At 46.1% G+C, this 70,718-nt stretch overlaps 3 protein-coding genes across 6 annotated transcripts in view; all 3 read left to right on the top strand.

Annotated features, from left to right (window-relative positions):
* LOC127691947 (CMRF35-like molecule 7) overlaps window positions 1-574 on the top strand; it is an 8,216-nt gene extending 7,642 nt beyond the window's left edge. The window contains 2 exon segments of the mRNA XM_052191852.1: window positions 327-522; window positions 525-574. Of these exon segments, the coding sequence (XP_052047812.1) occupies window positions 327-522; window positions 525-574 (246 nt within the window).
* A 27,285-nt stretch (window positions 575-27,859) lies between these two features.
* Trem2 (triggering receptor expressed on myeloid cells 2) lies at window positions 27,860-39,165 on the top strand. The gene is made up of 7 exons (XM_052192512.1): window positions 27,860-27,951; window positions 30,898-30,983; window positions 32,230-32,335; window positions 35,018-35,368; window positions 38,160-38,250; window positions 38,800-38,990; window positions 39,066-39,165. The coding sequence occupies exons 2-7, from the start codon at window positions 30,915-30,917 to the stop codon at window positions 39,080-39,082; spliced, it is 825 nt and encodes a 274-aa protein (XP_052048472.1). The 5' UTR covers window positions 27,860-27,951; window positions 30,898-30,914; the 3' UTR covers window positions 39,083-39,165.
* A 4,851-nt stretch (window positions 39,166-44,016) lies between these two features.
* Treml1 (triggering receptor expressed on myeloid cells like 1) lies at window positions 44,017-52,801 on the top strand. Of its 4 annotated transcripts, none has more exons than XM_052193198.1 (7): window positions 44,017-44,353; window positions 46,750-46,857; window positions 47,015-47,347; window positions 50,644-50,770; window positions 51,121-51,272; window positions 51,645-51,697; window positions 52,244-52,801. In XM_052193198.1, exons 2-7 carry the CDS (start codon window positions 46,803-46,805, stop codon window positions 52,535-52,537), a joined length of 1,014 nt encoding a protein of 337 aa, XP_052049158.1. In that variant the 5' UTR covers window positions 44,017-44,353; window positions 46,750-46,802; the 3' UTR covers window positions 52,538-52,801. The 4 variants fall into 4 exon arrangements, with proteins under 4 accessions (XP_052049158.1, XP_052049159.1, XP_052049157.1 ...); XM_052193199.1 differs by having other exon boundaries at window positions 44,019-44,124; XM_052193197.1 differs by lacking the exon at window positions 44,017-44,353 and having other exon boundaries at window positions 51,187-51,272.
* The last annotated feature ends 17,917 nt before the right edge of the window (window positions 52,802-70,718 follow it).

The following is a 70,718-nucleotide window of genomic DNA, read 5'->3' as shown; positions in this document are numbered from 1 at the left end:
CATTTTAAAGAAAAGATTTATTTCTTTTGTCTGTATGAGTGTTTTGCTCACATGTATGTATGTGCACCAAGAGTCTGCAGTGCCTGAGGTGCCAAGAAAAGGGAGTCAAACCTCCCGGAGCTAGACACTCCCATATGGATGCCGGGAACTGAACCCAGGTCCGCAGCAAGAGTAGCCAATGCGTTTAGCCACCCAGAGATCTCTCCAGCCCATGTTCAACATCTTAAACTCTGTCTGGTGGTGTCCCTCCACCCAGTTCTGGTTCCACACAGGCCACTGACCACTCCAGCTCTTCTTTCAACGAACATGTTTTCTTTGATTTTCAGAGCTTCAATCAGCAGGTCCTCTCCAACGAGGACACTGGGAGCATCTGCTACGCCTCTCTCATCCACCTAAACCACGTGAGCCCTCAGGACGCCATCTACAGCAACACTCAGCCCTACCTGAAGCCCTCTCCTGACCCGCTTCTGTCTGTGGAATATGCTAGCATCTCTAGAAACAGACTTGGGTCTCCCAAGTCAGATGCCCAAGAGGTAGAGACCAGGAGCTGAGGGCTGAGCTCCCAGGGCAGTGAGCATGCAGTCACAAGGCTACGGTCCCCATGGAGGAACAACTTCCTACAGCTGAGATGGCCTCAGACAATGGACGACACACTTTCTCCAAGGAAGGTGACTGAAAGTACAATGGAGAAGGACTTTGGAGCCCTGTTCTCTCCCCTCTGGAGGCCTAGGACCAACGCTGCTAACACACAGTCTGTGAGGAAGAGAGCTGGCAGCGCCTCTGAGTGGCTCTAATCTTCCCTTGTGTGACCAACGCTTCCTTCCCCATGGGCTCTTGAAATCCAGGTGGGTTGTGCAAGTTCCTCAGGAACTGTAGGCAGATCTGCAAAGTTCTGGCCAACCCTCAGTCCCTCCCAAACCAGCCTAGTTCCTGTGTCTAAAACCATCCTACTCAGAGTACTCTGTGTGACCTTGCCTGGATGAATACTAAGATGTGGGCAGAGCCCATCCCTGGCCTGTCTTCTGAGGTATTTCCAATGATGGCAAAAGCAGGAGCTTCCTTATCATAGTCAGCCACATATCTCTGTCAGAATGCATCTGGGCTCCCCAGCCTTCTAGTCTAGAGGACTAGCATTTACTCTGCTGACTGTGCCTACCTGCACCATGTAGGACCACACACACCTCCCAGGATCGTAGCATGGAAGATGCCGTTCCATCCGGACAAGGACTGCTCATGCCTATGGGGGGGGGGGGGAGGGAGGCAGCTACAGAGAAGGAATGCGATGCCATGAGCATTAGTCTGTTCCTTAGGACTCTGCCTCACCCTGCCTGCCCCAAGTTCTCCTCCTGCGATGCAGATTTGCCTGGCAGAGGCAGGATGCTTCCTGCCTCCAGCTCACATCCAACTCAGTCTTGCCCCTGGCTTATCAGTCTCTGCTCACGGTTTCAGTTGGCCTGTGGTCCTTCGCGGCTCCTAACAGCACCTTTGCTCTTGGGCCCTCCGTGTTCAGTCTACACTGTCTCCCGGAAGCCCACTTTTGATCGTATGCTCCTTGAATTGCTCTTCTTGTCTACGGCTCGTCCTGAAGGTTAGGCTTCTCATGAGCTGTCAAAACCCAAAAGGGCTTCTCAGACTGGAGCTCCTGGAGCCCACCGACCTGTATTCACTGGACCAGTATCGATAGATACTTAGGACGCCCAGGAACTACACTCAAACTTGAGGACAAGCGAGATTGATTCTAGGATGTAGTTGGGAACACTTATAATGTGTCCCTTGCCTCTATATGGATGAAGAGCCCAAACGTGCCTATTTACATGCCTCCCTCCATTTTACAGATGGAGGCATACTGAAGCACAGGGAGACTGGGTCTCACAGCTAATAAATGGTAGATTGCAGATGATGGGTTTTTTTTTTTCCCATTGCACTTCTGGTTCCTGCCGCCTCAAGGATCTCCTTGTGTGTGTGCTGGGGGAGACATCTGAAGGAACAATGGAAGTCAGGGCCTGATAGGACAGGGGAGTGGGACCTGAGGGGAACAGGATCTGAGTAACAGAGGCCTCAGGATACAACAGAGGACAGCAGTGAAGCTTGCACTGCTGAGATGTTTGAGTGAGCAATTCCTAACTTGACAGTGGCTCCAGACTGAGCTGGTTCTACACATCTGCTACCACTGGTGGCTCCGAGGCCTTTCCAGAGTGTGTTCTCACCTCTTCTTACCTCAGGCCTCTGCAGCAAGCCTATCTCAGGGGTGTTTGAGGAGAAAAGAGGCGTCTCATTTCCTGTTGCTGTGATAAAGTGCCATGAGCAAAGGAACTTACACAAGCAAGGCGTGAGTTGAACTCACAGTCAGCGCTACATTCCACAAGGGTTGGGAAATCCTGGTGACAGGCGCTGGAGGCAGGCCACCATGTCACATCTACAGTCAGTCAGCAGGCAGCGGTGATCGTTGGCGTTCAGCTTTCTATCTCCATTTATTTATTTATTTATTTATTTATTTATTTATTTATTTATTTATTTATTTATTTATGTGCGTGTGTGTGTGTGTGTGTGTGCGTGTGCGTGTGCGTGTGCGTGTGTGTGTGTGTGTGTGTGTGTGTGTATACAGGTGCCACATGCATACAGGCTACCAAAGAGACCAGAAGAGGGTATCAGATTCCCGAGAGTTTCAGGTGGTCCTGAGCCTATCCGATGGCCTTCAACCTGGGTGCTGGACAGTAAGCTTGATTTCTCTGGGAAAGCATATACCACCCTCAATCTCTGAACACCTTAATCTCAGCAGTCCCCTCTCCTTAATTTTTGTTTTAAATGGTGCTTTGAAATTTTCAAGCATTTATAGTGCTTCCTATTTTTTTTTAACCTTAGAGTCCAGGACCCAAACCCAGGGAATGATTTGCCTACCTTCAGGGTGGTGTAAGACCCCCCCAAAACCGAGGGTGCCCCAGCACCCCACGCCTGGGAAGGCGACACCCAAATCACTCGAGAGAAACAGTCTCGATGCAATAACATGAGGATTTCTTTATTCCAGAATTCTGGGTTCCACAGCCATACACCGCGCAGGGGTAGAGGACTGTGGACCATGAGTGCAGAACTGCAACAGCTTTTATAAGTTTACAACAAAGCCTGCGAATCATAAATCAATCATTCCTTAGCATCGAGAGCCCGCAAATCACAAACCAATCATTCCTTAACTTGGAGAGCCGAGAAATGCGAGCCAATCGATTTGTACCACTCCATAGTTTTTAGGCCAATCAGTTTAAATTATCAGAGCCTGCGCTCAGTGAACCAATTAGTTTCCTATTTTCTTGGAGTCTATAGCTGCGTGAACTCCTGCACAGGGGTAATGGTGTAAGCAATTTACAGAAGCAAGATAAGCTTAGCCCATTTCCAGTTACCTTGTGGGACCAAGATCACATATTCAAGGCCTTTTTGCCTAGCTCTGAATAAAGGGTGGGTTCTGGAATGTGAAGAGTTTGGGGCTCCTTATAAAGCTGAGTTAGGCTGTATTTTCTATTCTTTCAGTGGGTCTTCCCACTTCCATTAACCTGAGCTAGATAATCGCTCACAGGCAGGCCTGGCCAGAGGCTTGCCGCCTTGGTGATTCTAGATCTTGTATTCGCCATCCCAGAGAGAAGAGACTTAACCTTTTGAGCTCCAAGAGGTTTTAGGCCCATTTACTTACACATGTTTCTGAGCGGTCCCTGAGGGTCACCCTTCACTTTCCCTCCCTCTTGTTCAGGGAACCCCGGGTGGCAGCTAGAGATTGATTTCATTCATCACTTCCCCTTTTTGCCTCAGAGGTGTCTCAGGTCCTGACAGTGAGATACTCCCTTGTCTATTCCATGACAATAACAACAAAATAAAAACAACACCAAAGGTTGGAGTGGCAGTGCCTGCCTTTGATCCCAGCACCCAGAGGCAGAGGAAGGATCACCGAGGGTTCAAGGCCAGCTCCTCTTTAACCAAGTCTAGGAGGGCTACAGAGTTAGACCTCATCTCAAGACATCAGTGAAAACAAAGCCATAGCTAAAGATGAATTGGGAGAACAGGCTATGGGGAGATGAGATGGCCTTACCCTGCCAGAAGCCAAACTGTTAATGTTTACCGCTGTATTTGGAATGGAAAACTGGCCAAGGCTACGGAGCTAAGAACAGACTGAGGCATGTTGAGCTGTGTGGGAGGTGTGGGGTTTGACGGAGCAGACATTCCCAGTCAGGGGAAGGGCTGACGCAGCCATCTCTCCCATATGGGGAAAAATTCAAATTAGATTCCTACCTTGTGTTATACACAGAAATACATTCCAGATGGAGCAGCAGCTAAATATGAAGAGCTGAACAATAAAACCTTTAGAAAAAAATCATTATTTATATGAGCAGGGCATAGTGGCATACACCTTTAATGCCAGTACTTGGGAGGCAGAGGCAGGTGGACCTCTATGAGTTTGAGGCCAGCCTGATCTACATAGAGCTCCAGGATAGCCAGGACTACATGGTGAGAACCAGTCAAAAAAGATAGATAGATAGATAGATAGATAGATAGATAGATAGATAGGCAGATAGATAGATAGGTTTTTTTTTTTAAGTGTATATGACTTCAGGGTAGCAGATTTCTTACAGGTCAGCAAAGGCATAAACTGTAAGTGGTTTTTAAAAAGTCACATATTTGAATATTTGACTGGATTAAAATTGAAGACTTTGGCATGAAGGAGATTCCAGAACAGCTATAGGATGAGTGGCATAAACAAAGACGGGGCCCACGGTGCACATAGCTGGGCGGAGACCACTAGCCCAAGCTAACAGACATGGCTTCCAAATTCATAGAGAGGGGCTAAGATGGCTAAGGGCAGGCCAGACCACCTGAGTTTACTCTGGAGATCTTCAGCAAGGTGGATGGAGAAAACTGACTCCACAGTTGGCCTCTCCCTTCTGCACATGTGCCTAGGCATCACCTCCCCACCCCCACCCCCACCCTACCCCAACCCTCCTCACTGATAGGTTATTTCTCCACCGGTGAAATGAGCCAATTCCAGACAGATTACACTATATTAAAGGCAGGTTTATTGAGAAACTGCTCTCGGGCAAGTTCACTGACCCCAAGGACCGAGGCCAGTAAAGTCACCATGGTGGTGGTGTGGGTTTGGAGAAAGAAAGGGAGAGAAGGAGAAGAGAGATGGAGAGCCCAAAATGCCTGGATTATACATGAAAGAGCCTCTGAGGGAAGGGGACCCCAACCACTGAGCTGGAAAATTCAGGGTTAGAGGCAGGGTGTGACAAATCAGGACTGAGGGATCCTGAGAGAACTGGAGGCCAGGTCTGCTTTGATATATAAAATATGCACCTCAGTCCCTCATCCCAGGTTTGAAACCAAACATTCACTAACAATCAGGGACCAGGTAAGATGTTACAGCACATAAAGTACCTGCTGCTATTCCTGACAGCCTGAGCTTGACCCAAAAATCTCATCTCGTGCAAGGAGAGAACAGACTCCCATAGGTCCTCTTCTGACCTCAGCATGCCTCCTCGTAATAAAATCATGTACTTGTCATTGAACAACAACAACAACAAAAAGACAAACCTTTTCAACTGCAATGTCAGGAAGACTAAACCTGCAGCGCCTTTGTAAACCCTCACAAGCCTTCCTGAGATAGTGAACACTAGAGGGACACCATATTGTTAATTTCACCAGCAATAGTTCTCAGAAAAACTCACATCTCAACCAGAAACACTGATGCCCACTGAGCTGCCTGGAGCCGTTAGATATAGGGCTGGAGAAGTGGTTCAGTGGCAGGGTACTTGTCTGTTTTGTTAAAAGTGCTGAGTTCAATCCTCAGGACTATAATATGTATTTATACACACACACAGAGATACCAGGTCCATAAAGGTATACATAAATGATGCACAGTGTCCTGTCCTGTCCTGTCCTGCCCTGTCCTGTCCTGTCCTCCGTTCTCTTTCCCTTCCTTCCCATCCCTTTCCTCTGGCCCTCTTCCCTTCTCTGTTCTCTCCTCCCCGCCCCCACTCCTGTTTCCCTGTGGGTCTGAGGAACTCAACCCAAGGCCATGCACACATTAGGCAGGTGTTCAATCACTAAACTGTATCCTGGGCCCCAACTTTCCATATTTGAATTCTGAAGAGTCAGTCCTAGTAATCATGATTGGAAAAATAATATAGTTCTCCCAAATATGGAGGCCCAAATGGTCTTTTCTGCAAAATCACCATAGAGTCTGTGTGGGTGTCAAGTTTCTAATGCATCGACATTATAAGACAGAGAAAAACAACATTTGAACACAGACATGGAATGAAAAAAAACAAGAAACCACTTCAAATACAGTGTCATACACAAACCTCAGTGTAAAGAAAAGTCACTGTAGAAGTCTGCCTCATACCGTGTGAGAGAACGTGTGGGCTTTTCATCTCCTGGATTGGAGCCATCTTTCTCCTCCTCTGCACTCTTTGTTTTCAAGTACACACATCTCAGCTGGAAACACCCATGCCCACTGAGCTGCCGGAGCCGTTGGACAGAGCACGTGTAAGGTGCACACTCTCTGTAGGCTTTCATGTGCTTCACTAAGACACTCTGATGGACCGGCCTGACTCCAGCATAATATTAGAAACCATCTTGTTACAAGGTCAAAATAAGGTCATTCCTGTCTTCTGTAAAACTTGGATTTAACCAGGTTTTGACCCATTTTCTGGAATTTGACATGTTCCACAACCTATACCCTGACCTCCACCCTGATACGGTGTTCTGCCAAATAATTTTGAGGTTTTCAGCTAAGTTCCTATGTAACCAAAATTTCCCTGGAAATCCTCCAACTCTTGAAAACCCTCTAGTCTTTCAGGGTTTTTTGGTGGGGGGAGGGGTATAAAAGGCTCCTACTTTTTCCTATGTTCAATGCTATTTCCTCAAACCCTACTTTAGGGAGATAACCTTGTCTCATGAGAAATAAAGCTTGCTTAACTCAACCAAAGAATTTGAGTAATGGTCTTTAGTCTTGTTTGGTGGATTAGTAATTGGGGGCCTCAACAAGGCCAAGACCCTGAGAGACCCCCAACTCAATGTTTTTAGACCTCTACACAACTAGCCCAGCACAGAGTAACTTGTTTTTCTGTTTTCAGCTGGAGAAAGATAGCCCACACTGTTCTAGTTCCAATGTTTAACTATACAATGCCCCAAGGACGTTTGCTCCAGATAATCTCTAGCCTTCCTTACTTCCTCATTCTGTACTTCCCCATTCCATGCATGTTTTGTCCTCCACCCCTTGCCTTGTGAATTGTATCCTCCAACCCTTGTCTTGTGATTTCTTTCCCCTTTAAATACCCCTGACTTCAGTTGCACGGGGTCCTCAGTCCTCTACCCCTGTGTGGGGTACGGTTGTAGAACCCACAATTCTGGAAATAATGAAATCCTCATGCTATTACATCAAGACCGTTTCTCACGAGTGATTTGGGTGTCGCCTTCCGAGGCTGGGGCACCCTCGGTTTTTGGGGTCTTACAACCCCAACCCAAATTCTGAAGTTGGACCTTCACTCTGGGCTCTAAATGGGAATGCTACCTCCAGAGGTGGTGTGCATTGCAGATGTTCCAAGGCTGTGAAGCATGCTTTCAGTTTGGCGGCTTGTTGGAGCAAACTGCTATGCTAAAAAGAAACCAGCAGGCACCTGTCTGAGGAGGCCTCCATCATTAAGTCACAGAAGGCATCTCCTTATATGACATCTGGTGCTGTTTCTGGTTGGATCCTGTCTGGAGGACAGAGAAGTACCTGAGGAGGTCTGTGTATTCCTGTCCTAGGTACTACCAAGTCCTTTGGCATTTTGGTACCTGGTTCTTGGTCCCCCATGTTTTGTTCTGTGTTTTGTTTGTCTCCTGCCCAGGGCACTAGTGACCAGTCCCTTTGCCTGCCTGGTTCTCGATTGCTAGGAATCAAAATGGAAATTGGTCAAACCCAGTTAAATATATGAATGAAGATGGTCACTGCAGGCTTTGTTTTTGACCAGTCCTTTTTGACTTCTTGAATGTTCTGTGTTCTATGTTTATGGATTTTGGCTTTTGCTGTGTCTCTCTTTAACAGCTGCCCACAAACTTCCAGAGACACAGGCTTTGCTTTCCCTTGGTCTGCACTATGTGCTGTATGGAGCAAAGTCGCCAAAGAAAACCATAGCAGGTTGCTCTGGTCCCTCTCCCTGGTCACTGCATTCAATTTACTAGAGATTCAGATATCCTTTAGATATGGATAATATTGAAATATTATTTTATGTTGTCCTGATCTATTGAAAAGCTGGCTGTAGCCCCCCCCCCCAGTAGCCATGGAGAACTGGTATACCTGAAAGGGGGTCTGGAAATTAAAAGGACAGGGTGTGAGAGGAGGATGAAGCCAAGACAAGGTTCTGTTCAAGGCTCCAAGTTTAATATTCAGCACTGTGTTTATATAGAGAAAACCCACAGACCCATCCTTTGTTTCAGCTGGATTATGTTGCAAAGCAAGCTCAGCAGGCAGTCTATTCTTCTAAGTTCCTATAGGAAGTCTCAGTTGCAGCAAGGCAGATGACTCCACCTAGGTCATTAAGGTCCTTTGTGGCAAGTACTCAAGGTCTATTCAGCCTGCTCAAGACTAGGGAGAGCAAAATTCCCCCTTTTTTGTTTTTTAAAGATGAGAAGTACCATTAGCTGGATTGGGGCACATGATTTACTTGTTTTCCATAATCCCATCTAAGGAAAAGAGTGGCCAGGTGATCATGCCCGTCATAGGTCAATGTCTATATTGCTCCTTTATACCTGTCAGGGAGAACAAACATAGCATTGATGTATGTCTTTGTCTTATGTCTATAGGAGCTCAAGAACACTCTTACCCGTCCCTGACCACCAGCCTGCGGTAGCACACTCTTTCCCACCCAGACCAAAGCCACGAAGGACATCTGAATATGCACTCAATGCATTTCTTCATAGTGAAGAATAACTGCCATGGTGAGTTAACAGCTGAGCTTGCTGAAAGTGATCTTGCGTGAAGGCAACCAATCTGCTTAAGATACAAAGTCCAAAAGTTAAAAGCAACAATATTGTAATTAATGGTGTAAGCAGTGTAGAAATTAAAGTTTTCTGCAGGAATGCCCAGGTATCTAATCTAGCTGCTAATTGGCAAAGATTAAACACAAAGTATGGCTACCAGGTATATGGGGGAGGGGGTGGCTTTAAGAATTGATAGAAAGCACTAGCTCTCCAGTAAGCGTGGAGACTACACTCCAGGTTAACTCAGCTGGCTGATAGGGATTTTGAGCCATCTTCATCATAGGTATCATAAACATTAGAAGACTCAGGATCTGTGTCCACTTGACAAACCAATCTTTCAGGCAGCCATTGGGCACCATTTTCTTTTTGTGGAAAAACACAGACAGAACCTTGCCCTCATATTAAAACAGGATTGGGACCATTCCATGTATTAGTTAAGTGGTCTTGCCATTTAACCAATGCATATGTGCTGGAAGTGACTGGATGCCAGTGGTGATCCACTGCAGACTGACCTTTAGCATCAGTTTGCAAAAAAAATTAAAACAAACAAAAGTAAGGTTCGCTTTTGGTGACCTTGAGGAAATAGATCTCCCCCTATTTTGTTTTGAAAAGCCAATTTTTCAGAGTGCAATGTGCATGTTCAACAATTCCTTGTCCCATTGGGTTATAAGGAATTCCAGTTTTATGTTCAATACCAAATTCCTTATAAAATGATGTAAAGTTGTTTCCAGTATAAGCTGGCCCATTATCTGTCTTGATGACTTTAGGTAATCCCATAACATTGAAGTCTTGTAAGCAACAATCAATTATATTTCTAGAAGTTTCTCCCATATGTAGAGAAGCAAAAAGGAATTCTGACCAAGTGTCAATACAGACATGTATGTATTTCAATTTTCCAAATTCTGCATAATGAGTTACATCCATTTGCCAAATATAATTGAGCATAAAACCTATATGAAGAAATTGAGGACACTGAGGACTTTATAATTTGATGTGCACATTTTCTAGAAAATACCAATTTGTTGTTTCAAACTATTACTATTTTGATGATATAATCTGCCTGGTATACAAACCTGCCCTTATTAAGAGGTCTGGGAAATCTAGTATGAGCTCTTAAATGTCCTATAAAGTAAGGAACAGAACCTGCTTTTAAATGAATCTGTATTTGCATAAATAATTGCAGAATTTGAGAATTAGCAATATCTTAAAAAGGAACAATTTCAAGCAATTGTAAGCCATGTGCTATATACTGGCTATCAGTATACAAATCAAAAGCCCGATTTTTCAACATTTCAAAACCAGTGGCTACAGCACATAATTCAACTATTTGTGAAGCAGTGGAGGAAACTCAAGAGAATAAACATGTGATTCAATCATATATGTTTCTCTCCCATTAGATGAGCTGTTTATAAATACAGTAAATGCATTCTTTATCACTGCATGCACAAATTTACAGGAAATACAGAAGTATGTATAGAGGCAGATTCTAATAACTTGTTTTTTGGATAATGATTATCAAATTTGCCTAAAAATTTGCCATATTATTAATTTTATTAATATTAATATTCTGCAATAACCAATTTAATTGCTGTTTGAAATAAGGAATAAATGTTTCATCAGGTTCTTTTCCAGAATACTTTCATAACTCTATCCTACAATTCTATATTAATACAGCAACAGTTTCATAGTAGGGTGTTCAAACTTTACTTGGAGATGAAGAAAGATGAATCCACATTAACGGTCCCTTTTGCCAAAGGGCTGCCGTGAAACAGCCAACAATTGATCATAATCTATATAAAGTATCTGTTGTTGGCTAATAGCTTCCTCTACTTTCTGCAAAGCTATTTGTCCCTCATCAGTTAATTGACCAGGGTAATTAGGATTTACATTCCCCTTGGGAAATACCAAATAGAGTTTTAAGTCCTCCTGTGGCAAGCTTAAGGTGAGGTCTTAGCCAATTAACATCTCCTAACAGCTTTTGAAAATCATTTAAAATAAATTATCTTTTCTTGAATTTTCTATGCCATGATTTGTTTAGGATATAACTGAGGCTGCAAATATTGAAAAAGATATTGCCTTTGAATCTTTTCTGGAGCAAGAACTACTCTAAAATTTTAAAACTCATTGAATTAAAGTGAAGACTTGTAGTAAAACTCCATCAGCTAATAAAATATCATCTAATAAATAATATACACTGAAGGATTCAAAGTCCTAACTTCTTGTATTGAAGCAAAGACAATTTTTTAACACAATATAGGACTATTAGCCATTCCTTGAGTCAAAACTTTCCAATGATATTGCTTCTTGGATTATTCAAAATTATAAGCAGACATACTAAATAAAAACCTATTACAACCATCAAGATGCAAAGGAATAGTTTAAAAACAATGTTTTAAATCTATAACTATTTTATACCTATTTTTGGAAGGACAGCTGGAGAAGGTAAGCCAGGTTGTGATTCCTGCATAAATTCCTAGTTCCATTAACCTTTTATAAATCTTAAGTTTGGAACTATGTTTTAGTTTATTGGAATAACCAATCCCTTGAAGGTGAGTGAGAGTATTAGATAAAAGCCAAGTTGATGGTCAGTCTTGTCCTCTAATAACCCAGGACACATCAGAGGAACCGAAGCTTCCTTGTCTTATCTTACTTTTTGAGCAATTCTTTTGTTAGCAGCTACAGTTATAATGCCATGGGCCAAAACAGCCAGCCATTCTCTTGCATAATCACTATCTATAACACCTAGATAGACCTGCAGTCTCTTTATAATAATGCTACTTCGGTCTAAAAGTAATCCCCAGCTCCCTGGGGGCAAAGGCCCCAAAACTCCTGTAAGTAGCATCTGATCCCTCATTTCTGGGGTCAGTGCTGTGTAAGTGGTGGAACTAAGGTCCAATCCTGCACTTCCTGGGGTCACTCTAATAAGTTCAGGGGTGCATTTTCTTAGCTAGGAAGCAGCTTCATGGCCCCAAAGCTGCTTGTTGTGAATACCTTGGGGTCTGAGGCTGACCCCTCCTCCCCAAGGAATAAACAAAATCCAGTAAACACCTGTCTAGGGACTAGTCAGGATGACCAAGACAGAAGGAATGCCACACAAGCCTCTGCTAAGCTAGCTCTAAGCTTTGCAATAACTTAAATGTAAATATTCTTAATCTGGGCCTATTTCCTGAAGCCTGACCCAATGACTACCCCTCCTGCCCCGAGGACAAGATTCCAGGGGAGTGATTCTGCTGCCTGTCTATGCCTCTGTTTTTTGGACAGTCCTTCCTAAAATGACCTATGTACCCATACTTAAAACATTCCTTATCACCTCGGTGCTGTGAAACTATTGCTTGTACTGTAGTTCCCTGCAAGGCAGCAGCCATAACCAGACCCTGATTGTATGAGGGTCCAATGTCTGCACAAAGACAAATGTATCTGGATAAGTCTGTCTTGGCTTAGTATGACAAGATGGTGGCACACAGGCTGCACTGGTATTCTCATGACCTAATTGTGTAACAAAAGGCACTCCTGCCTGGGGATCTTCAAAATTTCTACCAGCTACTTTCATCAGTCTATCCGCAAATTCCTGGCATTGTTCATCTGGCCCTTATTTGATCCCAGATAAACTCCCACTGAGATCCCCTTTCCAATCTTGGGGGAGTGAAATTTGCTTCTACCACTGTATCCAATAAAGCTTGTGGAAAAGGGGCAGCAGGCCGGTTCTGAGCTACAGCTGTTTTCAGCTCCCCCATCACTCTTGCAGTCATCTCCACTTGCTTGATATTTTTTCCTTAATTACAAATATGGATGAGTTAAAAATCCTGAGCTTGTGATTGAACTGCAAACTGCAGCCAATGGAGCATTGGCAGTTTAACTATAATTTTTAAGTTTCTTTTGCAATATAGAGCATAATCATAATTTTGGAAAATAAATCCCAATTTTTAACAGTGTAAACAATCTGTTCTCTTTAAAAATCAATACCAAGAGTATTACATTCACATTACAAAGTTTGGCTACCAGTTCTTATATATGAATTCATGACAGTGCAGCTTTTAATACATCATTAAAGAGACATTGTTTTAATCCTGTCCTTTATAAGTCTAACTTCAAGGATAAGAATTACATAAAAATATTATCCCAATTTAGAAGTATCTTTAGAGACCTGTTTTCCTGGGTTGGCTCATGCTATGTGTTGTTGTTTAGAATGACTTCAACCCTGAGTTACCAGTTTTAAGCTAACATTCTGTTACCAATGTTACAAATTTCTAATCATACCCAATAACTTATAAGCCAATACTCTATAACTGTGCATGATACTGTTACTTCTTCAGTTTTCCGTGAAGCTCCACCCAAGACAGCATTTCTCAGTGGGTCCCTCCCTTTCAGGACCCTCATTCCGGTGCCACCTGTAGCCCCACCCCCCCAGCAGCCACGGAGAACTGGTATACCTGAAACGGGAGCTGGAGTTGAAAAGGACGGGTGCAAGAGGAGGATGAAGCCAAGACAAGGTTCTGATCAAGGCTCCAAGTTTAATATTCAGCACTGTGTTTATATAGAGAAAACCCACAGACCCAGCCTTTGCTTCACCTGGATTGAGTTGCAAAGCAAGCTCAGCAGGCAGTCTGTTCTTCTAAGTTCCTATAGGAAGTTGCAGGTGCAGCAAGGTGGTCCATTGTGGCAAGTTCTCAAGGTCTGTTCAGCCTGCTCAAGGCTGGGGAGGGCACAGCTGTCTCTGGTGTGGGGTTATGGCTCCCTCTTCTCTAGACCCAAGGGTGCTTGTTTAAAAGTTTCCTGTCTATCCTATGACAAGTGGTTTTAGGACAGGAAAAAATGGAGCAAAACCAAACAGAAAAAAAAAAGGGCTTTGTTTTATTTGATTTTCTAAGACTTTTGCTAAAATATAAACTTTATCTCAAGATTTGTAAACTATTGTGTGAACTCTCTGTACCTCAAGATTTGTAAATGTACTGAATATGCTTAAAGATTTATAGTCTATAACAAAAGGTTAACTCCAAGCTTATAACAAAAAGCTAAGTTAAAATGGTTTTTAGTGTGTGTTGCCACAAACAGTATAAAGTACCTTGGGGTGACTCTTACCAAACATGTGAAAGATCTGTATGACAAGAACTTCAAGACTATGAAGAAGGAAATGGAAGAAGACCTCAAAAAATGGAAAAACCTCCCATGCTCATGGATCGGCAGGATTAATATAGTTAAAATGGCCATTTTGCCAAAAGCAATATACAGATTCAATGCAATACCCATCAAAATCCCAACTCAATTCTTTACAGAGTTAGAAAGAGCAATCCTTAAATTCATCTGGAATAACAAAAAACCCAGGATAGCTAAAACTATTCTCAACAATAAAAGAATTGGTATCTCAAGTCAATGCAGGACTAGGCACATCCTCTTCCACTGAGGCCAGACAAGGGGGCCCAGTTAGGGGAACTGAAAGAATAGAAAATACAGCCTAACTCCAGCCTTCTAAGGAGCCCCAAACTCTTCCAGAGCCCACTCTTGTGTGTTCTTTGTTAGAAACTAGGTAAAAGGTCACATTCCAGAGCCCGCCCTTTGTTTAGAGCTAGCAAAAAGGCCTTGAATAGGTGATCCTGGCCCCATAAGGTAACTGGAAATGAGCTAATTATCTGCTTATCTTGCTTCTGTAAACTGCTTATGCCATTACCCCTATGCAGGAGTTCATGCAGCTATAGACATTCCAGAAAATAGGAAACTAATTGGTCCACTGAGTGTGGGCTCTGATAATTTAAACTGATTGGCCTAAAAACTATAGAGTGGTACAAATCAACTGGCTAGCATTTCAGGGGCTCTTGATGCTAAGGAATGATTGGTTGGTGGTTCGAAAGCTCTCCATGCTAAGGAATGATTGGTTGGTGATTCGTGGGCTTCGTTGTGAACTTATAAAAGCTGTCACAATCCGGCACTCATGGTCCACAGTCCTTTAACCCTGCGCGGGGTACGGCTGTGGAACCCAGAATTCTGGAATAAAAAAATCCTCATGTTATTGCATCGAGACTGTTTCTCACGAGTGATTTGGGTGTTGCCTTCCGAGGCGTGGGGTGCTGGGGCGCCCTTAGTTTTTGGGGGGGTCTTACAGAACAAGATCCACAGGCAAGCAACAGAGTCAGGGACAGCCCCTGCTTGAGTTGTTGGGCGACCCGCATGAAAATCAAGCTGCACATCTGCTACATATGTGTGTGGGGTGCAGGGGGCTACCTCAAAGTTAAAACTTATAACAAAAAAGGTTGACAATTAAAAATCTGTACATGGGTAATTTTAATTTGCTACAACTTACTGTGTATATGACTTAGATTCAACTCTTATTTTAAAACATTTGAGAAACAACACTAAAAGCTATAATAATTAAAGCTATAAATAAAATCCTTTAATATTTTTTATTCCTCAATCAAGGTAACATAAGTGAGACTTTGTTTCCTATGGTCTTTAACTATTTGCTCTTAAAAAGATACCAAATAACAGGTCTTCAGGATGTCTACTTCATCTCAAATGTCATGTATTGAACCAAAATGTTTATCCTTAAATGTCCTCAAATTCATTGTCTCTGAATTTATGAAAATAGAGATGGTGTCATTTGATATATACAAAAATTCTTCTGTTAACTATGCCAATTCTAGTTTATACTTATATAGAGGACTAAGCCTAAAAGAATTCTTAAGTGGAAATTTATGGTTTCTTTGGAAAGTTGGATGGTGTTTTGATGGGTCAAACATGTGAAGGAATATTTTCCTGAAGTGGACACAGGTGAAAGAATGTTTTGCTAAAGCATGCATGTGAAAGGACATGAGATGAAGGATTCTTTGCTAATGACACGCAAGTATAGGTCTGCCTTACATCGTGTAGCTGAGCTCTGTTTGTTGTGATTTCATAGGGAGAAATGTACAAAAAAAACCTGTGGTGATGTGCCTCAGCCTCTGGCTACTTCTGTGGACTCCAGCTAATTGGCAGAGTGATGTCAGTTGATACAGAATCACATGCAGTTTTGCTAAGACAAACTCATGTGCTAAGGCACGACAGCTGTTGAGGCAAGACCATGGAGGACATGTGATGTTTGGAGGGAGTATGACTAGGACTCAACGGACAGCGATGGAGGCCTGGCTTGCTTGCATAGCTAGCTTTACAATGCTTCTTGGTCTCATGTCTTTACTGATCTTTGCTTCATAGAAAAAGGCAAGGCTGAGAACTTCTCCTGATGTCTCTGTTGGTCCTGGTCACTCTCGATGACCCTTGCCTAGAGGCCTGGTGGTTTCTGCTAGGTCATGCCACCGCTGTTGATTCATGTTTGCTACCCCAACTCTTCCAAACTGGACTCCTGGATCCTGACAACTGAATATTGAAATTGCTCCAAAGAACAGTTTCTAGGCAGGTCCACTCCTCCTGTGACCTAATAACTTTTCTTTCCCACTACCTTGTCGAGGTAGTGGACTAGAAGGAAAGGTAAAACATTTAGGAACTTTTATTAAAAGGAGGGTGTGAAAATTTTAAGCCTACAAAATCCCATTTAAAAAGTCAAGATAAATTTGCCACCAAAAGCAAAACTAAATAAGAAACGAGATAAAAGAAACCGTCTTGGCTAGTCAGGCAGCAGTAGCATACCCCAGCACTCAGGGGGCAGAGGCGGGCAAATCCCGGAGTTCAAGGCTAGCCTGCTCTACAGAATGAATTCCAGAATAACTAGGGATACACAGAGAAACCCTGTCTCAGAGAGAGAGAGAGAGACAGAGACAGAGACAGAGAAACAGAGACAGACAGAGACAGAGAGATCTCCCAGGCCACCTTTGATATGGTGCCTCTTACTCTGATCAGATTTTGGTGCCAACCTGACCGTCACTAGCAGGGACCCGCATTCCTAGTTGAGTCTTCTGATTCAAATATAATTTAGAAGGACCAGCAGAGGTTTAATGTCATGACATAGGATCTGGACAGGGTTCTGGACAGACAAAGATGGCAAAAATCTATATTATTCTAAATAAAAGATTTAAAAAAAAACCCTAAAGACTTAGGCCACAGCCATATGCATAAAGAAACATGAGATATTTTCTTTTGGTGGAGCACATAGGCCCAGTGAAGTCTGTGACTGTGCCTAGCAAGATTCTCCCTCCTCCCACGGGTTACTTCCTCTTTAGTATTATTAAAAAAAAAATTTAAAAAGTACTTTTTGCCAGCAGACATTGCTAGAATGTTACATGACATGATTTCTAGACAGCCTCAGATATCAACAAATACATGGGCAATTTTCATCACATGAAGAGCCAAAGGCTAGCTGAGAAAGTCCTCCTAGAAACAGGCTCCTAAGCTATGGGACCTGATAAACATGGCTAAAAAGGGCTCTGAAGCCAACCAGAAGGAAGATGGCGTATAACAGACCAAACCGAAAGCAGTGGAGAGGGGAATGCTGATTTCAACATTTATTCAACATTTATTATGACAACGCAAATATCTTCACACTCATTGTGTCTGCACTTCTCAAACCAGAGACACCGTCATTTGAAATACGCAAAAGTTCTTCTAGTAATTTTGCCAATCCTAGTTTACACTTTACATAGAAGACTAAGCCTAAAAGAATCCCATTAAATTCTGCTCTCAAGAGGAGCGCTACCACAAAGACAGCATCTTAAAGCCTGCTTTGCCTTGAAACGGAGATGACTGACTCCGACTTTAGTGATGTACACAAGCTGTTGCTGGCTCTGCAGGACTCTAGGAGAGGATGAAAGCCCAGATAACCCCTGTGCGGGTGCTGGTTATTGGTAGCAAACTAAGCATTGCCAAGGACTGGCTCTTACTGCTGGATGTAGCTAGAGTATCAGTGACTACTGTGTTTCCAGTTAAATTCTGCTGGCCCTACAGCACACCCAATTAGACCAGGCACTACTTATTCAAAGTTTCTAAGGGATACTGTTAAAACGAAAATGCTAATCCATTTAGAATTAAGTTTGAATCCTAATCTTATAAAAACTATTAACTTGCAAAACAAAAGAAAATTAACACATTCAGGTTGGTACTCAGTCACATTATAAATGGCAAACTTCTTCAATATGTTGAGAACTGTAGTCATGCTGGGTGCAAATGTAACTTATTTATAGGAATAAGCCTTATCTAGCCTCCCACGCATATTTTCAGGGTTAAGCCTAAAGCAAATAACTAAAAACAAGTAAAGTTTATTTAAAATCTGGTATACTTAATAGACTCCTCTCAAAACATTTCAGAGATCTGCTGAACTTGGCATTTAAATTTTTTAATGGAAAAGGCTTTGTATAACAAACCTGTTAGCTGCTTTTTCTACAATGTGGATTTCAGTACATATTGCAAACAATAGCAATGCTAATGTTACTAAAGCTTTTATCTTTTTTGTTAACGATTCATATGCACTTCAGGGAATTCCCAGCTTGCTTCCTCCTGCCACAGAGCAAATGGTCACCAGATAAATATTTCTGCCTAATGGTCTATACCAAAAGGGAAATCTCCAAATGTAAAAGTTTTCTTTAAGTTCCTCCTCCCTCCCTGCCCCCGACAGGGTTTCTCTGTGTAGCCCTGGCTGTCCTGGAACTCACTCTGTAGACCAAGCTGGCCTCGAACTCAGAAATCTGCCTGCCTCTGCCTCCCCAGTGCTGGGATTAAAGGCGTGCGCCACTACCGCCCAGCTTTTTCTTTAAGTTCTTTAACTTTATTTTCTATCCCTAGTCTATACCTGTGTCTGCAGAGTTCTGCTCGGCTGGTAAACAGCATACAGAAATCAGCTACGCACTACCCAAAGGTTCATAGGAAAGCACCAACTGACCCAAAGGCGAGCTACACCGTGTGAGCCCCAAGTAGCCCTACAAAACCAGAAAGCCTCGCACTTGCTGAAAAAGAATGTGAACCATTCCAGCAGACATGATTGCTCCCTGTTTCTTTGGCTTGGACAGTGAGCCAGATGCTTCTGATGAACACACCATTGCCCTACTCCCTTCCTGGGCCCTGATGATGGAGTCCTAATTTCAGCAGGAAGTCCTTAAGAGAATACATTGCCCCTTATCTTCAACAGAGGCTAGAAGATCAGATCTAAAGGAGACTTCTTGGCAAGTGGAACAAACCTATTGCACCAGTTGAAACCAAATAGAGCAAGAGCTATCAACAGGTAGATTCATTACTGAGATAGTGCTACAATACGGTAAGGCACTTGACCTGCTCTATGCAAAGAACAAAGAAGATGACTTTAAGAAAAATGTATTCTTTCTATGCTAACCAATCAGACCAAATTAAAGAGACCCTAGCCAGGATACAAATTTTGCCTCTTGCCAAATAGAAAATGCTAAATGTTGGGGGTTGACCTGGTGCTTGCTAACATATTCAAATGCTAAACACCGGTCCCCAAGCTCTGATTGCAGTCCCAACGAGCAAATTCTCATGTACACCAAATAATGTTGTAGGAACTCTGCTCGCCAATCTTCTCTGAGTGGTTAAATAAACATGGCTGCAGCCAATGACTAGGGAGAATAAAGGCAGGGCACGTTTTCGTTAATAGACTGGACGTAGCAGGTAAGGACCATGAAAGAAAAGAGGGAGGAGGCAAAGGAAGAGGAGAGAGGAGGAGGAGGCCACTATGAGTGGAGATGGACCATGAGCACATGTCCAGCATCTCGGGCCGGCTGATGGAACAGGAAGGCAGGCCAGGGAAACTCAGGCAGCAAAGAACTTGGGGAACACAGCTGGAAGTTAGCCAGTCAACTGCACAAAAATAGATGTGTTAAGCTGATTAAACAAATTGATGGTCCTCCGTCTTGATTATTGGGGAGCTGTCTGTGTCATATTAAGAACAAATAGAGTTAATTAATAACCATTTTCAACCACAGCAAAAATACTTGCTGACTGCTGGCATTATCAGCCCATACAACAGATATAAATGGCCATCCCCTATTAAGAATCTGAAAGGGACACATGAGACATGAGAGGATGACAGGCCAGTTTGACTCCATTTTAAGACTAAAAGCCATCTTGTTATAAAGTCATTCCTATTTTCTGTAAAACCTGGTGTCTTAGCCAGGGTTTTCTATTCCTGCACAAACATCATGATCAAGAAGCAAGTTGGGAAGGAAAGGGTTTATTCGGCTTACACACAGCTGTTCATCACCAAAGGAAGTCAGGACTGGAACTCAAGCAGGTCAGGAAGCAGGAGCTGATGCAGAGGCTGTGGGGAGATATTACTTACTGCCTTGCTTCCCCTGGCTTGCTCCAGCCTACTCTTATAGTACCCAAGAGCACCAGCCCAGGGATGGCACCACCCACAAGGGGCCCTCCCCCATTGATCACTAATTGAGAAAATGCCCCACAGCTGGATCTCATGGAGGCATTCCCCCAACTGAAGCTCCTTTCTCTGTGATAACTCCAGCCTGTGTCAAGTCGACACACAAAACCCAGCCAGTATACCTGGAATAGGTCTTGACCCATCTTCTGGAATTTGACCCTAACCTCCACCCTGATAAGACATTCTGCCAAATAATTTTGAGATGTTCAGCCAAATGTCTACCACAATTCCTTTGGAAATCCCCCAACCCTTGAACCCCCTCTAGTCTTACAGGTTTTGGGGGGCCATATAAGCCCCACTTTTTCCTATATTCAACACTATTTCCTCAAACCCCACTTTAGGGAGACAGCCCTGTCTGACAGACAATAAAGCTTGCTTAATTTGGCCAAAGACTCTGGGCAATCTTGTTTGGTGGGATTAACAACTCCTGTTCATTTTTAAACACAGTTACTGCAACAGTTGGTGCAAGAGCCCATGTGGGGGTTGTACTTGGAGTGGGACAGGGCTCTGAGGAGAAGGCCTGATCTGTCACCACCCAGTGTAGGACAGAGGTGAAGTCACAGGGCGTCGCAGAGATTTGTGGCTGTTGTGAAGCAGGAGGCAGTGGAGGGATGTCAGTTTCTTTGGAACATGGATCCTTAGGAAATCGCGTAGTCTTCTGGTTAGTGTTACGTTACTGTGATAAACACCATGACCAAGAGCAATTTGGGAAAGAAGGGACTGACTTGGCTTTTACTTCCTCATCACAAGCCACCAATATGGAGTCGGGCAAGGAACCGGAAGGCGGGAACTGAAACAGAAACTATGGAGGAATGCTGATTACTTCTCACCTTACTCCCCACAGTTTTCTGATGTACAGAAGGAGACCACCTCCTCAGAGTGGTACCACCCTCAGTGGGCTGTAGCCTCCCTGTGTCAACCATTAATCAGGAAAATGCCCCACGGTGTTGCCTGCAGGCCAATCCTATGGTAACATTATCTCAATTAATGCTCCTCTTCCCAGATGACCCCAGCCTGTGTCAAGTTAACAAAATGCTAACCAGCACAGGTATGTAGCCTCTGGTGAGGAGAAGTCCAGTGGCCAGTCTTAGGAGGAAGCTAAATCTTGAAGGAGCTGGGAAAGATTGCGCCTCCAAAAAAGGGATCAATGTGAGGGTGTTTGGTGACCCCAGACAAGTAACCTGAGCAGTTCTGACCCTTTTGTTCAGTTCATGAGGAGAGGAGTTGAAAGAGGCAGAAGCTTCCACAGACACAGGAGACACAATGTTGGGCTGCAGATGAGCTAGCTGTGGTAACACACCACCGGGACACAACCTTGCTTCTCATCCCAGCTACAGTGTCAGTTCATAGGGCGGCTCTCCTCCACAAAGACACCCAGGCACCCACATTCTTTCCCACATGTGTCTCTGTCACCTTCAGAGCCTAGAGCTTCAGGGGGACCCTTTCCATCTAGGTGAGAAGAGGAAGAAAATGTGGAGCATTGAACCAGAAGGTCTGCGGGCCAGGTCTGGAAGCGATAAACTTCATTTCTCTTAGAACACAATATGTGGACAGCTCTGGTTGCACAAGATTGTAGAAGACTTGGGCTAGCCATTTTATTTATTTATTTATTTGTTTATTTGTTTGTTTGTTTATTCATTCATTTATTTTTAGGACACTAAACAAGCTGACTGTGGTGGACCAGGCCTGTAACCCCAGTCCTCTGGAGGCAAAGGCAAGAGGGTCTCTGTGAGTTCTAGGGCAGCCTAGGCCATGGAAAGACTGTCTTAAAATAAACACAAAAGAAAACCAAAGAGAGGTGTTGTCATAAGTATGACAACACTCATGTGTATCGTGTGGGTTGGCTACTTCATGCTCTCATAACTTGAGTTTTAATTTCTACACATGAGTCTTCAAATTTTAATTATTCTTAGTTGTAGCTTTAAAATCTCCCCCCTTTAAAAAAAAAGACTTAAATTGAATCTGTAATTGACTCTTGATATCCAGCAACCAATTTAAGGATGATTTTTGCTTGCTATTCAAATTCAGAATCAAATGATAATTTCAGGGTAGATGTTTCAAAACTTTAAAAATAGCTTTAGGAGCATTTGGGGCTTAACAGAGGTCAGGATTCGCTCTGGCTTTATCTCTTGCCACTGAGAGGGTTGTGACCCAGCACAGACAGAGCATCATGGGGAAACAGCGCCATCGTGTGGCAAGTCCGCCGAGGCCAGCGGTAAGACCTGGTTCTTGGAGACGTCTGCTTTACGCTCAGTGAAGCAGGGATTCTCTAATAGCCCTTTCTCATGACGCCGTTTATGCCTCCATCAGGGCAGAAAGAGCCGTTAGGTGGCAGAGCTTTGTGGGTAGAGCATCCTTGTCTTCTGGCTATGCTATCTCCAAGTACGCTGACATGTCCAGCAGTTGAGAAGCTCTCTGAATTCTGTCTTGTCACAGAAGCTTCATCATCACCAGAATCAATGACATCGCTGGCCATGACTGACCACTTATCTTCAGTCCCTGTCCTCCCATGAAATTTGAAAGTAGAGCTGAAATTCCCAGCCCTCTTAGCCCCGGTTCCCCCTGGCAACCAGCCCCCATCTTGATGCTAGCACAGAGCCCACCAAGGGGCTCCTACCACTTAGGAAATGTAGATGTTCCTGTCAGCTGTTCGCCATTCGGACAACTACAACTATCTTAGGAGACCAGGGTCAGGAATCCAGAGTAAAAAAAACCCCAAATGGAACAAAGTACTTTCCTGGCAACTCACATCTGCAAGGACATTAGGGATTCTGTTTCAAAAACCTGATATAGAGACCAAATATGTATTTTATTATATCATAGTGTCACAAAAGCACTCATAAAAGAGAGAGACAGGGAGGGGAAGAGAGGGGGAGAATATGCAGGAGCAAGAGTAAGAAGTAGGGGAGGGAGGGAGAGAGAGGAAGAGGGAGAGGAAAAGGGAGAGGGAGAGAAAGGGGGGGGAGAGAGAGAGAGAGAGAGAGAGAGAGCATATATGTGCAGGGCAGAGTAAGAAGCAGAGGAAAGAGAGGATGGGGAGGGAGAGTGAGGAAAGAGGCAGCCAGAAGGTAAAGAAACACATGAACTGAGTACCAGCTTTGCATAGTAATTTGTCTGCTTCCTGGGATGTAATAAGCCCTAAGAATAAAACAACACTTAAAGTGATAACAGTGTCAGAGAGCAGGGGCATTACTGTCACTATGCTGTGACTTTTGTGCCACCTATGTGTGACACGAGTTGTTATCTGAGCCTCTTAACACTACCGTTTGGGGGTGGGGTTCTCTGTACGGGAGAAAGACAAAGACACAAGATGAAGGTGGTAACACCATCTGTAGTTCTGAATTTCTTTCTGTGAATTACTTTCTTATTGTGGGAGTCGAGGTTCTGGACACAATCTGGACATAGAGAGAGATCAGGTGACAGCTCTGTGGCATTGATTCTTTCTGTCCAACTTTATGAGGGTTCTAGGGATTAAACTCAAGCTCTTGGGCTTGGGCAGCAAGAGCCGTCATCCTTGCTGAGCCATCTCAATGGCCCTCATCTGTTTTCTATTGAAAGTCTGATGAACAATTAGTCGATGAGTAGATGTAGCCTGTAATCCCAGTACTAGAGCTGTGGAGGCAGAAGGATCAGGCGATTACAGTTATCCTAAGGAATAAATCAAGTTTAAGGTTCCTAGTCTGTATAAGATGCCAGCTTGAAAGATAAAGAATTGAAGAGTTCTTGCCTCTACCCACTAAAAAAGCCCAGAGTCAGTGACTAGCCCAGTTGCAGTGAGGCCCCAGAGTATCCAGACTGTGGTCAACATAGTTTCATTTCTGTTACTAAAATATACTGACAAAAACAGCTTTAGGAGAAAAGAAAACATTTGTTCAGCTTACAATTCCAGGTTACAGTTCACTGTCACAAAGCAGTGAAGGTAAGAACTTGAAGCAGCTGGTCGCATCCAGGGTCAAAGGCACAGAGGAATAAACAAACGCACGCTGCTTGTGCTCGGTCACCTCTCTTTACTCATCTAGTCCCGGGTCCCCTACCTAGGGAATGGTGCCACCCATGGTGGGCTGGGTCTTCCTACATCAGCACAGTGAAGACCAGAATTCATTCCTCTTCTACTGGCATGCCCACAGCCAGTCTGATCTAGACAACCCCTGACTGAGACTGTCTTCTCAGGTGATTCTTGGCTGTACTAAATTAATGACTGTTGCAGGATATTGGATCATGCTATGAACTCTGAGATTGTATTTACTGAATAAAAGGCTGATTTTAGTTGTAACATGGCTCAGCCTTAGTACACACACCTTTAATCTCGTTGGCTGGAATACAGACATGTCCTTAGTACACACTTTTTTTTTTTTTTTTTTTTTTGGTTTTTTGGATTTGGTTTTTTCTAGACAGGGTTTCTCTGTATAGCCCTGGCTGTCCTGGAACTCATTCTGTAGACTCAGAAATCCGCCTGCCTCTGCCTCCCAGAGTGCTGGGATTACAGGTGTGCGCCACTACCGCCCGGCCTTAGTACACACTTTTAATCCCAAACCATAAAGGTAAAATTAGTTTGTAGATAGAAGCACCCATGTTTGAAAGTGATGTCTAATTGAGGGGCACACAGAGTGACAAATCAGAGAAAGACTTAACATAATAGGATATGGCCAACTCTCACAAGAAGAGAGAAGAAAGGTGTACTGGCTGGTTTTGTGTGTCAACTTGACACAAGCTGGAGTTATCACAGAGAAAGGAGCTTCAGTTGGGGAAGTGCCTCCATGAGATCCAGCTGTGGGGCATTTTCTCAATTAGTGATAAAGTGGGGAGGGCCCCTTGTGGGTGGTACCACCTTTGGGCTGGTGCTCTTGAGTTCTATAAGAGAGCAGGTTGAGCAAGCCAGGGGGAGCAAGCCAGTAAGAAACATCCCTCCATGGCCTCTGCATCAGCTCCTGCTTCCTGACCTGCTTGAGTTCCAGTCCTAACTTCCCTTAGTGATGAACTGCAACATGGAAGTGTAAGCTCAATAAACCCTTTCCTCCCCAACTTGCTTCTTGGTCATGATGTTTGTGCAGGAATAGAGACCCTGACTAAGACAAAAAGGAAGCTATTTGAGGGGCAGTGCAGAGAGAGAGGAAAGACAGTTTTGCCGGGAGAGTTTTAGAGAGACAGGTTGGAGAGAGAGAACAAGCTTGACACAGGTGCAGACAGAATGAGCCAGAAGATTAGGACAGATTGCTAGAGTGAGTTCAAAGCCAAACAGAGCATAAAGTCAGAGGCCAAGAGAGAAGCCAGATTGAATCAGTCAGCTTGGAGAGGAATTTAAACCAGAACAGCTAGCTGAGTTGACCAGCCAGCCAGAGTCCAGAAAGAGCTGGAAAGGATGCACTTATTCAGAAGTAAATCTCAGAGGCTGAAAAATATTTTAGGCCTAGATACGATTGTATGGAGACTAGAAGCTTCTAAGGCTAGGCCTAGGAGAGCAGACGGAGGCAGTGAGCCTCCAAGGTGACAATCGCACCAGAAGAATAAAATATACTCTTACAGATGATCACATACACAGCAGTGTTCTTGAAAGACTTATATATATTTTTTAAATTTTGGTACAGGTCCTCCCTGAATATCCCAGACTGGCCTTCAAAGCAATCTTCCTGCCACAGTTTTACAACTGTTGGAATCATAGGCCTCTGCTATGACAAGTGATAGTGCTAATTGTCAACCTGACCCACTCCAGAATTGCCTAGGAGATGGGCCTTGGAACCTGGCTGTGGGGGGATCATCCTAATCACCATTCTGAAAACAGGGAAAGGGAGTCGAGCACCAGAAAACATGGATTGTCCTCCTCTGCTTCTTGACTTTGGTTGTGATGTAATGCTCAAGCCCCTGACGTCATGGCTTCCCGCCATGATGCACTGTAAGCTGGGACTGCAAGCCAAATGCATCATCTCATTTTAAAGCCACTTTGGTCTGAGTATTTTATCACAGCGTGGGAGAAGAAACTAAGACACAGGCCTGACATTAAAATACTGATTTTCACTAAAAATGGAAACAACGTTTCCTGAAATGGACTGAGCCAAGTCTAAATAAGAAGTGAGCAAGCCAGGCCTGAGACATCTTGTCATGACATATGGCAAGGAAGATGGTGGGCTTATAGCAACTGGAAGGACTCAGTTCCTAACCAGGGGTCAAAGACGGAGTGATTCCCATGGCAACAAAAGCGACAACTACAGTGCCTGGGGTGGCGGTGCCTTAAATTCCACAACTTGCAAGACAGAGGCAGGCAGATCTGTGTGAGTTTACCACCAGGACATTTATGTATCTTAAGATGTTTCAGCCAGGCGGTGGTGGCACACGGCTATAATCCCAGCTCTTTGGAGACAGAGGCAGGCGGATTTCTGAGTTCGAAGCCAGTCTGGTCTACAGGGTGAGTTCCAGGATAGCCAGAGCTATATAGAGAAACCCTGTCTGGAAAAACAAAAAAACAAAGGAAAAAAAAAACCCCAAAAAACAAAGAAACAAAAAAACAAAACAACAACAAAAAATAGTCAAGATGTTTCAAATGTAAATGTATCAATCTATTTAATGTATCGAGAATATTTAAATACATTGAATCTTAAATGTATCAAATCCTACATAAAACATTAAAAGGTATTAATGGCAATTAAGAGTTGCCAATAAAGCAGTACACTTGTGTAAAATATCAAACACAACCATCCAACAACAAAACAGTTTATAAATGAGAGAATGAAGCACTCCTACTTTTTATTTTGAGATGGTGACTCTCTGTGTCTCATCCTCCCTGGTGGTAGGGTCACGGGTGTGCAACGCACCATGTGTCCCCAGTGGTGGGGTCGCGGGTGTGCAACGCACCATGTGTCCCCCAGTGGTGGGGTCGTGGGTGTGCAACGCACCATGTGTCCCCAGTGGTGGGGTCGCGGGTGTACAACGCACCATGTGTCCCCAGTGGTGGGGTTGCGGGTATGCAATGCACCATGTGTCCCCAGTGGTGGGGTCGCGGGTGTGCAACGCACCATGTGTCCCCCAGTGGTGGGGTCGCGGGTGTGCAACGCACCATGTGTCCCCGGTGGTGGGGTCACGGGTGTGGAGCACAGCCTGCTCTTCGCCTTTTTTTTCTCACTTAAAAATTACTTATTATTAAAATTACTATTAATACACACATCAATGTGTATGTGTATGATGCGTGGGTATATATGTGATGTCAGAGGATAACTGTGTCTCCTTGCTCCCTAGGGTGGCCCCCAGGGAATGAACTCGGGCCATCTGGTTTGAACAGCAGCTGCCTTAACTGCTGAGCCATCTCACCCGCCCCCATCTCTTGCTTTTCTGAGCAAGTGTGTCTCACAGAAGGGTTGGGCGACCTGTGAAGAAGGCACATTCATCTCTGTTGCGGATTTGGTCTAACGCTTGCATTATGTTATTTGGGTTCCCAAAATTGCACAAGAATCCGTACGTATGGTGCTGAGAGCCCCCGCCCCCAGTTGGTTCTGATTGGTAAATAAAGCCAGCGGCCAGTGGTTGGGCAGGGAGACAGAGGCTGGACTTTAGGAATCACCGGCAAGGGGACCTCAGGGACAGGAGAATGGCCACGCCAGGAAAGGAGTAAGACCCAGGCTTGAGGGCTGCAGAAGAGAGAGCAGCGTACCAATCATGTAAGAGCCGGGGGAGAGTGGACCCAGGACCCTCCCCCGACCACTGGGTCTAGGGTAGCAGGGATGAACTATAGATTTTAGGAATAACTCAGGAGTATCGGAGCTGAATTTGCAAAGTGGAAGTTTGGGAGTGGCCCAATCATTGAGTTGTTTAAGGCATATTAAAATAGAAGGCTATGAGCGTGCGCACGTGTGTGCGTGCGTGAGGGCATGCGTGCATGCGTACGTGCGTGCGTGCATGCGTCTTTCATTCGGGAATCCAGAGCATTGGGGCGGGTAGCAAGGAACTCATGTGAGTAGCTTTAATCGTCTACAGCAACACACCTCCACAGCCCCTAATGAATTAAGCACAAACTGCTACTGTCACAGAAAAAAAAAAAAAAGCCCTGCCCCTTGGCTGAGGGCCCTGGGACCACACCACCATCTGTATTTACAAAGCTTCTCCTCCTCGACAGTTAAGCCAACTTAAGGAAATGTGGAGGCCAGAGGAGAAAAGGAAGCACCACTGGGGTGAATCAGCAGGCCGTACACTGTAGACGCGGCGGGATAAACTATCTGGCTTCCTTAACAAATAAAGTGCAAGGGAAGAAAAAAAAGTAGAAGCAGTGGGAACTAGAGATTAAAAATAGTCACTGAGAAGCTGAATTTGCCAACCATGTGTGCTGGCTAGTTTGTATCCCTGTTTTCTTAAACCTATAAAATGCGCAAGGCCTTGTGGGGGGCTGAGAGATGGCTCCATCAGGAAGTGCTACCTTTGCAAGCGTGAGGACCTGAGCTCACTCTCCAGAACCCATAAAGAGCCAGTTGAAAACATTGTGCGTTTTTCTCATTGTTTCATAGGAAGATAGTTGGTGAGGGATGCACCTAACACAAAATGTGCAACAAGTGGTGGATAGGTCTTGATGGAAAGACTGGTGAAATAACTGTATTTTATAGAGCTAATATGCTAAAAGTATTTCATCCTCATAGTCTTAGGTCAGAATGGATAGATCATTAAATATGCTGTGTAATGCCCAAAATTAACCAATAAGCCCCACCTGCCCAAGGACCTAGCAATTTCTTGGAATGCTGGGAGTTGTAGTTCTATGGAAAATAACAGTACCCCATGGGAAAGTGCAGTGGCCTATAGGTTTGGTCTTAAAAGTCTCTGTAACACTTGTCTCAGAGGATTTGGCTGGGAAATTCCAGGAAATGGTCCTGACCAAAGTCCATTTCTTGGTCAGTATTTAATATTTAGTATACCTTGTTTCAAATCTGGCCAAAAATGGTGGAATTGGTTGTCTCGGGTGAATCTCAGGATTATCAGTTGTTATCCTATGTATATAAAATTATGTAACATAAATTATGTAACATAAATCATTACAGTTAGGTGCAGTCATTGGAGTAAAAAAGACACAGGTATAGTGGTATATATATATATTCCTAGATCTGAGCAGGTAGAGATAGGTGAATCCCTGGGGCTAGCTGACCAGACAGTGTAGCCCAGTTGGTGAATTTCATGCCAAATGAGAGACCCTGCCTCAAAAGATGAGGTAGATGGTGTTGGTGTCCAGGAGTCACCTCACAAACCAGACCTATTTCAGTTCAGATAGGGATATTTTATTGAGCATATGCCCATTGATCAGGGCCATGATTCAGGCTCGGGATCTCAACTGTGACTTTAAGATCCTATAGGGTCTTTAAGCCTAAAATCAACAAACATCTATGCCAAGTTATGCCACCAACCTGGATTTAGGAATAGGATATTTCCTCCGGAGCATGTTGTACACTCATCTTGCTCCCATTTAGTTGGGCAATTCAACTGTGGCAGGGGACTTGTCTAACGTTCATGTCTTAACTTGCCAACCAGGATGTCAGTTACCCATGTGCATGTCTCTTTCTGCCAAGTAGGATGTCAGTTTCCAGGGAGGTCTTGGGAACCTAAACTTTACTTGACCCCTAATCAAAATGGAAGTCTTATTCCAAATAGTTTCTTATATTGGTGCAGATGTCTCTCTTATGTTGGGGTTCATCCCAGGGGCAGCTTATAAATGCAAATATCATAAAAGCTCATACACAGGTGCAGGAAGTGCTGCTGGGTGGTTGGCTCAGGTCCAAGCTTATTACGGGTAACTACACAAAGCAGTTCTACTGATTTCTATTGTGATTGATTTCCAAGGGCACAGAACATAACAGAATATGTAATCAACTTGGGCATGAGAAAGTGTATTAGTCTGGGTTCTCTAGAGTCACAGAATGTATGGGCAGTCTCTATATAGTTAGGGAATGTGTCGATGACTTACAGTCTATAGTCCAACTCCCCCAAAATAGGCGGCAGCGGCAGCCATGGATGAAAGTCCAAGGATCTAGCAGTTGCTCAGTCCCACGAGGCAAGCAGGCAAGGAAGAGTGAGAGAACATCTTCCTTCTTCCAATGTCCTTATATATCTCCAGCAGAGGGTGTGGCCCAGATTAAAGGCGTGTGCATCCATGCCTTTAATCCCAAATGATCTTGAACTCGGAGATCTCCTTGTCTTAGCCACTATGCTTCAAGATCTCCATACCAAGATCCAGGTCAGAAACTTATCTCTCTGAGCCTCCAAATTAGGATCATAGGTGAGCCTTCCAATTCTAGATTGTAGTTCATTCCAGATATAGTCAAGTTGACAACCAGGAATAGCCACTACAGAAAGTTTCTTAGTAACAGCAGAAACAACACATGAGAAAGTTTCCTTATAATATTAGTAACAGCATAAAATGGCAGGCTAGCCAGGTAACAGTTACCTAGACCTTAACATTCCATCCATGCCTTAACATTTTACCTAGCCCTTAATAGATGGTGCCCGAGGACACACACACACACACACACACACACACACACCAAGAATGGTTCCTGTCCAGTGATTTAGGACCACTCCGTGCATTAGACTGTTTGTCGTGTTGTGAAGTTCCGTCTTCTATTCCTCAGGAATTCCCACCCCAGGCATGCTCCCTGACCATCACAGCAGAACAAACAGACACAATCATGACAGCAGAGACCAGAACCAAAGCCAGGTAATGCATCTCCAGGCTCCTGCCTTCCTTGCTCATGACCTCTGGCTCAGCTCTGTTTCCAGGCCGGGGATGCCTTCAGATCTGAGCTCCGCCCCTGACTTGCTAGATACCTTTGTGCCTGGGCACATGCAGGACCCTGGGCCTGGACCACCCCTCATGGGGAGCCCCACCCATGGAATCCCCGTCTTCTAGAACTCCAGGAAATACTGAGACTGTGTCACTGGATGGTCAGGAGTTAAGACTGGGCTTACGTGAACAAGTGTGCCCTGAGGAGGACACTCCACTCCTCAGGGGAAGTTGGGGACCAAGCAAAAATGCTCTCTCTCTTTCTCTCCTTCTCCCTTTCTGCCTACAGATTAGGATGTAGCTTTCAACTAAGGCTCTAGCACCTGCCTGCATGCTGTCATGCCGCCTGCTGTGATGATAATGGACTAAGCCTCTGAAACTGTAAACCAGGCCCAGTTAAATGCTTTGTTTTATAACAGCTGCCTTAGTCACCCTGTCTCTTCACAGCAATAAAACAGGGACTACGGCAGGGTGAATCTTGGTGGAATCTTACTGTAGGTTGCGGCTGAGTCTTAGGGGGAAATAGATATTGTTTACATTTCCTCAGGGAGGGGGAAATTCCTGAAACACACCAGAGATTGACCATTGGTTTATAGAGACAGTCAATGCTTGCGGAGGACTTCCACGAATCTGGACCCTTGATTGTAGGGAACCACCTATAGCCCCAGGATAAACTGCTCATCACCAATAGTCCCACCTAACAGATGCGTGGAATGAGGCACGGAAAGGTGACAGACCCGCGGGCACACACAGCAAATGGGAACTCTGGCTCCTGTCTGCATCCTTAGCTGTTCCTTACACAGTAGGGTTGTGTTCTGATGGCGTCCGTTGTCAGCCTCCTAAGACGCAGCTGTCCTTCATTCTGGGGGAGGCTGGGACCATTGGAGATGGCAGACACCCTAGCTACAGTGTCAGGATACTGACCCCCAATTGAGGCTCTGCAAGGAGATAGAACAACCTAAAAGCCTGTCTGGCGCTAGCTATGCAGGGCCACCCGTGGTGACCCAGGAAGGCAGCTGACCTTCACTGCAGAAGCCTCCTTTCCTTCCTCCGCCATGCCCTTCCTTCTCCCTCCTTGAATCACAGCGCCTACCCTAGTCCTGACTGTTGCTCAATCCAGGAGCACAGTTCCTGTGGGCTGAGCCTGACAGGCTTGGTCATCTCTTTTCTGCACTTCAAGGGAAAGACAAGATCTTGTACAAGAGACCCCTACATCTTTCCCCTCCGCTGGCCAAGGAACAGTGCCATGGGACCTCTCCACCTGTTTCTCCTGCTGCTGGTCACAGGTGGGACCCACTTTCTTTCCTTGAGTACCTTACTTGAGCAGATGGCAGGGGTGCGGGGGCGGGCTGGCACGGAGGGGAACTGTAATGGAGGCTGGAATCCCGGCACACTCAAGTGTCCTGCTTTGACTCTGCTTTTCTCCTCATTGGTTCCTGTTCTTCACACATCCTCCTCGAGATTAATGCCCACCTATAGGAAGGGGTACAGGGGCTGCTGGACTTGACGGAGCTGTAATGGTGACATTAGCTGTGAGGTGGGGGTTGGGGCATCCAGGCACTTAAACACTTAAGAAGCACTTAAATTGTAAGTGGAGCGACAGAGTGGGAGAGAAGAGAGAAAGACAGACTGGGGTTCAGCTCCTCCTGGAGCCCCTCCCATTTTCCACCTCGGTGGGAGGTCAGGATGCTGAAGGCTTTATCAGTGCATCCTCACCTGTGACAGACTGCCTCTTCCCACCATGGGCTGGGTGCCTCCTGTCGCTGAAGAGTAATGGACACACCCAGGTAAGAGAAGAGGCTGCCCTGCATCTTGAGCCTACAGCATCTCAGCTGGACGCGGGAGGAGAGGTAGAGTACCTCAGGCTGCCTCTAGGCGGACAGAGGTCTCTAGTTCTGAAAGGCAGGCCACCAGCTCCCTGATCCCCCCTTTCATATTTCCATCCCAGTAATAGCTAGAGACAAGATGCCAGAGGTAGAAAGTTTGGGTGATCCTCTGTCCCCCTGCCCTGGCTATAACTTGTTGGGTGCTCCAATGCCATCTCCTCTACCCTAAGAGGATCCCCCAAAATAGCAGTCTCATGTCTCCCCTTAAAATAGCTCTGAGACAAGTCCTTCTTAAAAGAGGAACAAAGCCACAGAAATAGGGAAGCTGAGTTCAAAGTTAGGAAAGGCGAAGTATCCAGTATGGATGTCTGAGGAGCAGACAGCAGGGGAGGGGCAGGGAGGGGCCATCCCAACCCTCAGGAAACCAGCCTGAGCTCTCCAGAGATGAAGAGGGCAAAACAGACATGCTGGTCCCATAGGACCAGAGGGAAGATGTCTTAAATAGAGCCAGAGGGATTTCAAGAACAAGACAGCTCTTAGCACGGTGCTCGACTTGCAAGCACGAGGATCTGTGTTTGGATCCACAGAACTCATGAGAAAAGCCAGTTACAGTGGCATGTGCCTGTCTCTCAAGAACAGAGACACGGGAGGCAGAGAGAGGCAGATCCCTAGAAGCTCACACACAGGTCCACAGTATACATTTCTGCACTGTATTAGTTATTGTTTTGTTGCTATGACAAAACATCCTACAAAAGCAACTCAGCAAAGGCGGGGTCCATTTTGGCTTGTCGTGTAGGGATACGATCCATCCTGGAGAGGAAGACATGGTGGCCAGACGCAGCTGGATTGCATGCTCTCAGTCAGGAAGCTGGGAGATAAATGCACCCGCTGGGTTCTCTTTGTTCTTTTGTAGTAGCTAGGGACTTTGGCCCATAGAATGTTACTGCCCATAGTCAAGAGGAATCTTCTTCTTCTTCTTCTTCTTCTTCTTCTTCTTCTTCTTCTTCTTCTTCTTCTTCTTCTTCTTCTTCTTCTTCTTCTTCTTCTTCTTCTTCTTCTTCTTCCTCCTCCTCCTCCTCCTCCTCCTCTTCCTCCTTCCCCCTCCTTCTCCTCCCCCCCTTCTCCTCCCCCTCCTCCTTCCCCCCTCCTCCTTCCCCCTCCTCCTTCCCCTCCTCCTCCTTCTCCTCCCCCTTCCTCTTCCTCCTCCCCCCTCCTCTTCTTCCTCCCCCCCTCCTCCTCCTCCCCCCTCCTCCTCCTCCTTCCCCCTCCTCCTCCTTCTCATTCCTTCTCCTCCTCCTCCTCCTCCTTCTCTTCTTCTTCCTCTTCTTCTTTTCTTCATTTTTTGAGACAGGGTTTCTCTGTATAGCCCTGGCTGTCGTGGAACTCACTCTATAGACCAGGTTGGCCTCAAACTCAGATATCCACCTGCCTCTGCCTCCCAAGTGCTGGGATTAAAGGCGTGCACCAATACTATCCAGCAGAATGGATCTTCTTACACCAAATAACTGAGTCCAGATACTCTCTCATCCATATTCCTATAGGTTGACCTGACCTAGAAAATCCCTCACATGCAAGCTCACAGGTTTGCCCCTACATGATTCTAGAACCATTCAGGATGACAGTCATTAACTATCTTGCACACGGGTAAGATATATTCTGTTTCAAACAAGAAGTGGAAGGTTCCCAAAGACCAGAGTTTATCCTAATGACCATGCACACACTGTGACCCTGCATTCCTGGAGCTGCTTCCATGTATTCCCTAGGAAGCATAGAAAAAGAAAAAAAAAGTCAGATTCAGTTCCCAGATGGCCAGGTGATGCATGCCTTTGATCCCAGCACTAGGGAGGCAGAGGCAGGCAGATGTCTGTGAGTTCAAGGCTGGCCTGGTCTACAAAATGAGTTCCAGGACAGGTCAGCCTGGTCTAGAAAGTGAGTTCCAGGATAACCATGGCCATAGGGACCCTATCTTGACAGAGGGGCTTGGGGAGCGGGGAGGCTAGTTCCAAGGCGTGGCACCTCTCCCTAGAGACACTAATCTCTTTAAAGGTTGGATCTTTGTCTATATAGTTTGCTGCTCCTGGGAGATGCTCAGTGACCATTTGGTGGGTGGATGAAAATGGCAAGTGGCTGTCTCCTCTGCAGAGCTGTCCCAAGCCCTCAACACCACGGTGCTGCAGGGCGTGGCCGGTCAGTCCCTGAGAGTATCTTGTACTTATGACGCCTTGAAGCACTGGGGGAGACGCAAGGCCTGGTGTCGCCAGCTGGGTGAGGAGGGCCCGTGCCAGCGTGTGGTGAGCACACACGCTGTGTGGCTGCTGGCCTTCCTGAGGAAGCGGAACGGGAGCACAGTCATCACAGATGACACCCTTGCTGGAACTGTCACCATCACTCTGAGGAACCTCCAAGCCGATGATGCAGGCCTCTACCAGTGTCAGAGCCTCCGAGGCCGAGAGGCTGAGGTACTGCAGAAGGTCCTGGTGGAGGTGCTGGAGGGTGAGTACACACTGGCTGGTTGCACCTTTTCCTGGTCCTTGGGCCAGGTCTCATTCTTGTGGGACTTTTTCAGAGGGACATAAACAAATGCTTGTCCCAGATTAGCTGTCACAAACAGATCTAAGAAATGATTCGGTCCAGGTCTAGCTTAGTGAATTAACGAGTATACTTGTAGGTGCATGGGCAAGGGTCAAAAACAACTGTGTCATCAAAAAAAAAAAAAATCCCATCCCAGCATGGATGACAAATAAAATAAACAGCAACCTTGGTGCTCCCTGCATCTCTGGTGCTCCCTGCATCCCTGAAGCTCCCTGCATCCCTGATGCTCCCTGCATCCCTGGAGCTCCCTGCATCCCTGGAGCTCCCTGCATCCTTGGGACTCCCTGCATCCCTGGAGCTCCCTGCATCCTTGAAGCTCTCTGCATCCCTGGAGCTCCCTGCATCCCTGGAGCTCCCTGCATCCCTGGGACTCCCTGCATCCCTGGAGCTCCCTGCATCCCTGGAGCTCCCTGAATCCCTGGGACTCCCTGCATCCCTGGAGCTCCCTGCATCCCTGGAGCTCCCTGCATCCCTGGAGCTCCCTGCATCCCTGGAGCTCCCTGCATCCCTGATGCTCCCTGCATCCCTGGAGCTCCCTGCATCCCTGGAGCTCCCTGCATCCTTGAAGCTCTCTGCATCCCTGAAGCTCCCTGCATCCCTGGAGCTCCCTGCATCCCTGGGACTCCCTGCATCCCTGGAGCTCCTTGCATCCCTGGAGCTCCCTGCATCCCTGGGACTCCCTGCATCCCTGGTGCTCCCTGCATCCCTGGAGCTCCCTGAATCCCTGGGACTCCCTGCATCCCTGGGACTCCCTGCATCCCTGGAGCTCCCTATATCCCTGGGACTCCCTGCATCCCTGGAGCTCCCTGCATCCCTGGGACTCCCTGCATCCCTGGAGCTCCCTATATCCCTGGAGTTCCCTGCATCCCTAGAGTTCCCTGCATCCCTGGAGTTCCCTGTATCTCTGGAGTTCCCTGTATCTCTGGAGTTCCCTGTATCCCTGGAGCTCCCTACATCCCTGGGACTCCTGCATCCCTGGGACTCCTGCATCCCTGGGACTCCTTGCATCCCTGGGACTCCCTGCATCCCTGGGACTCCCTGAGCATCTTGTAGGTCCTGGGTAGAATCTCCTCTCCCTGACAACTGTAATGGCAGATATAACCTTGGTGTGTGTATATAAATCCTGTAAAGTTTCATGAGATGCCTGAGCCTTGTATGTTTTCTTTACTCTCAGTTATATGGCCCTATCTCCTCCCTCCATGAGGACATGTTTCAGTTCAGAGAAAACGATTTTACAGGACTCAAGTTCAGGCATATATGTGAAGGGATATCTCCATGTCCTTGATCTTAGGAAAATATACTGCATGGATCCCATGGTACTAGAATACTCACTGCACATGGGAGCTGAAATCCAGTGTGCCCTCATCATGGCAGGCCATACTGCCCAGTACAGGGCTGTGCCATCTGCCGGAAGGCTATCTTTCTTTAGTTTATATCAAGACACAGAGTTAGTCCCAGCCTGGTGTCCTTGAACCAGTCTAATTGACATTCCATCCGCATGTGAGCACTGTGTGTGTGGATCTTAAAGAGTAGCAGGTCAATCCATTCACTCATTCAACAAGGCAACTTGGTACAGAAAAACACCTCTTGATTATACTGGGTAATGTGTTGTCTGTCTGTCCCTCTACCTGGGCAATGTGCTGTCTGTCTCTCTACCACCCTCCATTGCCTTCTCTTTCAAAGGAGGTTATGGGGTAAGGCTGTTACCTAACATACACAGACTCCACCTTAAGCACCCCAGAAAAATAGGTTTGAAGAGAAATGGTGGCGTCTTTTGGATGCTCTGAACTGAGTTGTTCTGGGGGAAGGGGAACTGGCCTCTTAAAGAGGAGTCCAGCCTTCTGCCTAGTCTACAGAGGCAAGCTGCTTCTAGGATCTGGGGGAATCTGGGTCTCTTCCCATACTGTGGCCTCTACAATGGAACTGAATATCTAGACTCAGTATTTGTCTGAGGTGGAGAGACTGTAGCTTTTAATAAACCCTACTTCTACCACTCTCCTAAGAGGGATTCAAGAGATCCGACTTCTTGAGGTCTGGTTCAGTAGCATTGACCCAGCCCTATGCCCCATAGTTTACATAATATTTCCATATGGTTTGGTGGAGGTGCTGGTAGTGTAAAGTTCTGGTTTGTTTGTTTGTTTTTGTTTGTTTGTTTTGGAACAGGGTGACTGGGAACTCTCCATCCTCTTGTCTCAGTACCTTAGTGCTGGGGTCTGGCCTGACTTGCAGAAGATTTTCAGGTCTCCTAGCATTCATTCGCTCTTCATGGGCAAACAACAGGATGAGAATTGCTTCTGAGAGTTGACTCCAGTCAGGTGCCAGGTACTAGGCTGAGGTTGAACCTTGACACCATTAAAGAGGTGCCCCCAGCAGCCCCTCTTATTTATGAGATAGGGCCTTATGTAGTCCAGCCTGGCCCCAAACTCATTCTCTAGCAGAGGATGACCTTGAACTTCTGACCCTCCTGTCTTTTCCAAGTGCTGGGTTCACAGGAGGCTTTGTGCATAGTAAGCAAGCATTCTATCAACTGATCTACAGGTCCACCCCCACCCCTCACCCCTCAGGCTAATGACCTGATTTACATAAGACTGGAGCCCCAGGGCCTCTCTGCATATCCAGGGACTTTCCCCTCCCCCACCAGCAGTGGCCTGAATGGATACAGGGCTGTGACCTCATGGTGTGTCTATCACAGACTCTCTAGATGACCAAGATGCTGGAGATTTCTGGGTCCCTGAGGAGTCAGAGAGTTTCGAGGGTGCCCAAGTGGAACACAGCACCTCCAGGTACAGTAGTGGTTCCTCCTTAGACTGTGGATGCAGGTTCCAGGGCAAACAGATCAGCAAAGGCCCAGATATAGTCTTGTCTAAGTACCCCTTCTACCCACTAACATATGAGAAATTGGAGCCCTTTGTAGCAACTCACAAAATTACATTCAGGAACCCCACAGGCCCCTAAAATTCAGCAGTAAATCTCAGTACTTTAGCTTAAAGCTGAAGCCCTAATTCTTTGGGAGAGCCAAAAGCTCTTCTGGATGGTCCGTTCCAATGCACAAACATATAAGTGTTGTGTTGGACAACCCCTGAGCCCGTGTGCAGCTGCCTGCCTGTGCACCAACCGCATCACCACAGCATCCGACAGGGAAGAGCTCATCGGGGAAATGAGATGTGTTTTGTGCACTTAGTAGATCCTAAAATTGACAGCAGAGTCACCTGAGGCACATGAAGCCCCTCTCCAGGCCCTTAGGAATCCCTGGCTCCTTTCTACTCCATCCCCGCAGTCAGGTTTCATCCTATGGGTCACCTCTAGCCTGCCACCTTCCTCTTCTTTCCAAGGAGACAACCAGGAGAGACCTCCTTCCCACCCACTTCTGTTCTTCTCCTCCTGGCCTGTGTCCTCCTGAGCAAGCTTCTTACAGCCAGCGTCCTCTGGGCTGTGGCCAGGAGCAAGCAGAAGCTGGGGACACCTGTGGTCAGCAGGCTGGACTGCAGTCAAGATGCTGGGCACCAACTTCAGATCCTCACTGGTAAGTAGGACAAGCCAGAGAGGTGTTGGGTGTGCACAGGGGAGGGATGAGAGCCTTGAGCTGTATCTGTTGCAGGACCCACAGGTACGTGAGAGAATTCCAGGTGGGAGAAGAATTACAGCCTAAGTCCAGCCAGGAGCCAATCCAGCCTGCATACTCTCCTCTCCGCCACCAAGACTTCTGTTTCTGCTACTTTTGCTTCAGAGGCCACTTCTGCTTAAACCCACCTATCGTGGGAACAGGAACATCTGTGTTGAGTGGGGAAGACAGCTGGATGGTTGCCTGTTGACTTCTGCACTTTGGACATTAAACACTCTCACAAACCAACCCAAGACTACCTATTCTTTCTAGATGGCTCTGTGTGGGTCCACTTCTGCCCCGCCGCTGGGGTGTTGGGCGCAGCTGCTGGGGAGGCAAAATACATGTAGTGCTTAACTGAATCTCCCTATACTACTGTCATCGGGTGTTGGGCTTTGGAGAAGTGAGACACCACTCGGGGTGGGAGAAGGCAGTCTAAGATGTGGCAGGCTGAAGTGGGGTTCCCTGACTCCTGGGAATCCAGTCATCACTGGGGTGCCACACAGGAGTCAGGAATGAAGGATGGGGGGGGGGGCTGTTCATGGGCCTTTGATGAGACTGGAAACATTGGGCTATGTGGGTTGAGGACAACAATGAACCTGGGGCTGGGGAATGGGAATTCTGGCTTAGATCACCAGTAAAGTCCTTAGCTTAGCAATGGTTGTCTGGAAGCACAGAGAGGCCTTCTGTGGGAGATTTGGGCAGTGGCTCTGTAGTCAAAGGCTTTTTCCATGTTCCCAATGGTGGTTCTCAATGAAAGAGACAGTCCATGTTTATCCATACTGTTTATTAACTGTTCATTGTGGAAAATGGGTGCATACCAACTCCTCAGGGTGGACCAGAGATTAAATACCTTTTGTAGGAAGGAATATCTGGGAAGGGAAGCGTATTGGCTTAAACCCTCAGGGCCTCTAGGTATCTCATTAGCAGGGAGACTTGAGTTCAGGGCTATATGACCAACATGGAGAGTCTGGACACATGTTCTGGGCCAGGAATCTAGAAGGGAGCAAGTGGGTACCTGAGTGCCTAGATCTCAGACCTGCTCTGCCTTACCAAGTTTCCTGGCACAGTTCACCATCCCATAGTTCTGTGCCTCATAAACTTCTTTCTCAGTCCTGGGACTAAACTCGTGGTTTTGTACATGCTGGACATGAGCTTACCACTAAGATAATTCCCAGGGTAAGATTATACGTCTGAATGAGGAAAAGGGGGAAAGGTAATAAATTATCTTATTTTCAATTCTGTTGCTGTAACAAAATATCCTGTGATTAAAATAGTGACAAAAAAATTTAGGTGAGAAAGGTTTAAGTCATAATTCTGTAACACCCGATAAAAGCAGGTGCCCCAGCGCCCCATGCCTCAGAAGGCGACACCCAAATCACTCGTGAGAAATGGTCTCAATGCAATAGCAAGAGGATTTTTTATTCCAGAACTCTGGGTTCCACAATCGTACACCGTGCAGGGGTAGAGGACTATGGACCCCGAGGGCAGAATGACAACAGCTTTTATAAGTTTATAACAAAGCCCATAAATCACAAACCAATCATTCCTTACCACTGAGAGCCCGCAAAGTGTGAGCCAATGAATTTGTACCACTCCATAGTTTTTAGGCCAATCAGTTTAAATTATCAGAGCCTGTGGTCAGTGGACCAATTAGTTTCCTATTTTTCTTGGAGGTCTATAGCTGCTGAACTCCTGAATGGGGGTAATGGCGTAGGCAGTTTACAGAAGCAAGATAAGCAGATAATTAGCTCATTTCCTGTTACCTTACAGGGCCAGGATCACCTATTCAAGGCCTTTTTGCCTAGCTCTTAACAAAGGGCGGGCTCTGGAATGTGACCTTTTACCTAGTTTCTAACAAAGAGCACAAAGAGCGGGCTCTGGAATATGAAGTGTTTGGGGCTCCTTAGAAGGCTGGAGTTAGAGCTTCTTTGGAGCAAGATAGCATTTTAAACTTCTGACTTCTTGGGGTCATTAGAGACTTAGGCTGTATTTTTCTATCCTTTCAATTCTAGATTACAGCTCATCTCAGAAGGGAAGTCACGGTGACAGGAACCTAAAACACAGCACATCCATAGTCAAGAGCAGAAAAAGAATAGATGCAGGCCTGCCTGCTTGTGCTCAGCTCCTCTCTGTACTGTTACCGCTTATAGCCCAGGAGCCCCTGCCTAGGGAATGGTGCCACCCACAGTGGGCTAGGTCTTTCCACGGCAATCAGGATGTAATCTAGACAATCCTCTTAGACATGCCCATAGGCCAACTTCATCTCCTCACCCTTCTTTGAGACTTTCTTTGGTGATTCTGGATTTTGTTGAGATGACAATTAAAAGTAACCATTTCGGGTGTCGTGTCTTCCATATCATGGGCTCCAATCTTTCTATCCTCCCTTCCCTTCCCTACATTTGATCACCAAGTCCTTGTGTAGGATACTGGTCATCTTCCTCCTCCTCCCTTGGTGGGACTGTCTTCACTGGCTACCCTTGGGCAACTGTTGCCTCCTCCCAGCTCCTGGCTGCTTCTTCTTGTCCCTACTTTTGCTACTTAGGGACATCCAAGCCACTGACTCGTCCTTCCATCTCCCAGAGCTGCGCTTCCATCTGCAACTTCCCCTCTGGAGAAATGACAAAGACTGAGTCACAGTATCTGAGCTGGGAATAGATAGTTCATGGCCCTAGAAGTACTGAGGCTCTAGAGGAAATGGAGGCTCAGAGAAGGAGGGGGCCTTAGTCCCCATCTCTAGTAGAGTCTGGACAGCAACTTTTCCTTCACATTCATGGCACCCCTCTCTTCAGCTCCATCCTGCTAATGTGTTTGTGGATAAGTACATTTCGACGTGTTGTTTTGAGCGTGATCTGAGCCCCAGAGATACAGCACAGACTCTGCCCTTGGAGCTACTGTTTTAGGGAGAGGAGCTGGTGGGTAGTTATAGACACAATAATTTGGGTTATGTCCAAAGGCAAAAAGTGTTGAAGGAAATTTAAAAATAATCCAGGTGCAAAGGATATGGGATATGCCACTTTGAGCAGGACAAAGGGGACACGCAAAAGATGTTAGCAAATACATGAGGGAATTGTGAAGAGAAAAAATTTGAGGCAAAGGGGACAGTCAGGCCTGTGAGTCTCTTTAACCCTGTTCCTTTCATTTCTGTTGATGTAATAAAACACCTTGGCCAAAAGCAACATAGGGAGGAAAGATCTTGTTTCACTTATAATTCCAAGTTACGGTACATCAATTTGGGGAAGTTGAGGCAAACTCAAGCAACTAGGTCCATCATGTCTTCAGCTGGAAGCAGAGAGAAGCAAATGCATCCATTCTGCCTGCTTGCTGTGCCCCTGCTGACTGAGCTTTCTTCCCTTGTGCAGTTCCAGGCCCAGTCCAGGAAACAACAGTGTCCAAACTCAGGCTGGGTCTTCCCACCTCTGCTGTCAAGACAATCCACCCAGACATGCCCACACACCAAAGTCATTTAGACAACCCTTTCGTTGGGACACTCTTCCCAGATGATTCCAGATTGTGTCAAGTTTGACCCTTAAAATCAACCAACACACAATCATACACCTAACACCCTGGGCAAGAGTAAGAGAGAGCAGGGTAGCGATTCCCCGATGGACCAGAGTGTGAAGGGATCAAGCTGGCCACAGACCCAAGCTTTCTATCAGGCCTCAGAAGTAGACACCCTGTGGCCATGGTGACATGTTTGTGCTTTACTATCTAAAATGAGCTTGGAATTATGGGAAAAGTTCATCATGCATACTCCACCTCACTTCCACATGGCCCTTCTGGGTTCCAACCCTCCCTTGTCACCCTTACTTGGGCATCTCCGCTAATCCTGGCCTGTGGCTCAGGATCAGCCTGCATTTTGGGCTTCTCTGACTGCCTCATTATGGCCTAAGGCAGTCACCTCACCCTCACAGATCCAGCCTGGTCTAGCCAGGCCCTTTCAGCTGCCTATATTATGAGCACAGGGCTGTAGAGGGGGCCTGAGAGGGTCTCTGAAACTTGCCTGGCACTGGGGCAGGGTGGCTACCTCCTCTTGGAGCTTGCTTTTTACTCTTTACCTACTCTATCATGCCTGAGATGCCCACCTCTGGGTTAGAGTGACCACTGGTATGCCTTCCCTTGAGCTAGGGATCACCACAGGCTGAGAGGTAAATAGATTCATGAGCCTCAGTTTCATCTCTGCCTCCTGACAACTTGTAGTAAGCAGGTTCTTCAACCCACAACAGTTGGTTGATTGTAAAACTAGATTGGGCAAATAAGCAATTAGTCAACCAACACTCCCCTTGTCTATTTCACTGGGGTTTAAAAATTAATTTTAGGTGGGGGAAGCTGGAGAGATGGTGTCTTAGTTGCTGTTGTTCTATTGCTGTGACAAGACATCATGACCAAGGCAACTTATAAAAGGAAGCAGCTAATCGGGGCTTACTACAGTTTCAGAGGGTTAGTCCTTCCTTGATCATCACGGTGGGGAGCATGGTGTGTGAGCATGGTGGGAGCAGTAACTGAGAACTTAGCATCTGATTTACAAGCAAGTGCAGAGAGAGAGAGAGAGAGAGACAGACAGACAGGCAGGCAGACAGACAGACAGACTAGGCCTGGCATGAGTTTCTGAAACCTCAGAGCCCACTCCCAGTGACACACATTCTCCAACAAGGCCACAGTTCCTTATCCTTCTGTAAATGAGAACGGCCCACATAGACTCATATACTTGAATACTTAGTCATCAGGGAGTGAACTGTTTGGGAGGGGCTAGAAGGTGTGGCCTCTCTGAGGAGGTGTGGCCTTGTCAGAGGAGTGGTGTTATTGAGGGTGGGCTTTGGGGTTTCAAAAGCCCACACCAGACCCAGTCTCCTCCTCCTCTTCCTCTTCCTTCTCCTCTTGCTCCTCCTTCTCCTGTTCCTCCTCCTCCTTCTCTTTTTCCTCTCTCTCTCTCTCTCTCTCTCTCTCTCTCTCTCTCTCTGTCAGCTGCCTGCTAATGAGGATGTAAAGCTCTCAGCTACTGTTCCAGTGTCACACTGTCTTCTGCCATGATGGTCTTGGACTAACGCTCTAAACTGTGAGCAAACTTCCAATGAAATGTTCCTTATCCTTCTGTAAATGAGAACGGCCCACATAGACTCATATACTTGAATGCTTTCCTTAAACGTCCTTTTAGGACAGTTGCCTTGGTCATGGTGTCTCTTCACAGCAAAAGAACAGTATCTAAGACAATATCCTCGGCAATCCACCAACTGGGAACCAGACATTCACACCAGAGAAGGCTCAGTGGTTAAGAGCCTTCACAGGTAAGGCACCACACCTATGACAGTGTTGGAGCTATGGGTTCTTGAGGATCCGAATTGCAGTCTTCATGTTTATGCAGCAGGTGCTCCATCTGCTGAGCCATCACCCCAGCACCCACCGCTGGGGTCTTAGCATGAGCTTTGGGTTTGAATAGGGGCCAAGAAGTGTGAAGGAGACAGTCTCTGCAAAGATCCTGCTCGCCATCATTGTCCAGGCTTCAGGCTCTTGCTTGGTGACCTGACAGTCCTTATATCTGTGTGAAGTCTCTCTCTGGGAAAGATTCCCCCTCTGAGAGGTGGCACCAGGGCTTCAGCCATTGCTTCAATTGTCTGAAAGTTGAAAGAATAGGCATGAGGGTCTCTTTAGAATATCTTCATTCTTACCAGAACAGTTACAGGAAGGGGAGAGGAGGGGAGGGGAGGGGAGGAGGGAGAGGGGAAGGGAGCGACTGAGGGAGGGAGAAAAGAAGGTCTTGCTGCTGTTCTCTGGAGTTATCTTCCATGCCACGGCAATGTGTTCTTCCCTGCACATAGCTCTAGTTCCGACAGACTGTTTTATCATGTGTTCTGTCTGGTTCCTCAGAGCCCACCCCCCCAGGGCAATTTGGAAGCCCAATGCTTCCTCCATAGTCAGTGAACCTGAATCTCTAGAACCCCAAAATAGACTCGCAGTTCAAGAAACAAATGAGCTCTAGGGTTGTGAAATGGCCCTCGCAGGCTCCTGTGTGTGAAGGCATAGGTGGTGCTGGGGCGGGAGGGGTATGGAATCTGTAGGAGGCCCAGCTTCTAATCATCCTTTGCTTCCTGTCTGTCTCCATGGTGTGGCCAGATACCCCATGCTTCTGCTGCCATGCCTGTCATAACCTCAATAAACTCTTCCTCCCTCAGGGTTATTTTGTCAGTAATAAACTGGCTCCTTGACACTCCTTCCTCTTTAGAAAGCAGCAGAGACAGAGGAAGAACCAGACAGACACCATCATTCTGAAGTATAATTGTTCTTAGGAAGGAAAGTGAAGGATATAAGTCTCTCTGGGTGTTGCCCAGTCTCTAGCCCCTGAGGGATGTCTGATGCTCGGTCATACTGAGGCATAAGGGCTTGGCACGTACTGTCAGGACCTTGTAGGAAGGTGGAAATATTCATGGACAACACAGTGTCTGCGGCACCAAAGTAATCTACTTGCAGAAAAATAATAACACTTGAGAAATAAGAAAGAACTTCTAGATTAAAACTGTCAAGGAAAATTGGGTAAGAGAGATGGCACGATGATTAAAAGCATTTGCTGCTCTCAAAGAGGACTCAGGCTCGGATCCCAGAGCCCACATAGCGGTTTACAACCATCTGTAACTCCAGTTCCAGAGAATAAGGCACCATCTCCTGATCCTATAAAGGCAAAACAATTACACACGTGAAATAAAAGTAAATAAATCTCTTTTTTTAAAACAAAAGAATGAAAAAGAAAAGGTCTGGGGATATCTCCCCAATGGTACCGGGCTTGTTCACACGCAAGCAGCCCAGGGCTCCCTCCACAGCAGCACAGAAACCCAGGTGGAAATCTAAGTCTGAAATTTCTGCACTCGGGAAAGTAAAGTCAGCGGACCAGAAGTTCAAGATTACTCTTGGCTACATAACAACTTTGGGGCTAACCTGGACTACATGAGACCCTATCTCCAAAAGGGAAATAAAGATAAGATAGAAGGGATGGACGAAGAGTATGCAGATCCTAGAAGCTTGGTGGATTAAGAGATGAACAATGTGAAGGAAAAGTTATAAGAACAGGAAGGACCCTTAAGAAGGAAGGATCCGTGCCTCCAAGTAATGGGTGGATGCAGAGCGGCAAGAGGAAAGGGTATGGTGTGTGCCCTCTGAAGACAATCGTGCCTCCTGGAATTGAGGAGGGTGGGTTTGAAAGAAAGGGCCTAGAGTGTCTAGGTTGGGCACAGGCAAAGGCGGGTCTAGGGGTTTCTAGGAAAGAGGTTGTGGTGAGGGAGTGGGTTCCTGGGAGTTGGGGTGGTGTGCCTGCGAATAGACCCAGGATCGGAGAGTTACCCAGAAAGACTTGAGAATCAGACGGCCACATGGACAGCTCTTAATTTTCTCTTTCATAGCTCTTTCTTCAGATCTGTGTGTAGGAGACTGAAGATTATCTCTCCTTATTCTCCTGCCCTCCGGTTGCTGGGTCCCCTCTCCGTTCCCTTTGGTGGGGTGTCAGACCCCCTTCTTCCAACCTCCTTCTCACTTGCCTACTGGTCTCTCAGGGCCTTCTGAACCTTGAGCAGAGGCATCCTTGGAAAAGTTCCCTGCCCCCAACCTTGGAGATTCCCACCAGTGTAACTGTTGGCCTCTATGGATAGCTGGAGAGCCCACGTGACTGTATGAGACAGATGTTTCCTGTCCTCAGGGGCCTGCAGTTTTAGAGAGGAGGCCACCCTCAGAACCTACTACTGCCCAGCCATGGACTGCTACCTGCTGCTGCTGCTGCTGCTGCTGCTGCTCCTGGGACGAGCAGGTAAGGTGCAGATGTAGCCACGCCTCCTTCACCAACCTAAGTATCACAGATACCATAGCTACCCACTCTGGATCCCCAAGTCCCTATGTTGGAGAGTGGGCTAGGGACCATGCCTGCTTCTGTCCAACCCTTGCTCCCACATCTCTTCCTTCCGCAGGCCAAGGCTCAGCTAACAGTCATCCTGAGGCGCTACAGGCACCGGTGGGGTCATCCATTCTAGTGCAGTGCCACTACCGGCTCCAGGATGTGAGGGCTCGCAAGGTGTGGTGCCGGTTCTTGCAGGAAGGCTGCCACCCACTAGTGACCTCAGCGGTGGACCGAAGAGCTCCAGAAAATGGGCATATATTCCTCACTGACCTGGGTGGGGGGCTCCTGCAGGTGGAAATGGTGACCCTGCAGGAAGAGGACACCGGGGAATATGGTTGTGTGGTGGAGGGAGCCGCAGGACCCCAGACCCTGCACAGGGTCGCCCTGCTGGTACTTCCTCCAGGTGAGTTGCTCTTCGCTGCGCCCTCCCCCACTGTAGTCAGAAAGATGATCTGTGATGGGGACTCTTTGGGGCCTTGGGGTGTGGGGCTCACTAGGAAAGCATTGGGGTGAGATACCATTTTGACAGCTTGTGGGGACTGAGTGGCAACGGAACTGTTTGGGAAGCTGGATATTACTTATCTCCAGCCAAGCAGCCACCTCTTCCTCTCTCTCCCTGACAGGAGCTTTCTGTCACAGCTTCTCCAAGGCCCTGTGTCTTCTTCCAACTCTCTCAACATGATACTGTCTTTGCTTTGCTTTATGTGGACTTCAAGCATATTAACAGAAATTAATTGTTGTGCCTTCCTGTGTGTGTGTGTGTGTGTGTGTGTCCTTATAATACCTACACAGTTACAGAGGATGTCCTGTTCTATCACACTCTACCTAATCACCCTGAGACAATGTTTCTCACTAAACCTGAAGCTCCCCATTTTGGATAAACGGGCTGGCCATACAGGGATCTGCTTATCTCTAGCTTCCAGCACTGGGGTTTCAGAGGCAGCACTTTTATGTGGGTCTGGGGGATCTGAACTCAGGACCTCACCCTTGCCCACAGAGCCATTTCCCCAGCCCTGCCTTCCTTGGATAGTTTAAGGGTCTGGCCTACAGGTGGAACCCACCAGTTCCTGCTTTGGACTTCAACTCAGGCAGGATTTGTTTTTCTTTTTTAGAAGTCTCACCCTGTAGCCCAGACTGGTCTAAAACCCATTTATGTAGTCCAGGCTGGCCTTGAACTCATGATCTTTCGCATGACCTCATCTTCCTGAATGTGAGGGTTACAGGTGTGCAGTGCTATTCCTGATTCCATTCAGTTTCTAAAATTGGCGGGATTTTTTTTAAAAGAAAAAATTTAAATAAAAAATTAAGAATATTTAAACCTAATATTTATACATCAATATTAAATACATTAGTGTTTAAACTTACTAAGCAACCTTACTATAGAAAGCATATTGCTTTTGCAATATTCTCACAGCTCACATCTTTCTAGGTATTTATTAAAATAAAAATGCAATTTAAACACAGAGGTCTATTTTTAGGGGTCTGGAGAGATGGAGCAGTGGTTAAAGGGTCTGGCTGTTCTTCCAGAGGACCTAGATTCAGTTCCCAGAACCCACCTGGCAGCTCACAGTCTTCTGAAGCTCCAGTTCCAGAGGACCTGGTATCCTCTTCTGGCCCCCTTGGGCACCAGGCACACACATTGTGTACACACATATGCAGGAAAAACATGCAGACACATAAAACAAAATAACAAAAAATGAATTTAAAAAAGAATTTGAGTGGTACCAAAACAAAGAAACAAACAAACAAACAAAAAACCTGCTCTGGAGGGAGAAGGCTGGAGGTGGCTGGAGGCGACTCATCTTTTGTGAGCTGTAACTTATGTCTAATCCCCTGATGATAAAGTCATTGTCATTTCTTTGGTCTTCCTGGATAAGTAAGAGGGGTGAGTCAGAATATTGTTGGATCATTTATTCCACAGTGATTATTTAACCTTTCACCTCTCCCTCCTCTCCCTCTTCCTCTCCTCTCCTTCCCTCCCTCCTCTTCCCCTCCCACCTCTCATGCACACATGCCACAGTGCATGTGTGGAGAAGACATTGGTGAGAGCTGATTCTCTCCTTCACCTTTTGGACTCTGGACTTTAAACTCAGGCTGCCGGGCTCGGCAGCGAGTCCCTTTGCTTCCTGCCTCATCTTGCTGGCCCATGGCTATCACTTTACACAGTAAGCAGACGCTGGCTAGCGTGAGTCCTTCTCAGGATCCCGCACCCTTGACAGGCTGAGGTTTTGCCTTGTTTTACTTTCTCCTCTTTCTTGTGCATCTGTGGCCTACATACATGTTCTTGTAGATGTGTGCATGTGTGCATGTGTACACGTGGAGGATTAAGGTCGATGTGGTGTGTCTTGCTCTCCACATTATTTTTGGAGACAGGGCCTCTCATGGTGGGGGAGGTGGGGGGGAGCTGGGGAGTGGGGGAGTGGGGGGGGGAGGAAAGAATGATGGCGGAGCAAGCACCTGGAGCTCCTCTCACCGCAGTGGGAAAGATGCTGCAGAAAAGAACTGTGCAGGCAGGTGGGTAGAGAATGGCAGCCAGGGAGGGAATGGCCTGTCTGTCCCTCAGGCATTTAGTTTTAGAAAGTAGCTTAGTTAATTTTCTATTGGTGTGGGGGATATAACAATAGAAGCCAGGGAAATTCAAAAAAAAAATCATCAGATCCTACTACAAAAGCCTATACTCAACACAACTGGGGAATCTGGAGGACATGGAAAATTTCCTAGACAGATACCAAATACCAAAATTAAATCAGGATCAAATAGATCATCTAAACAGTCCCATAACCCCTAAAGAAATAGAAGGAGTCATAGAAAGTCTTCCAACCAAAAAAAGCACAGGACCAAATGGTTTCAGTGCAGAATTTACTATTGGTGTGACGAAACATCAGCTTACAGGGGGAAAGAAGAGTTTTATTGGGGGGCTTACAGTTCTAGACAGAGTCCATGGCTATGATGCTCGGGAGCATGGTGGTAGGCAAGAAGGCATGATGCTGGAAAGTAGCTGAGAGCTTACATCCTGATCCACAAGCACAAAGCAAGGGGGGGGGGAGCGGGAGAGGGAGAGGGAGAGAGGGGAACATGGACCTTTGAAGCCTCAAAACCTACCCTGAGAACACGTCACTGAATCCTGCAGCCAAACCTCAGACGTTGTAGGAATCTAGGTTCTGCCTGGGTTATCAGAAAGGTCATTGGGACTTGCCTCCCATTAATGCTGAGCCAGAATCCTTGTAAATCCTGAGGGCATCTCAGGATGGGATCCTATCAGCTTGAAGATAAGGTCACAGGGCTGCAGCTCCATGGGAAGAGGCCCTCACTGGAGATCTGTGAGAGCCAAGACCAAGGTTGACATTAAGGATGACAACAAGAGAATCTATTCTGGGATGAGGAGATACGAGATCAGACAGTGATGGTTAGACGTAGTGTGGTTGAGCTGGAGAGGTGCCAGTGTGAGGCAGAGAGTTGGCAGAGATGAAGAAATGCAGGGGGCCATGGTTGGGAGCTGGTGGCACAGGGGAAATGGCTATGCTTACAACCAGACAGAGATACTAAGAGAGGAAGCTGTTTCCTAACGCTATCTGCTGTCCTGGGCACAGGGGTGTCTCTCTTTCCTCAACTTCATTTCCCTGGTTCTTCAGATCTTAACAGGATGTGTAAAGCTGCTCCAAGGGGTTTGCACTCACTGAATGTTTCCTTCTGGCTCAGTTCCTGGTCCAGGAGACGGGGAGGAAACAGAAGAAGAGAAAGAAACCTATAGAACCGGAACCGGAAGTCTGCTGGAGGACCCTTCCGCAAGTGCTGGGCCTCCCGAGTTCAGAAGGCGTGAGAACAGGTGTCCGAAGCGTTGGTTTGGGAGGCCAGGGGAACTGGGCAGTAAACGTACAACTGATTTTGACCCGTGGTATGATTGGGGGCTCAGGGTTTAGGACCACTTGCTGCTTTTGCTGCGGACAGTTCATCCTCAGCAGTTCAAAGCAGCCTGTGACTGCAGCTCCAGAGGACCTGGGCTCGCTTCAGGCCTCTGCAGCCACTTGCATGTGCATATATGCAAAACATACACAAGTAAATTTTAAGAATCATCCTGAACCAAATAGGGCACACTTCTAACCTATCGCACTTCTAACTTATCTAACGTCTCCTCACAATTATGGGTCCCAAAGAAAGTTTCTCCGACTACTGCAGGGCCGGTGGTCAGCAGCTTCCCTCAGGGCACAGGGCTAAACCAGCCTATCCCTTTGTGTCTCTCAGTATCCCCCTGATCTGGGGTGCTGTGCTCCTGCTGGGCCTGCTGGTAGTAGCTGTGGTGCTGTTTGCTGTGGTGGCCAGAAAGAAAGGTAGGTAGCCACCCGCCCACTCCAGCCTCTCAGTTTTGAAGATGAGGCCAGAAGTCCAGGCGTGTAATTCCAGCAGCTGATGGGGAAAGCAGGAAAGGATTGGCTAGAGCGGGCCCAATGAAGCTGGTGAAGAGTGAGGGGTAGGATTGGAGAGAAAGGATGGAAGGAAGGGAAGAGTTCCAGGGGGTGGGGCTAGCTGGAGAAGCAGAGAATGGGCACCGAGGCAGAGCAGGCTTGTGCAGTGCAGAGACAGAGGAGAAAAGGGCTAGAGACAGGAGTGGCAGAAGGGGTTATGCACTTGCAAAGGTTCTGAGAAGCTTGGAAATGCTTGGAGCCTCTGTAAGTGACTAGACTGTTGTCCTCTGTTGCCAGGGACCAGGCTTGGTGTCTGTGGCCCATCCCAGAACACTGGAGTTTCAGGCCTGGTAAGAGAGACCTTTGCAGATCCCTTATCCATCATACTACTGAATAGGTGGGGGAAAGACCCTCACCTTCCTGGGGAAGTACCTTGGGGTACTTTCTAGGAAGTGCCTTGGGGCTTAGGATATCTTCAAAGCACCCCACTCCACATGTTTTTAAAAAACTAGATAGGGCCTCATACTTAGATGGCTTACAACTTACTATATAGACCAGTCTGGCCTCAAATTCATGGAGCGCCACCTGCTTCTGCCCCCTAAGTGCTGCGATTAAAGGTGTGCACTATCACTCCCAGACGGGATCTCACTAAGAATGTTGGCCAGCCAGAAACTCACTGTGTAGACCAGGCTGAACTTGAACTCTCTTGATACAGGGATTAAATGTGCATGCATTTGTATATGTGTGCACACCACCATTCCAAAGGATTGCCAAAGCAATCCCCCCCTCATCCCTTTGGCACACTGGGATTGTTACAGTGGGTCCATTGTGGTCCCAGGCTCCCCTTAAAGAACTCAGGCAGAGTGACTGTGTGACTTGCCTGCTTTTTATTCCAGGACCCTTCCTCAGCAGCCCACCATAGCCATGACTTTGGACCACCTGCAGACATACCACATGTGAGGCTCGACTCACCGCCTTCCTTTGACTCTGTCTACATGGGCTCTTCTCTTGATCCACCATCAAGGAAAGCCCCAGCTCCACCCCCACAGCCCCCTCTGCCTCCTAAGGTTCTGATGTCGTCCAAGCATGTGACATATGCTACAGTTGTCTTCCCGGGAGGGGACAAAGGTGAAATAGCCTCCCGTGAGCCAGTTCAGCATCTCCCAAACAGTCAGACCCCACCCAGTTAATAATACACTTTAATTTATACACTTGGGATCGCCCCTGGGGAATTCTCTGCAGCCCATCCAACTAACTCTGCCTTTTATGCACAGAGTATGTCAGCAAGTGGTGACTCAGAGCTCTGATCTAGTGTCTTGGTTTGGTGGACACAGGAAGTGGTGCTCAGATATGAGTGAGGTGTCTGGAGGGGGGAAGAATTCTGCTGCTTCCCGGTGCTGGATCTGCTGTCCCTTACATATTGGGCTAAATAAACCCGGAGGATGTATAAGTTCTTCCTGGGTATATGTGTATATATGCCTGCATGTGTGTGTGTGTGTATGAGTATACATGTATATAAGTTTGTGTGTATGTAAGTACATGTGTGTGTGCATGTGTATGTGTGTGTGTGTGTGTGTGTGCATCCAGAGGTCAATGTCACTCTCCTTTTTGAAACAAGGTCTTTCACTAATCAGGGCTAATTAAACTGAACTGGTTGAGCAGAGAAGTCCAAGGACCCTCCTTTCTCTACCTCCTCAGAACTTGGGTTGGTGGCATCCATCTGCTGTGGCACCAGCTTTTTATCTGGATGTTTGGGAACTGAACTCAAGTCCTCAGATTGACACAGCAAGGACTTTATCAATGGGCCCTTCTCTCCTGGCCCCAGTACGTGAGCTCCTAATGGTATGAATGGGTAAGACAAAGCCTGATTCACTAGCCACGTGGCTTATGAACTAGAATGACTGATCTGGAGACTTCTGTGCCCGTGGGGAAGTACCTTCTTCCCTGGTCAGAGCACTACAGAACGGTGAGATTGGAAGGACTTGCTCAGAAGTTCTTCCTGCCCTTGTCAGGATGCCTGAGATTACAGATGCACTGGCTTAAGTTTAGGAAGCTCTTCTGCTCTGTACCTGATTAGCCACAGCATTTGATGGGCTAGCGAGTGGGTATGAGGGGTGCGGAGGAGTGGGGCAGTTATTGATGAGTTAAAAGATGCAGTCTCGGAGATAAGACCACAAAGAAACAGGAGGAAACACAGGAGTGGAAACAGACACCACATTCCCTCTCAGAAGGGACTTCGCATTTTCAAGCCTTGGGAGTGAGAGAGCTTCTCAGACATTAGTCTTACCAAAGCTGGTGTCTTAGGGTTTCCATTGCTGTAAAGAGACACTATGACCAAGGCAGCACTTATAAAGGACAACATTTAATTGGGGCTGGCTTAGAGTTTCAGAGGTTTGAGTCCATTATCATCATGGCAAAGGGTATAGCAGCATGCAGGCAGACATTGTGCTGGAGGAGCAGAGAGTTCTACATCTTGATCCAAAGCCAGCCAGAAGGAGACTGTCTTCTGTGCAACTAGGAGGAGAGTCTCCAAACCCACCCCCATGGTGACACACTTCTTCCATCAAGGCCACACCTAATCCAACAAGGCCACACCTCCTAATAATGCCACTCCCTGGGCCAAGCGTATGCAAACCACCACAGCTGGCTTTCCCAGCTGTGTGCCATATGGCAGCTCTGTTACCTTTGGCCTTGGAAGAGCTCGGTAAAGAAAAGGCATCAGAGAGGAAAAAGAGGTAGAAGGATGTCTAATGTCCCTGAGGAATTTTTTCTGAAATTGACTGGAAAAGACTTGCTCATACTGGGACAAGAGATTCAAGGGAGGAGAGATGAAATCTTGGGGACCCTGGTACTGTAACAATGACAGGGTACAGCTACAGAGGACCATAATTTTGATTTAGGCCCCTCACAAGAGAGGTCACACTAATGTCACTAAGCTATGGAAGCCTAGTAATGCTACTCAGGTCTGGCAGGATATCCTGAGCATCTCCCGACAAATGTTGCAAAGCTGTGATCTCGGGGGAGGTGGCTCAGGGCTTAAGGATTTGCCAAGTAAGTATGAGAGTCCTCATTTGGGTCCCTAGCACCCACGTAGATGCTGGATGGCATGGCACCTCCTTGTGATTCCAGTCTTAGAGACCTGATTCTCAGAGCACGCTGGCTATCAAGACCAGGCACGCTGGTGAGCTCTAGGATTGACTGAGACCGCCATCTTCACTGAATAAGGTGGAAGAGTGGCAGAGCATGATTTAATGAATTAACCTCAGGCCTCTACATACATGCAAACACAGGCACATGCGTGTACATGAGCATTCCCCACCACACACATGTGGGAGAAAGGGGGAGAGGAAAGAATGCTGACAACACAGTACACAGTAGCATGCTCTCTGCTTCCTGTGTGACTGTAGGGCTGACTGGAGCTTGCCTAGCATCCTGGGAGTCCTGTGCATGCCACTACCCTGACATGGACCAAAGTTTAGAATTCTTTTTTGTTGTTGTTGTTGTTGTTGTTTTTTTTCTTCGAGACAGGGTTTCTCTGTGTACCCCTTGTTGTCCTGGAACTCACTCTGTAGACCAGGCTGGCCTCGAACTTAAGAAATCTGCCTGCCTCTGCCTCCCAAGTGCTGGGATTAAAGGCGTGCACTACCACTGCCCGGCAAGAACTGAGAGTTCTATATCTTCATCTAAAGGCTGCTAGCAGAATACTGGTTTCAAGGCAGATAGGATGATGGCTTTAAAGTCCACACCCACAGTAACACACCTACTCCAACAGGACCACACCTTCTAATAGTGCCACTCCCTGGGTCGAGCACATATACACCATCACAACCAACTTTCTATTTTCAATGGTTTCCTTTGCTGTTTAAGCTTAACTGTCCTGGAACTCACTCTGTAGACCAGGCTGGCCCTGAATTCAGAGATTTGTCTGAGTCTGCCCCTTAAATGCTAGGATTAAAGGTATGAGCCAAACGCCTGGCCTTAAACTTTTCTTTACTTCCTTTTTACAGTATGGAAGTTTCTCTGGGTAAGGTCTTGTCCTGAGGACACCACTTCCCTTGTTCTATTTAGCATCAGCTTTTCATTAATCTGATTATTAATCTGTTAGCCTACATTTACTACTCTGTGGGTTCTTCTTTCTTCCACCATTCTCCACCCCTTTTATTCTACTCTTTCAACCCCCTAATACTGGATAGGAGAGAAAAAAGGATAGCGGGGAAAGGGGCAACATTACTGTTAGACTGTCTTGGCAACTAGGGCCATCAAGGACCTCAGGGCAAGCTAGATGTTTGCTAGTAGAATATCTGATTTCTTCTTTTTGTCCTTTTGTGTGTGTGTGTGTGTGTGTGTGCATGACTACTTAACAAACTTTGACCAACAGCAACCAACCAACAACCCACCCAATTCTCAGGGCCCTAGCATTTATATACCCACTGAAAAGCATTCCAGATGTCACACAATTGCAGAAACTGTCTGCAGCTGGAAAATCTACACCCTTGCTAGAGCACGAGGCAAATCATAGTTAGCTGCTGTGGACAATCTGAAGCAGCCCCAAGTCCCCACACCTGGGATTATAACAAAGACATATTCTAATAATATTTCTGTGTTTTTTAAAAGAATCCAAAATTCTCACTACACTCGACTTAGATCTGTTATACTTCCTGGTGCCCCCTTTCTCCTCAATCTGTTCATTTTATATTTTTTCCTTGCTCAGTTTGCTCCTTTTCATTGTAAATCTGCACAAGACTGGCAAAACACAACACAGTTAATACTCTACTGCATTGAAATCTCCCTTGCCAAAGATGTTAATCCAAAACTCTTCAATTTAGCCTCAGGCAGGGTTTTTGGACAAGGACAAAAGCCACATTCTTCAACAAAATATCACAAGAACAATCTCTAGACCATTTACTAATATTCTTCTTTTCTGAAATCTCTTGAGCCCATCCCCACAAAGTTAAAACCAACCTCAGTACTGTCTTCCATGTTCCTACTAGGTTGGACCCTTAAGCCTCACTTAAAATGTCCAATCACTTTTCTAGTTCAAAGTCCCAAACTGTTCCATATTCCTCCAGACACAAACATGGTCAGCCCTATTGCAGCAATACCCCACAGTACCAAATTTTGTTAGTTACTGTTCTATTGCTGTGAAGAGACACCTTAGCTATGGCAACTCTCAAAGGAAAGCATTTAACTGGGGTTGGCTTATGTTTCAGAAGTTTAGTCCATTGTCATCATAGCAGGGAATATGGGAGCATGTAGGAAGACATGGTGCTGGAGAAGGAACTGTTCTATATTTGGATCCACTAGAAGGAGAGAGAGAGAGAGAGAGAGAGAGAGAGAGAGAGAGAGAGAGAGACAGACTATGGGCCTAGTTTGAGCTTCTAAAACCTTAAAGCCTACCCCTAGTGACAGTCTTTCTTCAACAAGATCACGCCTCTTAGTAGCGTCACTTTTTATGAGCCTTTGGGGCCCATTTTTGTTCAAACCACCAAACCAACCACAGCTCTTTAATAAGATTATCACTATGGGTCCTAGTTAGGATTACTATTGCTATGATGAAACACTATGACCAAAAGCAATTTGGGGAGGAAGGGGTTTACTTGGCTTATACTTCTATAGCACTGTCCATCATCAAAGGACAGGTAACATGCTCAGACAGGGCAGGAACCTGAAGGCAGGAATGATGCAGAGGCCATGGAGGGTATTGCTACTGGCTTCCTCCTTATTGCTTGCTCAGCCTACTTCCTTATAGAATGCAGGACCACTTGCCCAGAGATGGTACCACCCATAATTGGTTGAGCCTTCCCCATCAATCAGTAATTAATAAAATGCCCTAGAGTATAGAGGTAGTTCTGATGCTAAGGTCCTGTTCCGAGTTGGTTCTTGATCTGTTAGTAAAGATGCTATGGGCCAATTGCTGGGTGGAGAGAATAGGTGGGACTTCCGGGTCCCCACAGGCAAGCTGGCAGACACACGAGTGAGAGAGGAAGAGAGAGTTTGCCATGCTTTGGAGGGAGAAAAGCCAATCAGCCACGTGAGATCTCAGGTGAAGCAGCCATAGGCTGCATCTATAGGCTGGAGATTGGGGATATTGAGCTGGGACTGAAGTTGGTTGAGCAACTGAAATTGAGTGCAGATTTAGGGTTCTGAGCTGGGAGTACTGGGAAGAGCATGCTAGCAGAGGTAGATTGGGGGTGCCCAGCAGTTGAACCAATAGGCAAGTTGAAATTGAACAATTGTGTGTGTGTGTGTGTGTGTGTGTATGTGTGTGTGTGTTTCTTATCTGCAAATTTAATATTCTCTGGGTGTGTGTGGGGGGCTGATATTAAGGTCTTTTCCCATAGTTTAGGTGGAGTAGCAGAAGCTGCATACAACACTACAGGTTTGCCTCATCTCAGATGACTATAGGCTCTATCAAACTGATATAAAACTAGCCAGCACACTGATGTAAGGCTCTAGGTTCTTCCTCATAGTCAGAACTAGGGTGCTACAGAAAGATAAAGGTTGTAGGCACACCTTCAAAGAGACCTAATGGGGGCCAGTGATATTCAGCCTTGCCTTGGGCTAACAAAGAGACACAAAAGAATCTTTCCAATAAGACATAGAGGCCAGGTGGAAAATATGTTTAAAAACTTTAAGAAGCTCAGCTTGGTGATGTGCAGCTATAATTCCAGCACCCTGGAGACTAAGGCAGAAGGGTCTTGAGTTCCAGAATAATTGAGCTAAATAATGAGTTCCTATTAAAAACAATTACTCAATATCAGAGGCTATGTTGAATAGCCTCTGGAGGGGCATGCAATAACTTAAATGACTTCTGTGTGCCCCTAAAATTCCACCCTCTCCCATGAATCCAGGATGAGACATTATCATGTAACTAGGGAGAAGTGGGAATCCTACAATGCCCCTCTGAGAGATTATTTATTTTATTATTATTTTTATGTGCACTGGCATTTCCCCCCCTATGTGAAAGTGTCAGAACTCCTGAAACTGGAGTTACATATACAGACAGTGAGAAGCTGCCATGTGGGGGCTAGGAATTGAATCCAGGTCCTCTGGAAGGGCAACGAGTGCTCGTAACCAATGAGCCGTCTTTCTCCCCACCCCCAACATCCCTGAGAGATTCGAACATTAAAAATCAATGTTAAATGAGATGCAGATAGTCATCAAAGAGCCATACAATAATCCCGTGGGCAGAGAGGGCAGCTGGGCCAAAATATGTTGTCAAGGTAGGAACTGGGGTGAGGACACATGGGAAGGGAAACAAAGACGACCTAGAAGGACGACACCTGCAAGTGGCATGTGTCCTCAAACCTTAAAAGACAGGTCACAGGCTGTGGCTTAAAGACAGGCCCATGATGAGCTGTGGTCCAAAACCTGGGCTCTATCTGAGGTCTGGATTCCTTAGGAATACAGCAGAGCCCTGGACAAATTTTACCCTTCTTTTTATTTTTTTATTAATCTTTTTTTCACGCAGTATATTTTGATCACATTTTCCCTCTCTTATCTCCTGCCAGATCCTTCCCCTGTCTCTGCCCACCCAACTTAGGTTTATTCTTTCTCTCCAAAAAAACAAAACAAAACAAAACAAAACAAAACAAAATGTCATCTGTTGCTTCTTAAGATGTGTCTTCCTTATGAAGCAGCAGATCTAAGTTAGTAGAGAAGCAGGCCAGGCCAAGGATAGCATGACCTTCGGGAACATAAAGCAAAACTGCTCAACAGCTAGGGAGCTCGGAAGCCAGTGGAGGAGATGAGGGGGAGCGTATACTTTCAAAGCAATCCTGCATCTTAAAGATCACTTCACAGTTCTATTTATACAGAGAACATCTGTGACCAGAATCAGAACTGTCTCCAGGCATAGAGTGTGGGAAAACGCCTGGAGGAGGAGTTGTAAGATATCTGGACGGCTGCAGTTTTCTACTTTCCTGCAAGCACATTGCGCGGGCTGGGGCACAGAAGAGCATATTTACAAGTTCCAAATCAGCTCCAGTTGTCATTTCACTCCAGACCCCCTGACCGTAAGATGCTGCTTCTTGGTGAGCTTACCAGAGTCAGAAGCAAACAAATAGACACTGTAAGAGGCGGGTAGTGCAGGAACATGGGGAAGAAAGGAGCATGAGGCGATGCCAACCAAAGTACGTGAGAAAATGCCATAAGGAAACTGGCTACCTTATATTAACTTAAAAATAAAATAATCTTCTGGGGAGGATGGCTCTATGGGCAAGGACGTCTGCTGGATAAGAATGGGTGGGGACTTAAGCTTGGATGTCCCCAACACCCACATAAAATTCAGCTGCTCCCCCCCCCCCCCCGTTTCCTCCTTTGATCGTCCCAACTGCTCCCCCAGCTGCTTCCGGTTACTGTTATTGTGGTTTGACAAAAAGTTGGAAATATCCTGATGAAGAAGATTGGACTTGATGCAAGAAACTCAACACCCCAATCAGCAGGAATTAACCTAAAAAGCCCACATCCCCTTTCCCCTCTACCCTTCTTTCTCTCCTACCTAGTTTTGGGGGTTGGAAGGGATTAGGGTGGAATGAGGGTTGGACAGGAGGTAGATATAAGAACCCAATAAAATAGTTTAAGAAAATACACCAGCGGTGTATTGGTCTAGCTATGAGCTTGAACTCTTAGATAGCCCCAAACCTATCACATCTAAGCTTCCTTCTTCCCATCTGATGGAGTCACTGAGATAGTCAAGGTAGAGTCTGGGGTAGCCTAAAGCTCGAATGATCTGGACCATGGCCAGCAGTCCGTTTCTGAAGAACTCTTCTAAATGAACAGCGGTGCACAGAGTGGCCACTTCTCTCTGTGTTCTGAGAGGATTGCTGAAGGTCTACCGAGGCACTGGCAACCTGAAGGACATCAAACAATCTGCATTCATCCGGTGTTTCCATGCGGCTTCCTTCTCGTGTCATCATTTTGATAATGTCTGAGCACTCTGTCCATCAATCTGCCTGCCTGCATGACCCTCCACACTGGCCAGAAAACGGCTCCTTCCACCTCCACGCGTCTAACCTTATTCCCACTGCTTGGCCTCGAGACAAATTATTGTCTCTCCATGCTGCTCCTTCTACATTTCAGCCCAAGGTTTTCCTCTTCAGTAACACAGAACCACACTTCTTTTTTGCTTTTTTCTAATGAAAGACCTCGCGGCTTGCTCTTTAGAGCCCTTCCCAACCAATCTGCTTCCTAGACCATTATTTCAACCACATACACATCTAACACACCAAAGGTTCACCTCTTTCTGTGCATATATACACACGTCAACCTCAAGTGTAGTTCCTCGAGTACCCTCCATCTTAACTTTTACGTCAGGGTCTCTACCAAAATTTTGCTTCTTAGCTAGGCTGGCTGGCCAGGAAGGCATTAAGTATATGTGCCTCTTCCTTCCCAGTCTTGGGATTAGAAGTGCATGTGACCATACCAGTGGGATCAGAGGCTTGAACTCAGGTCCCCATACTTGGGTGGAAAGCACTTTAGGAGCCACCTTCCCAGTCCCAGTCTCTAATTACTCTCTTCTTCCAGCACTGCCTTCTTTGCATATCTAGACCACCATGCCTTCTTGTTTTCCTCTTGCCTGACAAGTTATTCTTGTGTTCTTTTGCTAAACCAACCCTTTAATGTTTTTTTCTATACTCATTCCATTAATATCCTGTGCTGGCTGGTTTTCCTCAACTTGATCCAAATATGGACATAGCTGGGAAGAGATACTCCTCCATCAGATTGGCCTGTGACCTTGTCAGTGAGGCCTTTTCCTGATTGCTATTTGCTGTAGAAGGGCCCAGCCCACTGTGGGTGGTTACATTCCTAGGAAAGTGAACTGTAAAGAAAGAAACCCAGAGGATGCAAGCCAGTAAGCAGTGGTCCTCCATGGTCTTTTGTTAGGTTTCAAACTCCTAGCCTTAGGAACCTGTTGCTTATGCTGCCACCTGTTGGCACAGGATGTGCCAAGTATGTGCTGCAGACAAAAGGACCGCAGATATCTCTCTGTGTCTCTCTCTGTCTCTGTGTTTCTCCCTCTGTCTCTGTCTGTCTGTCTCTGACTGTCTCTGTCTCTCTGTCCCTCTGTGCTCTGTGTGTCTCTGTCTGTCTGTCTGTCTGTCTCTCCGTTTCTCCTCTCTGTTCATGCTTACTCTCTTTTTCTCTCTGTTCCCATCTCTCTTGTCTTCCTGTCTGTATAGCAATTTCCCTGATGCTGTTCTCTGAGACCAGTGAACCTGCCCAAGAATTGCCCCCAATAAACCTACTTTTATGTTTTCATTTAGTTTGAATTGACTTGTTTCATCCATGGAGAAAAATCTATTAGTTTCTGCCTTTAGGGTGCTACCTTGACTTCTCTCCATGTTGGACTGTGGTCAGTAAAATAGTTGCTTTCCTCCCCAGGTTGTTTTGGTCATTTTGGTCATGGTGTTTCTCAGGGCAACAGAAAGAAGACTAGGACATATCTGTATCATAGTTTGGAGGAACATGTATCCACTGATGTTAGACCCACGCACTCAGACACCTCCTCCACAGCTCTGCCTGACTGCCTCACAGGCCTCTCCAGGCATAGGCCTCTCAGTCTTCCCCCAAAATCTGTTTCTTCTGCAGCTTAGAATTATTTCCATCTGTCTTGACACTCAGGAAGTAGATCTTGGGATTATCCTGACTCTTGAACATCTCACATTCCATAACAGAATCACAAATGAATTGTGCTAGCTATATCTAAACAAAAGGGCACCCCTTCCCACCCCTTTCCAACCCTTCCCACCCCTTCCCACTCTGTTGCTACTGTGGTCCAAGCTTGAAGGACACAGTGATATCTAAACAGGTCTAAAAACTAAGAACAACATTAAAGTAGCAGTGTAGCCCTTTTCTGCTTCACTCAGTGTGTGTGTGTGTGTGTGTGTGTGTGTGTGTGTGTGTGTACCTGACTTTATTTTCTTTCCTCTGTAGCTCAGGAAGAGTCAACAAACTCTGAGTCTCTGGCCTGGCCAGACAAGCAGCCCCTGAGTTAGTGTATAGAGTTAATGTAACTAATGTAACTCTTGTATAGAGTTAATGTAACTAAGTTTCTTTTCTTAATCCCATGCTGCTCTCAGCAGGAGTTAATTGCCAGAAGCCATCAGCTTTTGGCCTTAGAATAGCAAGAGAGAATTAAATAGTCCAAAGTCATCAGCTCTTGGTTCCCAGTTATGCCACACCTTAGGCCTTCCTTAGTTTACTCTGGATGCAGAGCTGGCTTTCAGTACCATATCTCCTGCTCCTGCTCATTTCTACACACCGCCTAACATGCCTAACATACATGTGGTTATCCTAACATGCTACTTGTATCCTCAGAGCCAAGATCAGTTTCTAGCACCAGGATGCTTTTTATAAAACACTGAGTAGGCAGGTAAAAGGTAATGATGAACACTAAAATTATAATAACCAATTTTCCTTTATTTTTCCTAAGTTGGTGGTTCCAATACCTTTTACAAACACAGACTCTAGGAGCATCTGATAAAAGTTATAATTATCCCTATCAAATGCTCCTTTTTATTATCCCATGTATTGATTGGATGCTTTGAGAGTTTGGTGTTTAATTGATATAGTTTTTTTTATATCTTGTATACATATTTTTTTTTCATATTTTTCATCCCTGTCTAGCTTTTATGTAAGTGCCGGGGATTTGAACATGGGTCCTTTTGTTCACAGCAAATGCTCTTACTTGGTAAACTATCTCCATAGTCTCCTGGATATGAATCTTGTCTTATATATATTGGATTTACTGGCTGGTTTGGTGGATAGTTCTTGACACAAGCGAAAGTCATTAGAGAGGAAGGAACCTCAGTTGAGGAAATGCCTCCATGACATCCAGCTGTAAGGCATTTTCTCAATTAGTGATGAATGGGGAAGGGTCCCTCCCATTCTGGGTGGTGCCACCCTGGGGCTGGTGGTCCTGGGTTCTATAAGAAAGTGGGCTGAGTAATCCAAGGGAAGCAAGCCAGTAAGCAGTACCCCTCCATGGCTTCTGCATCAGTTCCTACCTCTAGGATCCTACCCTGTTTGAGTTCTTGTCCTGACTTCTTTCAATACTGAACAGCAATATGGAAGTATAAATCAAATAAATTATTTCCTGCCTATACTGTTTTGAGTTAAAATGGCCCCATTAGACCTACAGGGTATGGCACTATTAGTAGACGTGTCCTTGTTGGAGGAGGTGTGGCCTCACTTGAGGAAGCGTGTCACTGTGGAAGTAAGGCTTTGAAATCTCAGCTCACGGGACTTCTCTTCCTGCTATGTGTGGATCAAGATATAGAACTCCCAGATCTTTCTCCAGCCTATGTCTGCCTACACACTGCCATGTTTCTTGCTATGATGATAATAGACTAAACCTCTCAACTGTAAGCCAGCCCCAATTAAATATTTTCCTGTATAAGAGTTGCTGTGGTCATGGTGTCTCTTCACAGCAATAAAAACCCCAAGTAGAAAAGAAGTTGGTACCAGAGACTGGGGTATTTCTGTGATGGAACTGACCATGCTTTTGTTTGGAGGAATGTAGACTTTGGGACTTTGGATTGGAAAATTAGTTGGATACTTTAAATGAGGCCAGCCAGTCTAGTCAGAACATGGAAGACAGCGGTGCTGGGTGCTGAGGATGATTTGAACTGTGGGGGCCTGGGTCAGGAGGCCTCAGTGGAGAAGAATGTTAATTATGTGTCCTAGAAACAGTTCTTAAATTATTTTGCAAAGAATGTGACTACTCTTTACCCTTGTCTAGAAAAACCTGCCTGAGACCAAAGTTAAAGAGTTTTAGATTAATTCTATTGGCAAAGGAAATCTAGAAACAGTCTAGTATAGACTCCATGGTGGGGTAATGAATGTCCACCCTTATGAAGAGTGTTTTGATGAAAGAATAAAGCCTAGCACGGAAAAATATGAAATGTGCAGTTCAAGGAGAAAAGGGGATCCAGGAAGTGGAATGGAGCTAAATTCTGTTCAAGGAGATTAAAAGATTAAAGGAAAGCCCAATGTTAAATGTAATAAACACAGCAGTGATCTCAGGACTAAACCCCACCCAGATAAGCTTTTATCTTGTGAAAATGAATTAAAGAAAAGTGTAGGTCTTGGCATGGTGGTACACATCTTTAATTCCAGTACTCAGTAGGTAGAGGCAAGTAGATCTCTGAGTTCACTTTCAGTGTGGTCTACAGAGAAAGTTCCAGGATACCCAAGCTTACGCAGTGAAGGAGACCATTGAGAATAGACCTGGCAAAGATGTACATGAGCAAGGGGGACCTTGTTCTAGCCTCAGCAAGCTGTAGACATTGGCAGCTTTAGCTAAGTGGCTCTGGTTTTAGAGTCAAGGACAGAAGAAAGGGGTTATGGACTCTCCTTCCATAACTAAGGAAAGTTTCTGAGGCCAGGAATTTGTCAGGGATGTCCCTACATGGAAGCCTAGAGAGGTCATTATGTGAAGCTGTGAAGGTAAAGTCTGGGTTGCCTTGGAGACCCAATGATGCTGGAGATGTCATATTTGTGGGATATCTACCAAAGAGAGCTGCTAACAGAAAGTGGAACTAGCCCAAGAGAAAGAAGTGTGTTGTAGTCAACAAAGCTGAAAGGAGCTGGAGATCTGAAGAATGCTTTGACATTAGAGTGGGAGATGCAGAGTTTGGAGTTTGCCTAGCAAGTTTTCTAAGGGACCATGATTTGCAGAAGAATGATACCCCAGACTTAAACAATACAAAACAGCAAAGAGTGTTTATTCTGCAGAAATCCAGCATGTAGGGATCTACCATACTTCAGGATGGAAGACCGAGGTATGAGCTTTACAGTGTGTCTTAGGGTACTGCTGGGGACAGAATAAGGAAACTCTTGATCAAGGCAAGAAGAATGGCATTCAGGCAGGCGTGGTGCCTAGAGAAGGAGCTGAGAATTCGTTCCAAAGGCAAAGAGGAGAAGACTGGCTTCCAGGCAGCTAGGACAAGGATCTTAAAGCCCACACCCACCCACAGTGGCACACTTTCTCCAACAAGGCCACACCTAAAGATAGCGCCACTCCCTGGGCCAAGCATATTCAAATCACCACACAGGGTCAATTTAAAGTCTTTAAGATAGAAGTGGGTGACTTTTACTTTTCTTTCTTTTGATTTGTTGGGTCTGTCTCCAGGGGTGTAGGTGCCTTTGTGATTGGCTCTGGGGGACTGGGGAACTTTTACTTGGCTCAGGTTAGCTGATGGGGCAGCTCTTGACAGCTCCTGATTGGCTGCTCATGAGGGGTGGTTTTTCCTACAATGTACTTGTTTTGGACTTTTTCAGTTGTGGGAAACAGAAACATAGGCCTAGTATCCCACACTGGCAGTTTGCATTTTGTCATGGGGTCAACATGGCTCTGGCTAACACAGTCCTCTCAGTTTTTGGTCTTGTTTTGGTCCAGTATTTCCTTCTTGTGCCCCCTTTCCTGCCTTTGGAATGGTCATATATATCCTGTACCAAGATACATTGGAAATCTGTGATCTACTTTCTTATTTTGATTTTACAGGGGATTACAATTAAGAGATTGAATAGACCTTAGAAGAGACTTTAAACTCTGGACTTTTAAATAAGTTTAAGACTGTTGTAGACTATGGGGGGTTTCTGAAGTTGGACTGAATGTATTTTACATTATGATATGGCTACAAGCCTATGGGGGCCAGGGAGTGGCATGTGGTGGTTTGAGTAAAAACATCCCTCATAGGCCTAATAGCACTAGGTGTGGCCTTGCTGGAGGAAGCATATCCTTGTAGGGGCGGGCTTTGAGATCTCAGAAGTTGAAACCAGTTCTCTCCCTGCTGCATTCAGATCACAATGTAGAACTCTCAGCTCCTACTCCAGCATTATTTCTGCCTGCACACTGCCATTTATTGCCATGATACTAATGGACTAAACATTTGGACTGTAAGCCAGCCCCAATTAAATATTTTCCTTTATAAGAGTTGCCATGGTCATGGTATCTTTGCATAGCAACAAGCTATGTAAAGCCCCAAGGCACTCTCCAACTTGGTGTTTGCTCATGGTGTTTTGTCACAGCAATAGAACCCCTAAGATACTGGACAAAGGTGGTTTTTATGCTTCTACTTGTTAGGTTTTTCTTCCTCTTATTTTGTAGACTGTCTCTTCACTCTGGTAATGGTTTCCTTTGCTGTACAGATGAATACATTTTAAGAGATGGTTATTTGCAATACATATAATCAGACTAAGTATCTTTCATCATTCCCTGTCTCAGGATATTTGATTGCATTGTGAACAGGGAGCTTGTGAACTGTTTCTAATTGTGGTATGGCTCAGCCTTTGATCTTAGAGCTTTCTGTTTACTGTAAGCAAGAACTTATGTTATGGCCCAGAGCTAGCACATACCTTTAATCCAACCACTAAATAAAGTCAACCCTAGGTACAGAGGAGGAGCAAGCAACCAGCTGGCCAGTGAGTGAATAGAAGTAAACAGAAAGGAAGGTCTTTAAATTGAGGGATATTAGAGGCAGTGTAGAAAGGGCGTTTCCTTAGGAAGATCAGCAGGGTGTTTTCTCTGCCTCTCTGGGCTAGCAGGTTTTTACCCCACTATCCGGATCCTGAGCCAAACCCCTCTCCAAATACTCCTTTGAAAACACACACACACACACACACACACACACACACACACACACACACAAACACACACACACACATACAAACACACACACACACATACAAACACACACACACACAAACACACACACACACACAGACACGCCTGGTGGTGGTGCATGCCTTTATTCCCAGCACTTGGGAGGCAGAGGCAGGTGGATTTCTCAGTTCGAGGCCAGCCTGGTCTACAGAGTGAGTTCCAGGACAGCCAGGACTACACAGAGAAACCCTGTCTCGAAAAACCAAAAATAAAAAAAATAAAAAAAAATAAAAAAAAAAATAAAAGAAAGAAAGAAAAGAAAAGAAAGAACACACACACACCCACACACACCCACGCAAACCTGTCTGTGAGCTGTGAACAAGAAACTCTATGCAAACGTATGAGAAACGGTGTTCATTGGAGACCCATGCTAAAACAGGAGCTTGGCAGTGCTCTCCCTAGCACTTGATGTTTCTGAGAAAAGCCCAGGACTGCTCATCCCGGCCGGCCTGACTTCTGCCTCCTAGTAGCCATGTGACTGTGCATGTTGGCTGTGGCCTCCATGCAAGATGCCCAGAGGCAGCGCCCAGCTTCCTTCTGCTGTGAAGCACAGGATAGCCACACCCTACTTGGCCAATACCCACCTTTTCTTCTCCAATAAGAGCTCCAAATTTACTCCTCATGGTGCCATCTATAATCTTCCAAACCCAGAGAGGTCTCCCAGTCTTCCTGATTTGAACCCTATATATCATTTTAAGCCATTCCTATCAATGAGGAAATGATATTTTAGAAAACATTCAGGCTAGGGTGATGGCTCAGTGGTAAGGTGCCTGTGAGTGAGGACCTGAGTTTAGAGCTAGAGCATCCATGTAAAAATCCAGGCATTGAGGTGTGTGATGCTTCGTATATGCTTGACCCAGGGAGTGGCACTATTGGAAGGTGTGGCCTTGTTGAAGTAGGTGTGTCACTGTGGCTGTGGGATTTAAGACCCTCCTCCTAGCAGCCTCCAGATGAAGATGTAGAGCTTTCAGTTCCTCCAGAACCATGCCTGCTTGGATGCTGCCACGTTGCTGCCTTGATGATAATGGACTGAACCTCTGAACCTGTAAGCCAGCTTCAATTAAATGTAGTTCTTTTTAAGAGTTGCCCTGGTCATGGTGTCTGTTCACAGCAGTAAAACCCTAAGACAAGGTGCACACCTGTAATTCCAGCACTGAGGAGGCAGAGTAGGTGGCTCCCTGGAGCTCAGTGGCCAGCTACTCTAGCCTAAGCAATGAGTGACAGGTTTGGTGACGGAAGCTGCCTCAAAAACTAAAGTGATGGCCGATAGAAGAAGACTCCTGTCATTGATCTTTGGCTTCCGCAAGCATGCACACACCCAGAGGTCCTCTCTTTGAATTGCTGGTTGCCACATTCAGGTAGTTTGTAGAGAGAATATCTTGTGTATTGTATGGATGTATCACTTGTCAATTAAAAAACAAACAAACAAACCTATGGTCAATAGGAAAGGGTAGAAGGTGGGACATCCAAGAGGCAGGATAGAGCGAGGATGGAGATTTGCCCAGGAAGATGTGACGAGTCGGATACATAGTACCTAAGCACAGGTAATCAGCCACATGGCAGAATGTAGGTTAAAAATCAATGGGCTATTTAAAGCTTTATCTAGTCAGAGACGAGCCCAGCTATATGGCCAAGATATTTGTAAAAGTATTTTGAGTCTGAATCTTTTTTTCTGGGTGCATGGGGCCTGGACAAAGAACCAGACCAAGCGTCTGCAGTGGTTGGTAGAACAAGGTGGAAGAGGCACACTTGTCTGCCCCTCTGGTAAATGACGCCAGGCTGCTTGACAACAAAGGAAAGGACAGTCTTAGATCAGTATGGGCAGACCTCCAGGCTGGGTCCTAGTTTCACCTCAAGGAGAGCTAGGGCCATTTGGCTAGGCTTCTCATCTCTCTCTGGGGTATTTGACAGGTTGGCTTGAGACAAAGGATTACCGTTTTGAAAAAAGATACCAGACAAGATCCAAGGGAAAACCCTTTTCAGAAGCTGAAGGGCTTGCCTAGGCAATAGTTTGGGCACAATAATCTTTCCTGTGTTAAAACAGACCCAGAGATGTGAAACTGCAGACACAGATAAGTACATGGAAAACGTCTGGACATAACATGCTGGCTCTTTGGCTATGACCTGTCAGGTTGTGATATGTTCAGTGAGAGAGATTTTTCTCCACTGATTTAAGATGATTTAAGATGTTAAGGCTTCAATAACCACTGCCTTTCTGACATCACCTTAACCATTTTGAATAAAACTTATATTTTGAATAAAGGTCAAATAAAGTTTAAATTCCCAAGCCCTCCCTGGGGAGCTGACAATGGGTGGACCAGCAGCAGTTTCCAGACTTCCTCAGCAAGTTTCCAGCCCCAGCGTCCCGAAGTGGAATGTCGCCAGAGATGGAACAAGATGTCAAGTCACCTCTCGTCTCCTAGAATCCCCTCATGTGCTTTAAATCAGGCCTGCGAGCTAACTTGGTTGCCTCTCTATTTAGGTTATCAGAGACCCCAGCACACTGGACTTCTGCAGAATAAAACACTGCGTTTACATACTACTGAATCTAGGGTATCATGCTTCATTGACATGGACCCTTACAATATCATGCATTCCGATCCCATTCACCTCCCTGCCCCTTGCTATTTGCCCTCTACTCTTGTAATTTCGCCCCCTCCCAAAGGGAAAATAAAAAACAAAACAAAAAACCACCTATATCCTTTTGTTTAATCTTTGCTCGTTGTAGTTCATTGGTCTTGTTAGAAGCCTCCAATTTCTACTACATCAATTGGGACTCCACACAGAAATCCTGTTGTTGCCTTTGTCCTGGAGATCCTGCAGCTTTGGATCTGCAAGACTGGCCCTTTCACATGCTCTAGCAGCTCATAGATGTTGGGGTAGATAGAGCAGCTCAAAGCCCTGGATCTAGGCTTGGGTGGTAGCTGAGTTGGTCTGCCTGCCAGCACTGCTGTGCCCGAACCACCAAGGCCAGTGTGGTGGTTTGAATATGCTTGACTGGGGGAGTGGCACTATTAGGAGTTGTGGCCTGTTGGAGGAAGCTTCACTGTGGGGTGGGCAAGATCTTCCTCCAGCTGCCTGAGGAGCCAGTCTTGTTTGCCTTCTGAACAAGATGTAGAACTCTCAGCTCCTCCTGCATCATGCCTGCCTGGGCACTGCCATGCTCCCACCTGGATAACGAACTAAACCTCTGAACCTATAAGTCAGCCCCAATTAAATGTTGTCCTTATAAGAGTTGCTTTAGTCATGGTGTCAGTTTGCTGCAATAAAACTCTTAAGATAGTCAGCTCCCAATTCGGCCAGGTGAGTAGTAGGGCCAGCTCTTCTGCCTAAGGACAGTACTTGCTCTCCCACACTCTGGGCAGGCTCACCAGCAGCCTGGCTGGCTGCTCAGCAAACCCCAGGGATTGTTCTATGTTCACATCCTCATTACTGAATGTAAATGTGGGCTCCACCAGGCCTTTGTATGTAGTTTCTAGATCTTTAGAACTGAAATGAGGCCTCAGACTTAGACAGCCCCAAGACTGTGGATTTTGGTTTTGCTCAAAATATTGGCAGTGTATTTTCACTATTTAGGTCTACCACATGGAAAATGATAAAAGGCTAATTCTCCTCAGGGGATTACTTATTTTGATGTCCATTTTCAAGAGGAATTAAGAGAGCACAAAGTGGAGAGGCCTGACCCCTGACATCATGTTTATGTC

Source organism: Apodemus sylvaticus, chromosome 9 (assembly GCF_947179515.1).
Source record: "Apodemus sylvaticus chromosome 9, mApoSyl1.1, whole genome shotgun sequence".
NCBI classification, from domain to species: domain Eukaryota; kingdom Metazoa; phylum Chordata; class Mammalia; order Rodentia; family Muridae; genus Apodemus; species Apodemus sylvaticus.
This window is presented reverse-complemented; position numbering and strand designations above follow the sequence as displayed.

Excerpts from the sequence above, each read along its gene's own strand:
- Treml1 (XM_052193198.1), top strand. The coding sequence starts at position 46,803 with ATGGACTGCTACCTGCTGCTGCTGCTGCTGCTGCTGCTGCTCCTGGGA. Across the intron at positions 50,771-51,120 it reads TTCAGAAGGCGTGAGAACAG|GGCCGGTGGTCAGCAGCTTC; the intron begins GTGTCCGAAGCG and ends CGACTACTGCAG. Across the intron at positions 51,273-51,644 it reads TGTGGTGGCCAGAAAGAAAG|GGACCAGGCTTGGTGTCTGT; the intron begins GTAGGTAGCCAC and ends CTCTGTTGCCAG.
- Trem2 (XM_052192512.1), top strand. The coding sequence starts at position 30,915 with ATGCTCCCTGACCATCACAGCAGAACAAACAGACACAATCATGACAGC. Across the intron at positions 30,984-32,229 it reads GAGACCAGAACCAAAGCCAG|GGAAAGACAAGATCTTGTAC; the intron begins GTAATGCATCTC and ends CTGCACTTCAAG. Across the intron at positions 38,251-38,799 it reads GTGGAACACAGCACCTCCAG|GAGACAACCAGGAGAGACCT; the intron begins GTACAGTAGTGG and ends CTTCTTTCCAAG.